General features: G+C 38.5%; 3 protein-coding genes, 4 non-coding genes and 1 pseudogene across 7 annotated transcripts; all 8 read left to right on the top strand.

The window, feature by feature from the left end:
- Nucleotides 1-8,199: 8,199 nt before the first annotated feature.
- LOC120787826 (lactoylglutathione lyase-like) lies at nucleotides 8,200-9,088 on the top strand. Its single transcript, XM_040123373.1, has 3 exons — nucleotides 8,200-8,317; nucleotides 8,526-8,666; nucleotides 8,964-9,088. The coding sequence occupies exons 1-3, from the start codon at nucleotides 8,241-8,243 to the stop codon at nucleotides 9,025-9,027; spliced, it is 282 nt and encodes a 93-aa protein (XP_039979307.1). The 5' UTR covers nucleotides 8,200-8,240; the 3' UTR covers nucleotides 9,028-9,088.
- A 16,595-nt stretch (nucleotides 9,089-25,683) lies between these two features.
- trnat-agu lies at nucleotides 25,684-25,757 on the top strand. Its single transcript has one exon. It is a non-coding gene; the product is annotated as a tRNA-Thr (tRNA).
- A 12,258-nt stretch (nucleotides 25,758-38,015) lies between these two features.
- Nucleotides 38,016-39,675, top strand: LOC120787824 (lactoylglutathione lyase-like). The gene is made up of 5 exons (XM_040123371.1): nucleotides 38,016-38,109; nucleotides 38,317-38,457; nucleotides 38,755-38,822; nucleotides 38,952-39,041; nucleotides 39,222-39,675. The coding sequence occupies exons 1-5, from the start codon at nucleotides 38,033-38,035 to the stop codon at nucleotides 39,311-39,313; spliced, it is 468 nt and encodes a 155-aa protein (XP_039979305.1). The 5' UTR covers nucleotides 38,016-38,032; the 3' UTR covers nucleotides 39,314-39,675.
- Nucleotides 39,676-40,642: 967 nt separating this feature from the next.
- Nucleotides 40,643-40,716, top strand: trnat-agu. The gene has a single exon. It is a non-coding gene; the product is annotated as a tRNA-Thr (tRNA).
- Nucleotides 40,717-53,274: 12,558 nt separating this feature from the next.
- LOC120787825 (lactoylglutathione lyase-like) lies at nucleotides 53,275-54,711 on the top strand. Its single transcript, XM_040123372.1, has 5 exons — nucleotides 53,275-53,386; nucleotides 53,595-53,735; nucleotides 54,030-54,097; nucleotides 54,227-54,316; nucleotides 54,495-54,711. Exons 1-5 carry the CDS (start codon nucleotides 53,310-53,312, stop codon nucleotides 54,584-54,586), a joined length of 468 nt encoding a protein of 155 aa, XP_039979306.1. The 5' UTR covers nucleotides 53,275-53,309; the 3' UTR covers nucleotides 54,587-54,711.
- Nucleotides 54,712-55,915: 1,204 nt separating this feature from the next.
- On the top strand, nucleotides 55,916-55,989 carry trnat-agu. Its single transcript has one exon. It is a non-coding gene; the product is annotated as a tRNA-Thr (tRNA).
- A 10,334-nt stretch (nucleotides 55,990-66,323) lies between these two features.
- Nucleotides 66,324-68,881, top strand: LOC120787823 (annotated as a pseudogene).
- Nucleotides 68,882-69,843: 962 nt separating this feature from the next.
- trnat-agu lies at nucleotides 69,844-69,917 on the top strand. The gene has a single exon. It is a non-coding gene; the product is annotated as a tRNA-Thr (tRNA).
- The last annotated feature ends 2,172 nt before the right edge of the window (nucleotides 69,918-72,089 follow it).

The following is a 72,089-nucleotide window of genomic DNA, read 5'->3' as shown; positions in this document are numbered from 1 at the left end:
ATCACAGCTTTTACAATCTGAAGGTAGCACACACATGGAAATGTCCATTTAAAGTGCTGGTATTACACACACACACAGAGAGGAGAGAGAGAGGCTTGGGGAAGGGTGTAGGCAGTGGATTAGTTTTTCTCTCTCCATCGAGTTCAGTCAATCACCTCCAGTGTGTGTGTATTGCACCGACTGGTGTGATGGATGGTCATGGCTCCTCTAGTCCAGGTGGAGGCGCTGTAGGGCCAACAAACAGCACTGGTTTCTGAAGGGTCTCCGTCCAAATACAGAAACAACGACGGAGCTGTTGTATCGTATGAAGACATGATGTTTGACCGTGTGTGTCTTGTCCCAGTTGTCAGCGGATCAGTATAACGACCGGGTCCCGCTGTATTACTCAGGCTGCACTAGAGCGTCTATTCACAGGCAAGAACCCGCTGGGGGCGTCGACCTGCTCCGTTCCCGACCTGGGCCCGTGGGAGTACCGTGCCATACCACACCACACCACACGGCCCAAACATGAAACTAAACCTGTATTTTTATGAAGATTCATTTCGGATTCTTTCTTCAGCGACTGGCAGGAAGTTGTAGGAAGTAACTACATACTCTACATTTACTCAAGTACTGTACTTAGGTCCCAACTTGAGACGTACTTTTCTAAATCAGCGTTTCTATTTTGGGCTATTTAGGCTTCTACTCCACTAAAATTCAGTAGAAATGTACTTTTTACTCCGCTACATGTCTTTGACAACTACACGGTAAAGGCCTCAATGGTTAAATGTTGAGCTCTGTCCTCCTCATTGTGACTGTCAGAACAGACACGTTATTAGAACGGACATGAAGGTTCCACGTTCGCCATGTTTGCTGTTGCTAGGTGCTTCATTGCAACAGAAACAACCTTCCAACGGTCGGAAAAAGACGGTTTTCCTACTTTCACTCGACGATTTCGTTGAAAAGGAGACAGTTTGCATCTGGACATCTACTAAAGACCTGCTGTCACCTACAAGAGGGTTTTTTTTCATGGAAGATGGCAGATTTTGACACGTTTCAAAGCCATGTTGTTTTCAATGTATTTTGATATTGAGACTTGAGAATCTTCAGCATTCTCCTCTGCAAATGTCAGGGTTGGCAATATTTTCAGTTATCAGTGTAAATGAGTCAAATGGGACTGACGTTTGACTGTTTTGACTGAAGCTTGCATAAGAAACCAAAAGCTGCTTTCTTGGTTTGTTTTACAGAAGTCACCAAACTGTTAAACAAACAGGCAGGCTGACAAAAACGAATAAATATAATGTTTCCTATCCTTCAAATTTCTGGATAATAAAATGTATTGATAATAATTGGTATTGGTTGCGGCCATTCAGCATTTGTGTGATGGAGTGATACTATCTTGCCCAAGCTTTTCTGTGTGTTAATTACTTGACACACAGAAAAAAGGAGAAGACATTTTATACAACACAACTCTGCAAGAAATGAGCAACAAATATATACTAATAATATAAAGCATCCAGACTCTTAGCAGGACAAAGTGAAATAACCTAACGTGCATGAATGGCTCGAGTTATGTAATATTTTCTTAAACTCAGCTGTTTGGGCTAAAAGTTCAGATATTCACAGGGCCAGTGATATGTGAGGCTTTCATACTGTATGTAAGGCCTCTTTCAGTAGTAACACTTACCTGTTTGTATTTAATGAAATCAAATACATTTACATTTCAATTACAATTAAATACTCATATACTTTGTGCTAAGTATAATGCGTGACTTTTATTTTGTGAGTTTTATTGGAAGTATTACTGCAGCGTGGTGGTTTTGATTCAATGCTGTGATGACTTTTCCATTAGGTTATTAGGGTAAATCAGTTCCTGGTTTGTTTATGTGATGTGGAGCATAGGTTTAAAGGTTGTGTTTGTTTCCACCTTCAGATGGAGCAACGCTACCTGGACGATGGTTCTCATTCCAAAACCCCGGCCCCCAATTGGTAGAAAAGTAGCACAAATGGTTGTAGCGAGAGGAGCTGTGATAGTACTAGCAACATAGTTAAAAAAGTTAAAAACTGGTGCAGCCTGTTACAGGGGTCCAAACTGGGTAGGAAAAGAAACTGAACAGTAATAGAAAAGGAAGTATTACAGTAGGGAAGAGAAAGTATGTGAAAGAGAAGAAAAGACAAGAAGGAACATGAATAAAGAAAGGAGAGGGACCAAAACGAAGAAATGTTTAAAGAAGAGAAGTGAAGTGAAGAGAAGGGGGAAGAAAAGAAGAGAAAAAAAGGGTGAGATGAAAGATACAACAGAGAAAGAAGGGGAGGTGGAAGGGAAATAAGACGTGTGAACCCTCTCACGTAAAAGACAATGATTTCATGTTATCATCAGATTTTCAAAAAACGATGAATAATAACTTTGTTTACCTGATTTGTAAAGTCTTTAACTACAACCTGCTTGTTTTCCATTTGTCTATTAATAAGAAGGAGGAAAGGAGGAGGAGGTGGGAGGGAAACATGATGTTTGAACCCTCTCACGTAAAAGGTAATGATTTCATGTTATCATCAGATTTCATATATTGATGAATAATAACTTTGTTTACCTGATTTCTGAAGTCTTTCACTACAACCTGCTTGTTTTCCATTTTTATATTAATGAGGAGGAGGAGGAGGAGGAGGTGGGAGGGAAACATGACGTGTGAACCCTCTCACATAAAAGGTAATGATTTCATGTTATCATCAGATTTCATATATTGATGAATAATAACTTTGTTTACCTGATTTCTGAAGTTTTTCACTACAACCTTCTTGTTTTCCTTTTTATATTAATGAGGATGAGGAGAGGAGGAGGAGGTGGGAGGATACATGACGTGTGAACCCCTCTCACATAAAAGGTAATGATTTCATGTTATCATCAGATTTCATATATTGATAAATTGTAACTATGTTTACCTGATTTCTGAAGTCTTTCACTACAACCTGCTTGTTTTCCATTTTTATATTTAAAAGGAGGAGGAGAGGATGAGGAGAGGAGGAGGAGGTGGGAGGAAACATGACGTGAACCTTCTCACGTAAAAGGTAATGATTTCATGTTATCAACAGATTTCATATCATGATGAATTGTAACTTTGTTTACCTGATTTCTAAAGTCTTTCACTACAACCTGCATGTTTTCCATTTATCTATTAGAGAGGAGGAGGAGAGGAGGAGGAGGAGGAGGTGGGAGGGAAACATGATGTGTGAACCCTCTCACATAAAAGATAATGATTTCATGTTATCATCAGATTTCATATATTGATAAATTGTAACTATGTTTACCTGATTTCTAAAGTGTTTCACTACAACCTGCTAGTTTTACATTTTTATATTAATGAGGAGGAGGAGAGGAGGAGGAGGTGGGAGGGAAACATGAAGTGTGAACCCGTTCACGTAAAAGGTAATGATTTCATTTTATCATCAGATTTCATATATTGATAAATTGTAACTATGTTTACCTGATTTCTAAAGTGTTTCACTACAACCTGTTTGTTTTCCATTTTTATATTAATGAGGAGGAGGAGGAGAGGATGAGGAGGTGGGAGGGAAACATGATGTGTGAACCCTCTCACGTAAAAGGTAATGATTTCATGTTATCATCCGATTTCATATATTGATGAATAATAACTTTGTTTACCTGATTTCTAAAGTCTTTCACTACTACCTGCATGTTTTCCATTTATCCATTAGAGAGGAGGAGGAGAGGAGGAGGAGGTGGGAGGGAAAAATGATATCTCAACCCTCTCATGTAAAAGGTAATGATTTCATGTTATCATCCGATTTCATATATTGATGAATAATAACTTTGTTTACCTGATTTCTAAAGTCTTTCACTACTACCTGCATGTTTTCCATTTATCCATTAGAGAGGAGGAGGAGAGGAGGAGGAGGTGGGAGGGAAAAATGATATCTCAACCCTCTCATGTAAAAGGTAATGATTTCATGTTATCATCAGATTTCATATATTGATGAATAATAACTTTGTTTACCTGATTTCTGAAGTGTTTCACTACAACCTGCATGTTTTCCATTTATCTATTAGAGAGGAGGAGGAGAGGAGGAGGAGGTGGGAGGGAAACATGATGTGTGAACCCTCTCACGTAAAAGGTAATGATTTCATGTTATCATCAGATTTCATATATTGATGAATAATAACTTTGTTTACCTGATTTCTAAAGTGTTTCACTACAACCTGCTTGTTTTCCATTTATCTATTAGAGAGGAGGAGGAGAGGAGGAGGAGGAGGTGGGAGGGAAACATGATGTTTGAACCCTCTCACATAAAAGGTAATGATTTCATGTTATCATCAGATTTCATATATTGATGAATAACAACTTTTTTTTACCTGATTCCTAAAGTCTTTAACTACAACATGCATGTTTTCCATTTATCTATTAATGAGGAGGAGGAGAGGAGGAGGAGAGGAGGAGGAGGTGGGAGGGAAACATGACGTGTGAACCCTCTCACGTAAAAGGTAATGATTTCATGTTATCATCAGATTTCATATATTGATGAATAATAACTTTGTTTACCTGATTTCTGAAGTCTTTAACTACAACCTGCATGTTTTCCATTTATCTATTAATGAGGAGGAGGAGAGGAGGAGAGGAGGTGGGAGGGAAACATGACGTGTGAACCCTCTCACGTAAAAGGTCATGATTTCATGTTATCATCCGATTTCATATATTGATGAATAATAACTTTGTTTACCTGATTTCTAAAGTGTTTCACTACAACCTGCTTTTTTCCATTTATCTATTAGAGAGGAGGAGGAGAGGAGGAGGAGGAGGAGGTGGGAGGGAAACATGATGTTTGAACCCTCTCACATAAAAGGTAATGATTTCATGTTATCATCAGATTTCATATATTGATGAATAACAACTTTTTTTTACCTGATTCCTAAAGTCTTTAACTACAACATGCATGTTTTCCATTTATCTATTAATGAGGAGGAGGAGAGGAGGAGGAGAGGAGGAGGAGGTGGGAGGGAAACATGACGTGTGAACCCTCTCACGTAAAAGGTAATGATTTCATGTTATCATCAGATTTCATATATTGATGAATAATAACTTTGTTTACCTGATTTCTGAAGTGTTTCACTACAACCTGCTTGTTTTCCATTTACCTATTAATGAGGAGGAGGAGAGGATGAGGAGGTGGGAGGGAAACATGATGTTTGAACCCTCCCACGTAAAAGGTAATGATTTCATTTTATCATCAGATTTCATATATTGATAAATTGTAACTATGTTTACCTGATTTCTAAAGTCTTTAACTACAACCTGCATGTTTTCCATTTATCTATTAATGAGGAGGAGGAGAGGAGGAGAGGAGGTGGGAGGGAAACATGACGTGTGAACCCTCTCATTTTAAAGATAATGATTTCTTGTTATCAGCAGATTTCATATATTGATGAATAATAACTTTGTTTACCTGATTTCTAAAGTCTTTCACTACAACCTGCATGTTTTCCATTTATCTATTAGAGAGGAGGAGGAGAGGAGGAGGAGGTGGGAGGGGAACATGATGTGTGAACCCTCTCACATAAAAGATAATGATTTCATGTTATCATCAGATTTCATATATTGATAAATTGTAACTATGTTTACCTGATTTCTAAAGTGTTTCACTACAACCTGCTAGTTTTACATTTTTATATTAATGAGGAGGAGGAGAGGAGGGAGAGGAGGAGGAGGTGGGAGGGAAACATGACGTGTGAACCCGTTCACGTAAAAGGTAATGATTTCATTTCATCATCAGATTTCATATATTGATAAATTGTAACTATGTTTACCTGATTTCTGAAGTCTTTCACTACAACCTGTTTGTTTTCCATTTTTTATATTAATGAGGAGGAGGAGAGGAGGAGGAGGTGGGAGGGAAACATGACGTGTGAATCCTCTCATTTTAAAGATAATGATTTCATGTTATCATCGGATTTCATATATTGATGAATAATAACTTTGTTTACCTGATTTCTGAAGTGTTTCACTACAACCTGCTTGTTTTCCATTTTTATATTAATGAGGAGGAGGAGAGAGGATGAGGAGGTGGGAGGGAAACATGACGTGTGAACCCTCTGATTTTAAAGATAATGATTTCATTTTATCATCAGATTTAATATATTGATAAAATGTAACTATGTTTACCTGATTTCTGAAGTCTTTCACTACAACCTGCTTGTTTTCCATTTTTATATTAATGAGGAGGAGGAGAGGAGGAGGAGGTGGGAGGGAAACATGACGTGTGAACCCTCTCACGTAAAAGGTAATGATTTCATGTTATCATCCGATTTCATATATTGATGAATAATAACTTTGTTTACCTGATTTCTAAAGTCTTTCAGTACAACCTGCATGTTTTCCATTTATCTATTAGAGAGGAGGAGGAGAGGAGGAGGAGGAGGAGGTGGGAGGGAAACATGATGTGTGAACCCTCTCACATAAAAGATAATGATTTCATGTTATCATCAGATTTCATATATTGATAAATTGTAACTATGTTTACCTGATTTCTAAAGTGTTTCACTACAACCTGCTAGTTTTACATTTTTATATTAATGAGGAGGAGGAGAGGAGGGGGAGAGGAGGAGGAGGTGGGAGGGAAACATGACGTGTGAACCCGTTCACGTAAAAGGTAATGATTTCATTTCATCATCAGATTTCATATATTGATAAATTGTAACTATGTTTACCTGATTTCTGAAGTCTTTCACTACAACCTGTTTGTTTTCCATTTTTATATTAATGAGGAGGAGGAGAGGAGGAGGAGGTGGGAGGGAAACATGACGTGTGAATCCTCTCATTTTAAAGATAATGATTTCATGTTATCATCGGATTTCATATATTGATGAATAATAACTTTGTTTACCTGATTTCTGAAGTGTTTCACTACAACCTGCTTGTTTTCCATTTTTATATTAATAAGAAGGAGGAAAGGAGGAGGAGGTGGGAGGGAAACATGACGTGTGAACCCTCTCACGTAAAAGGTAATGATTTGATGTTATCATCAGATTTCATATATTGATGAATAATAACTTTGTTTACCTGATTTTTAAAGTGTTTCACTACAACTTGTATGTTTTCCATTTATCTATTAGAGAGGAGGAGGAGAGGAGGAGGAGGTGGGAGGGAAACATGATGTGTGAACCCTCTCACGTAAAAGGTAATGATTTCATGTTATCATCCGATTTCATATATTGATGAATAATAACTTTGTTTACCTGATTTCTAAAGTCTTTAACTACAACCTGCATGTTTTCCATTTATCTATAAATGAGGAGGAGGAGAGGAGGAGGAGGTGGGAGGGGAACATGACGTGTGAACCCTCTCATGTAATGATTTCATGTTATCATCAGATTTCATATATTGATGAATTGCAAATCCCTGTTTTCACAATTTCACCAAGTCTGGTTGTGAACTCTCTGCCATCACTACCACACGGTTGTTTTTAATTATTCTCTCGTTTGAACTTGTCCTTCATTTCATCTTTTTTCTCCAAAATCAAATATTAATTTTCACAATATAATGTTTGGTGGGTCTTTTTGTTTTTTTGTTTGTTTTTTTGTTTGTTTGTTTTACAATTTGACTATATCATCGAATTCAGAATTTTCGTTGACAGCCCTGTTTTCCACACATAGGCTCTACTTGAGCGGCCTGCTCCGGTAGATAAAATCACTCTCTCAACTTGAGAAAATCAGTCAAATTAGAAGGCCTTATTTCACCATCTCGTTGGGACTAGATGCTTCTCAGCGGCAGCTGCCTAGCTAGCGTCTAGTGTCTGAATGTGAGGCGTTTAGGGGATATCTGTAAATTGTAGCTACAGAAAAGAACCTGGGTTGCACTTTCCCCCTCTAAACTGCACGAGTCTCTGCGTGCACATCGGTCACACCCTGCACCACCCACCGCCACAAGTAAATTCTCACCCTGTGGGAAACACTGCATAGGCCCTATTTTTATTGAATATAGGCTATTTATTTTATATAAATTTTCATTTAAATGTTTTGCAGCTGGATATTTTCAAACAGGGAAGGAAACAACTGTCATTGCATCTTATTTCGGTCTGTTTCCGTAAAAGTGCTTGCGACGTCTTACATGTAGCAAACTTCATAGAAAATACTGAGATATACGTATGTATGGCCATTCAGCCTAGAAATGTGGAGATATGATTTTTGGTCCTTATCGCCCAGCCCTATGCATATGTAAAGCTCTGCTCTTGTATGTCTGTTTTAGGATTTTATGATGCAGCAGACTATGCTGCGGGTTAAAGATCCAGTTAAATCCTTGGATTTCTACACCAGAATCCTCGGCATGACGTGAGTATTAGCGTGGGCTTCACTTCAGTGAACTCTAATTCAGGCTTAATTGGTATTGAAACACAATAAGATTCGACACAACAAATATTTTACACTTTTCAACTGTGTGTGTGATTGTGTTGATGTTGATGTTGAAACAGTTTCTTATTCATAAACTGGACTTTGTGACTTAAGTTAGGTTTTCTCTCCGGTTTGTAAATTCTTGCAGGCTCCTGCAAAAGTTTGACTTCCCCTCCATGCGTTTCTCTCTCTTCTTCTTGGGCTACGAGGACAAGAAGGAGATTCCTAGAGACGTGAAGGAGAAGACGGCCTGGGTATTTTCCAGAAGAGCCACCATTGAACTGACACAGTAAGGGTCTACATCCTAGAACGAGAGCTGTATGGCCGCGCATGAAATGATGAGAATAACCTTCTGTGGTAAAAATCCAGATGTATCATATTTTAGTTTTTGCTTTGTCCGTTCCACTGTTGCGTTACAGTACACAGTGGTGGAATATTTTGAAACCAGCCTTGTCAGTTCCACTTAGTGTTGGAAGTCATCTAAACCGCTTCAGTCCTCATCGGTTGCACAGGTAATAACTACCTTGTTCTCTTCATTTCTGCTTTCACGTCCTGTACCCCTGCTCCTGTCCCTCTTGTCAATCAGTAACTGGGGCTCTGAGTCTGACGAGAGGCCGTCAGTTGCCAGAAGTCCCTCTGAGTGGACCTAAATGAGTGAATGGATAGATGGATGGATCAATTGATAAATAAATGACACGGTTTGTATTTATTGCATTGCGTTGCAATAAATGTAACGTACACAGTGATGCCTGAACCAACTCTACTTTGAAGCCTTTCTGAGGAAAAACATGGAGAGAAACATCACCAGTCTTCTCCTCATCCACCAGGTCTTCGTCCTTCTCGCTCCTCCACGTGCGGCGACTTCAGACCCGAACATTTCAAAGGTTGTCCACGTCTCCCATTGGAGGACCTGGTTTGCTTGCTCCTAACTACTGCAGAGAGCACTACAGTGACTTGGCCACCGTCGGAAATGCACAGGAGATTAACCAGCTTGCCACGTATGAAGGCTGGACCGGTGTGTATAACGGGTCAGATAGTGTATGGAAATGGTCCAGTGGAGCTGAGAATACCAGATCAGTCATCTGGGATTTTGGTGAGCAGGATTAGAAGGAAGATAAGTATATTTACTGAGTGCCTTTCTCAAGTCTGGCTTCGTGTGCGCTTTTAATGTGTTCCACAATTTAAAGGGATTCAAATGTGTTCTAATGAAAATAATTAAAGAGCTTTTGACCTTAACTACAATGACTCTTGGCACGTTTGAAATGTTACTGTAGGACTATTTAGCCGTGCTAACTGCATATATATGGCAATGCCGGTCTGTCAGCTGGTCGGTCCACCACTTTGGTTAAGACTGAAACACGTCAACCACCATTGGATGGATTGAAATTTGGACATTTACTTGAACATGATCCTGTGTGACGGTGTGTTAGAATATTTGGTGGATGAAATGATTATTATGTTTACCAGAATGCTTGTGGTGTATGTCCATGTAACTGTTATTTCAGAATGTCTCCTTGTTCTTGTAGATGAGTGTTTACGATGCAATTTATATGCATTTACATATAAATGTGTGTTGAAAACTCGTTTGATTCCCCACACCCGCTGTTACTGTGAAAATGGCGTGGTGGAACCACTGGGTCTGATGCTTAGAGCACACGTGCTCTTGAACTGACTAGCTAAGTCAAAATGCCAGTCAGCAACATTCAGGGGCTCAAAGGGAAAGGCAGTGGCCAAATTTCTGGTCAAAAAAAAAAAAAAGGAATCTGAAGAAGGTAATAAACCAGGTAATAAAGAGAGAAAAGGGGACAGGACAGTAAAAATCAAAAATCATTTCAAAAATCCAATAAACATGGACTTTTTCGTTGAGGGACCAAGCTTTAGCATACAGCTGTATGAAGCTAATGATAGATGTGAAATGTTTTTTTGTTGTGCACATGCATGACTTATTCAATTACACCTTCTAATAAGCCAGAGGTCTTTTTCACAGCAGACATTCTGACTTCTCAGAGTTGGAAAAGCACAGGAGCAACTAGTAACATGGCTGCGTTGTATTCAAACGTCTCAGTAAGCCATGACAGCGTGACAGTGAGCCATCCTTCATTTTATTGTTCACACGTCCAAATGTGTACTATGAAAAAAGCCTATCTAGTCTGTGGTTACGGATGCTCTGCGGCTCTGTTTCAGCAGTGACGTGGCTAAGAAATGTTGAAAGAAAGAGATCCGCACACGCCATTTCATTACTTGATCGCTAAGGCATATTAAGGATTTGTAACCAACAATGAAACCACTGGTTACAATTCTAAAAGCCCTGCCTTGTGAGACAGCAGAACCATTGTTTATCTGTTGAGTGGCTCTGAAGCATCTTCAGGGTCATCTGCATCACAGCTTTTACAATCTGAAGGTAGCACACACATGGAAATGTCCATTTAAAGTGCTGGTATTACACACACACACATACACGCTAACAAGAACAACCTTACAACAAGATAAACGTTTGTTGTCGTCATCTGTCTTTATTGGAAGAGAGAGGCTTGGGGAAGGGTGTAGGCAGTGGATTAGTTTTTCTCTCTCCATCGAGTTCAGTCAATCACCTCCAGTGTGTGTGTATTGCACCGACTGGTGTGATGGATGGTCATTGCTCCTCTAGTCCAGGTGGAGGCGCTGTAGGGCCAACAAACAGCACTGGTTTCTGAAGGGTCTCCGTCCAAATACAGAAACAACGACGGAGCTGTTGTATCGTATGAAGACATGATGTTTGACCGTGTGTGTCTTGTCCCAGTTGTCAGCGGATCAGTATAACGACCGGGTCCCGCTGTATTACTCAGGCTGCACTAGAGCGTCTATTCACAGGCAAGAACCCGCTGGGGGCGTCGACCTGCTCCGTTCCCGACCTGGGCCCGTGGGAGTACCGTGCCATACCACACCACACCACACGGCCCAAACATGAAACTAAACCTGTATTTTTATGAAGATTCATTTCGGATTCTTTCTTCAGCGACTGGCAGGAAGTTGTAGGAAGTAACTACATACTCTACATTTACTCAAGTACTGTACTTAGGTCCCAACTTGAGACGTACTTTTCTAAATCAGCGTTTCTATTTTGGGCTATTTAGGCTTCTACTCCACTAAAATTCAGTAGAAATGTACTTTTTACTCCGCTACATGTCTTTGACAACTACACGGTAAAGGCCTCAATGGTTAAATGTTGAGCTCTGTCCTTCTCATTGTGACTGTCAGAACAGACACGTTATTAGAACGGACATGAAGGTTCCACGTTCGCCATGTTTGCTGTTGCTAGGTGCTTCATTGCAACAGAAACAACCTTCCAACGGTCGGAAAAAGACGGTTTTCCTACTTTCACTCGACGATTTCGTTGAAAAGGAGACAGTTTGCATCTGGACATCTACTAAAGACCTGCTGTCACCTACAAGAGGGTTTTTTTTCATGGAAGATGGCAGATTTTGACACGTTTCAAAGCCATGTTGTTTTCAATGTATTTTGATATTGAGACTTGAGAATCTTCAGCATTCTCCTCTGCAAATGTCAGGGTTGGCAATATTTTCAGTTATCAGTGTAAATGAGTCAAATGGGACTGACGTTTGACTGTTTTGACTGAAGCTTGCATAAGAAACCAAAAGCCGCTTTCTTGGTTTGTTTTACAGAAGTCACCAAACTGTTAAACAAACAGGCAGGCTGACAAATACGAATAAATATAATGTTTCCTATCCTTCAAATTTCTGGATAATAAAATGTATTGATAATAATTGGTATTGGTTGCGGCCATTCAGCATTTGTGTGATGGAGTGATACTATCTTGCCCAAGCTTTTCTGTGTGTTAATTACTTGACACACAGAAAAAAGGAGAAGACATTTTATACAACACAACTCTGCAAGAAATGAGCAACAAATATATACTAATAATATAAAGCATCCAGACTCTTAGCAGGACAAAGTGAAATAACCTAACGTGCATGAATGGCTCGAGTTATGTAATATTTTCTTAAACTCAGCTGTTTGGGCTAAAAGTTCAGATATTCACAGGGCCAGTGATATGTGAGGCTTTCATACTGTATGTAAGGCCTCTTTCAGTAGTAACACTTACCTGTTTGTATTTAATGAAATCAAATACATTTACATTTCAATTACAATTAAATACTCATATACTTTGTGCTAAGTATAATGCGTGACTTTTATTTTGTGAGTTTTATTGGAAGTATTACTGCAGCGTGGTGGTTTTGATTCAATGCTGTGATGACTTTTCCATTAGGTTATTAGGGTAAATCAGTTCCTGGTTTGTTTATGTGATGTGGAGCATAGGTTTAAAGGTTGTGTTTGTTTCCACCTTCAGATGGAGCAACGCTACCTGGACGATGGTTCTCATTCAAAACCCCACGGCCCCCAATTGGTAGAAAAGTAGCACAAATGGTTGTAGCGAGAGGAGCTGTGATAGTACTAGCAACATAGTTAAAAAAGTTAAAAACTGGTGCAGCCTGTTACAGGGGTCCAAACTGGGTAGGAAAAGAAACTGAACAGTAATAGAAAAGGAAGTATTACAGTAGGGAAGAGAAAGTATGTGAAAGAGAAGAAAAGACAAGAAGGAACATGAATAAAGAAAGGAGAGGGACCAAAACGAAGAAATGTTTAAAGAAGAGAAGTGAAGTGAAGAGAAGGGGGAAGAAAAGAAGAGAAAAAAAGGGTGAGATGAAAGATACAACAGAGAAAGAAGGGGAGGTGGAAGGGAAATAAGACGTGTGAACCCTCACGTAAAAGACAATGATTTCATGTTATCATCAGATTTTCAAAAAACGATGAATAATAACTTTGTTTACCTGATTTCTAAAGTCTTTAACTACAACCTGCTAGTTTTCCATTTCTCTATTAATAAGAAGGAGGAAAGGAGGAGGAGGTGGGAGGGAAACATGACGTGTGAACCCTCTCATTTTAAAGATAATAATTTCATTTTTTCATCAGATTTCATATATTGATGAATTTTAACTTTGTTTACCTGATTTCTAAAGTCTTTCACTACAACCTGCTTGTTTCCCATTTTTATATTAATGAGGAGGAGGAGAGGATGAGGAGGAGGAGGTGGGAGGGAAACATGACGTGTGAACCCTCTCATTTTAAAGGTAATGATTTCATGTTATCATCAGATTTCATATATTGATGAATAATAACTTTTATACCTGTTTTCTAAAGTCTTTCACTACAACCTGCTTGTTTTCGATTTTTATATTAATGAGGAAGAGGAGAGGATGAGGAGGTGGGAGGGAAACATGACGTGTGAACCCTCTCATAAAAGGTAATGATTTCATGTTATCATCAGATTTCATATATTGATGAATAATAACTTTTATACCTGTTTTCTAAAGTCTTTAACTACAACCTGCTTGTTTTCCATTTTTTGTTATAGAGGAGGAGGAGAGGAGGAGGAGGAGGTGGGAGGGAAACATGATATCTCAACCCTCTCACATAAAAGGTAATGATTTCATGTTATCATCAGATTTCATATATTTACGAATTATAGCTTTTTTACCTGATTTCTGAAGTATTTCACTACAGTTTTCTTGTTTTCAATTTTTGTATTAATGAAGAGGAGGAGAGGAGGAGGAGGTGAGAGGGAAACACGACGTGTGAACCCTCTCACGTAAGGGGTAATGATTTCATGTTATCATCAGATTTCATATATTGATGAATTGTAACTATGTTTACCTGATTTCTGAAGTCTTTCACTACAACCTGAATGTTTTCCATTTTTTTTTTAATGAGGATGAGGAGAGGAGGAGGAGGTGGAGGAAACATGACGTGAACCCTCTCTCACGTAAAAGGTAATGATTTCATGTTATCATCAGATTTCATATATTGATGAATAATTGTAACTTTGTTTACCTGATTTCTAAAGTCTTTCACTACAACCTGCTTGTTTTCCATTTATCTATTAATGAGGAGGAGGAGAGGGGAGGAGGAGAGGAGGTGGGAGGAAACATGATGTGTGAACCCTCTCACATAAAAGGTAATGATTTCATGTTATCATCAGATTTCATATATTGATGAATAATAACTTTGTTTACCTGATTTCTAAAGTCTTTCACTACAACCTGCTTGTTTTCCATTTATCTATTAATGAGGAGGAGGAGGAGAGGAGGAGGAGGTGGGAGGGAAACATGACGTGTGAACCCTCTCACGTAAGCGGTAATGATTTCATGTTATCATCAGATTTCATATATTGATGAATTATAACTTTGTTTACCTGATTTCTAAAGTCTTTAACTACAACCTGCTTGTTTTCCATTTTTGTATTAATGAGGAGGAGGAGGAGGAGGAGGAGGAGGTCAGAGGGAAACACGACGTGTGAACCCTCTCACGTAAGGGGTAATGATTTCATGTTATCATCAGATTTTCAAAAAACGATGAATTATAACTTTTATTTCTGATTTCTCAAGTCTTTCACTACAACCTGCTTGTTTTCCATTTTTCTATTAGAAGGGAGGAGGAGAGGAGGAGGAGGTGGGAGGGAAACATGATGTTTGAACCCTCTCACGTAAAAGGTAATGATTTCATGTTATCATCGGATTTCATATATTGATGAATAATAACTTTGTTTACCTGATTTCTAAAGTCTTTCACTACAACCTGCATGTTTTCCATTTATCTATTAATGAGGATGAGGAGAGGAGGAGGAGGTGGGAGGGAAACATGACGTGTGAACCCTCTCATTTTAAAGATAATGATTTCATTTTATCATCAGATTTCATATATTGATGAATAACAACTTTTTTACCTGATTTCTGAAGTCTTTCACTACAACCTGCTTGTTTTCCATTTTTATATTAATGAGGAGGAGGAGGAGGAGGAGGTGGGAGGGAAACATGACGTGTGAACCCTCTCACGTAAAAGGTAATGATTTCATGTTATCATCAGATTTCATATATTGATGAATTATAACTTTGTTTACCTGATTTCTGAAGTCTTTCACTACAACCTGCTTGTTTTCCATTTTTATATTAGATGAGGAGGAGGAGAGGAGGAGGAGGTGGGAGGGAAACATGATGTGTGAACCCTCTCACGTAAAAGGTAATGATTTCATGTTATCATCAGATTTCATATATTGATGAATAATAACTTTGTTTACCTGATTTCTAAAGTCTTTAACTACAACCTGCATGTTTTCCATTTATCTATTAATGAGGAGGAGGAGAGGAGGAGGAGGTGGGAGGGAAACATGACGTGTGAACCCTCTCATTTTAAAGATAATGATTTCATTTTATCATCAGATTTCATATATTGATGAATTTTAACTTTGTTTACCTGATTTCTAAAGTCTTTAAATACAACCTGCTTGTTTTCCATTTTTTATTAGAAAGGAGGAGGATGAGGAGGAGGAGGTGGGAGGGAAACATGATGTGTGAACCCTCTCACATAAAAGGTAATGATTTCATGTTATCATCAGATTTCATATATTGATGAATAATAACTTTGTTTACCTGATTTCTAAAGTGTTTCACTACAACCTGCTAGTTTTACATTTTTATATTAATGAGGAGGAGGAGAGGAGGGGAGGAGGAGGTGGGAGGAAACATGATGTGTGAACCTTCTCACGTAAAAGGTAATGATTTCATGTTATCATCAGATTTCATATATTGATGAATAATAACTTTGTTTACCTGATTTCTAAAGTCTTTAACTACAACCTGCTTGTTTTCCATTTTTTGTTATAGAGGAGGAGGAGAGGAGGAGGAGGTGGGAGGGAAACATGACGTGTGAACCCTCTCACGTAAAAGGTAATGATTTCATTTTATCATCAGATTTCATATATTGATGAATAATAACTTTGTTACCTGATTTCTAAAGTGTTTCACTACAACCTGCTTGTTTTCCATTTTTATATTAATGAGGAGGAGGAGAGGAGGGGGAGAGGAGGAGGAGGTGGGAGGGAAACATGATGTGTGAACCATCTCACATAAAAGGTAATGATTTCATGTTATCATCAGATTTTCAAAAATGATGAATTATAACTCTGTTTACCGGATTTCTAAAGTGTTTCACTACAACCTGTTTGTTTTCCATTTTTATATTAATGAGGAGGAGGAGAGGAGGAGGAGGTGGGAGGGAAACATGACGTGTGAACCCTCTCACGTAAAAGGTAATGATTTCATGTTATCATCGGATTTCATATATTGATGAATAATAACTTTGTTTACCTGATTTCTAAAGTCTTTCACTACAACCTGCATGTTTTCCATTTATCCATTAGAGAGGAGGAGGAGAGGAGGAGGAGGAGGTGGGAGGGAAAAATGATATCTCAACCCTCTCATGTAAAAGGTAATGATTTCATGTTATCATCGGATTTCATATATTGATGAATAATAACTTTGTTTACCTGATTTCTAAAGTGTTTCACTACAACCTGCTTGTTTTCCATTTTTATATTAATGAGGAGGAGGAGAGGAGGAGGAGGTGGGAGGGAAACATGATGTGTGAACCCTCTCACGTAAAAGGTAATGATTTCATGTTATCATCAGATTTCATATATTGATGAATAATAACTTTGTTTACCTGATTTCTAAAGTGTTTCACTACAACCTGCTTGTTTTCCATTTATCTATTAGAGAGGAGGAGGAGAGGAGGAGGAGGTGGGAGGGAAACATGATGTGTGAACCCTCTCACGTAAAAGGTAATGATTTCATGTTATCATCAGATTTCATATATTGATGAATAATAACTTTGTTTACCTGATTTCTAAAGTCTTTCACTACAACCTGCTTGTTTTCCATTTATCTATTAATGAGGAGGAGGAGAGGAGGAGGAGGTGGGAGGGAAACATGACGTGTGAACCCTCTCACGTAAAAGGTAATGATTTCATGTTATCATCAGATTTCATATATTGATGAATAACAACTTTTTTTAACCTGATTTCTAAAGTCTTTCACTACAACCTGCTTTTTTTTCCATTTACCTATTAATGAGGAGGAGGAGGAGAGGAGGAGGTGGGAGGGAAACATGACATGTGAACCCTATCACATAAAAGGTAATGATTTCATGTTATCATCAGATTTCATATATTGATGAATAATAACTTTGTTTACCTGATTTCTAAAGTCTTTCACTACAACCTGCTTGTTTTCCATTTTTATATTAATGAGGAGGAGGAGAGGAGGAGGAGGTGGGAGGGAAACATGACGTGTGAACCCTCTCACGTAAAAGGTAATGATTTCATGTTATCATCAGATTTCATATATTGATGAATAATAACTTTGTTTACCTGATTTCTAAAGTCTTTCACTACAACCTGCATGTTTTCCATTTATCCATTAGAGAGGAGGAGGAGAGGAGGAGGAGGAGGTGGAGGAAAATGATATCTGAACCCTCTCATGTAAAAGGTAATGATTTCATGTTATCATCAGATTTCATATATTGATGAATAATAACTTTGTTTACCTGATTTCTAAAGTGTTTCACTACAACCTGCTTGTTTTCCATTTTTATATTAATGAGGAGGAGGAGAGGAGGAGGAGGTGGGAGGGAAACATGACGTGTGAACCCTCTCACGTAAAAGGTAATGATTTCATGTTATCATCAGATTTCATATATTGATGAATAATAACTTTGTTTACCTGATTTCTGAAGTCTTTCACTACAACCTGCATGTTTTCCATTTATCTATTAGAGAGGAGGAGGAGAGGAGGAGGAGGTGGAGGAAACATGATGTGTGAACCCTCTCACGTAAAAGGTAATGATTTCATGTTATCATCAGATTTCATATATTGATGAATAATAACTTTGTTTACCTGATTTCTAAAGTCTTTCACTACAACCTGCATGTTTTCCATTTATCTATTAATGAGGAGGAGGAGAGGAGGAGGAGGTGGGAGGGAAACATGACGTGTGAACCCTCTCACGTAAAGATAATGATTTCATTTTATCATCAGATTTCATATATTGATGAATAACAACTTTTTTTTACCTGATTTCTAAAGTCTTTAACTACAACCTGCATGTTTTCCATTTATCTATTAATGAGGAGGAGGAGAGGAGGAGGAGGTGGGAGGGAAACATGACGTGTGAACCCTCTCACATAAAAGGTAATGATTTCATGTTATCATCAGATTTCATATATTGATGAATAATAACTTTTTTTACCTGATTTCTAAAGTCTTTCACTACAACCTGCATGTTTTCCATTTATCTATTAATGAGGAGGAGGAGAGGAGGAGGAGGTGGGAGGGAAACATGACGTGTGAACCCTCTCACGTAAAAGGTAATGATTTCATGTTATCATCAGATTTTCAAAAATGATGAATTATAACTCTGTTTACCTGATTTCTAAAGTCTTTCACTGCAACCTCCTTGTTTTCCATTTTTCTATTAGAAAGGAGGAAGAGGAGGAGGTGGGAGGGAAACATGACGTGTGAACCCTCTCTCATTTTAAAGATAATGATTTCATTTTATCATCAGATTTCATATATTGATAAATAATAACTTTTTTTTACCTGATTTCTGAAGTCTTTCACTACAACCTGTTTGTTTTCCATTTTTATATTGAGGAGGAGGAGGACGTGGGAGGGAAACATGACGTGTGAACCCTCTCACGTAAAAGGTAATGATTTCATTTTATCATCAGATTTCATATATTGATAAATTGTAACTATGTTTACCTGATTTCTGAAGTCTTTCACTACAACCTGCTTGTTTTCCATTTATCTATTAATGAGGAGGAGGAGAGGTGGAGGAGGTGGGAGGGAAACATGACGTGAACCCTCTCATTTTAAAGATAATGATTTCATTTTGTCATCAGATTTCATATATTGATGAATAATAACTTTTTTTAACCTGATTCCTAAAGTCTTTAACTACAACCTGCTTGTTTTCCATTTATCTATAAGAGAGGAGGAGGAGGAGGAGGAGGTGGGAGGGAAACATGACGTGTGAACCCTCTCACGTAAAAGGTAATGATTTCATGTTATCATCAGATTTCATATATTGATGAATAACAACTTTTTTTAACCTGATTCCTAAAGTCTTTAACTACAACATGCATGTTTTCCATTTATCTATTAATGAGGATGAGGAGAGGAGGTGGGAGGGAAACATGACGTGTGAACCCTCTCATTTTAAAGATAATGATTTCATTTTATCATCAGATTTCATATATTGATAAATAATAACTTTTTTTTACCTGATTTCTGAAGTCTTTAACTACAACCTGCTTGTTTTCCATTTATCTATAAGAGAGGAGGAGGAGGAGGAGGAGGAGGTGGGAGGGAAACATGACGTGTGAACCCTCTCACGTAAAAGGTAATGATTTCATGTTATCATCAGATTTTCAAAAAACGATGAATAATAACTTTGTTTTCTGATTTCTGAAGTCTTTCACTACAACCTGTTTGTTTTCCATTTACCTATTAATGAGGAGGAGGAGAGGTGGAGGAGGTGGGAGGGAAACATGACGTGAACCCTCTCATTTTAAAGATAATGATTTCATTTTGTCATCAGATTTCATATATTGATGAATAATAACTTTTTTTACCTGATTTCTAAAGTCTTTCACTACAACCTGCTTTTTTTTCCATTTACCTATTAATGAGGAGGAGGAGGAGAGGAGGAGGTGGGAGGGAAACATGACATGTGAACCCTCTCACATAAAAGGTAATGATTTCATGTTATCATCAGATTTCATATATTGATGAATAATAACTTTTTTACCTGATTTCTAAAGTCTTTCACTACAACCTGCTTGTTTTCCATTTTTATATTAATGAGGAGGAGGAGAGGAGGGGGAGAGGAGGAGGAGGTGGGAGGGAAACATGACGTGTGAACCCTCTCATTTTAAAGATAATGATTTCATGTTATCATCAGATTTCATATATTGATGAATAATAACTTTGTTTACCTGATTTCTGAAGTCTTTCACTACAACCTGCTTGTTTTCCATTTTTATATTAATGAGGAGGAGGAGAGGAGGGGGAGAGGAGGAGGAGGTGGGAGGGAAACATGATGTGTGAACCCTCTCACGTAAAAGGTAATGATTTCATGTTATCATCAGATTTCATATATTGATAAATTGTAACTATGTTTACCTGATTTCTGAAGTCTTTCACTACAACCTGCTTGTTTTCCATTTTTATATTAATGAGGAGGAGGAGAGGATGAGGAGAGGAGGAGGAGGTGGGAGGGAAACATGATGTGTGAACCCTCTCACATAAAAGGTAATGATTTCATGTTATCATCAGATTTCATATATTGATGAATAATAACTTTGTTTACCTGATTTCTAAAGTCTTTCACTACAACCTGCATGTTTTCCATTTATCTATTAATGAGGAGGAGGAGAGGAGGTGGAGGTGGGAGTTAAACATGACGTGTGAACCCTGTCACGTAAAAGGTAATGATTTCATGTTATCATCAGATTTCATATATTGATGAATAATAACTTTGTTTACCTGATTTCTAAAGTCTTTCACTGCAACCTGCTTGTTTTCCATTTTTCTATTAGAAAGGAGGAAGAGGAGGAGGTGGGAGTTAAACATGACGTGTGAACCCTGTCACGTAAAAGGTAATGATTTCATGTTATCATCAGATTTCATATATTGATGAATAATAACTTTGTTTACCTGATTTCTAAAGTCTTTCACTGCAACCTGCTTGTTTTCCATTTTTCTATTAGAAAGGAGGAAGAGGAGGAGGTGGGAGTTAAACATGACGTGTGAACCCTGTCACGTAAAAGATAATGATTTCATGTTATCATCAGATTTCATATATTGATGAATAACAACTTTTTTTAACCTGATTCCTAAAGTCTTTAACTACAACATGCATGTTTTCCATTTATCTATTAATGAGGATGAGGAGAGGAGGTGGAGGTGGGAGGGAAACATGACGTGTGAACCCTCTCATTTTAAAGATAATGATTTCATTTTATCATCAGATTTCATATATTGATAAATAATAACTTTTTTTTACCTGATTTCTGAAGTCTTTAACTACAACCTGCATGTTTTCCATTTATCTATAAGAGAGGAGGAGGAGGAGGAGGTGGGAGGGAAACATGACATGTGAACCCTATCACATAAAAGGTAATGATTTCATTTTATCATCAGATTTCATATATTGATGAATAATAACTTTATTTACCTGATTTCTAAAGTGTTTCACTACAACCTGCTAGTTTTACATTTTTATATTAATGAGGAGGAGGAGAGGAGGAGGAGGTGGGAGGGAAACATGACGTGTGAATCCTCTCATTTTAAAGATAATGATTTCATGTTATCATCAGATTTCATATATTGATGAATAATAACTTTGTTTACCTGATTTCTGAAGTCTTTCACTACAACCTGCTTGTTTTCCATTTATCTATTAGAGAGGAGGAGGAGAGGAGGAGGAGGAGGAGGTGGGAGGGAAACATGACGTGTGAACCCTCTCACGAAAAAGGTAATGATTTCATGTTATCATCAGATTTCATATATTGATAAATTGTAACTATGTTTACCTGATTTCTGAAGTCTTTCACTACAACCTGCTTGTTTTCCATTTATCTATTAATGAGGAGGAGGAGAGGAGGTGGAGGAAACATGATTATTATCAGATTTTCAAAAATGAGAGGAGGAGGTGGAGGAAACATGACGTGTGAACCCTCTCATTTTAAAGATAATGATTTCTTGTTATCAGCAGATTTCATATATTGATGAATAATAACTTTGTTTACATGATTTCTAAAGTCTTTAACTACAACCTTTCTTGTTTTCCATTTTTCTATTAGAAAGGAGGAGGATGAGGAGAGGAGGTGGGAGGGGAACATGACGTGTGAACCCTCTCATGTAATGATTTCATGTTATCATCAGATTTCATATATTGATGAATTGCAAATCCCTGTTTTCACAATTTCACCAAGTCTGGTTGTGAACTCTCTGCCATCACTACCACACGGTTGTTTTTAATTATTCTCTCGTTTGAACTTGTCCTTCATTTCATCTTTTTTCTCCAAAATCAAATATTAATTTTCACAATAGAATGTTTGGTGGGTCTTTTTTTTTTTTTGTTTGTTTTTGTGTTTGTTTGTTTTACAATTTGACTATATCATCGAATTCAGAATTTTCGTTGACAGCCCTGTTTTCCACACATAGGCTCTACTTGAGCGGCCTGCTCCGGTAGATAAAATCACTCTCTCAACTTGAGAAAATCAGTCAAATTAGAAGGCCTTATTTCACCATCTCGTTGGGACTAGATGCTTCTCAGCGGCAGCTGCCTAGCTAGCGTCTAGTGTCTGAATGTGAGGCGTTTAGGGGATATCTGTAAATTGTAGCTACAGAAAAGAACCGGGTTGCACTTTTTCCCCTCTAAACTGCACGATTCTCTGCGTGAACATCGGTCACACCCTGCACCACCCACCGCCACAAGTAAATTCTCACCCTGTGGGAAACACTGCATAGGCCCTATTTTTATTGAATATAGGCTATTTATTTTATATAAATTTTCATTTAAATGTTTTGCAGCTGGATATTTTCAAACAGGGAAGGAAACAACTGTCATTGCATCTTATTTCGGTCTGTTTCCGTAAAAGTGCTTGCGACGTCTTACATGTAGCAAACTTCATAGAAAATACTGAGATATACGTATGTATGGCCATTCAGCCTAGAAATGTGGAGATATGATTTTTGGTCCTTATCGCCCAGCCCTATGCATATGTAAAGCTCTGCTCTTGTATGTCTGTTTTAGGATTTTATGATGCAGCAGACTATGCTGCGGGTTAAAGATCCAGTGAAATCCTTGGATTTCTACACCAGAATCCTCGGCATGACGTGAGTATTAGCGTGGGCTTCACTTCAGTGAACTCTAATTCAGGCTTAATTGGTATTGAAACACAATAAGATTTGACACAACAAATATTTTACACTTTTCAACTGTGTGTGTGATTGTGTTGATGTTGATGTTGAAACAGTTTCTTATTCATAAACTGGACTTTGTGACTTAAGTTAGGTTTTCTCTCCGGTTTGTAAATTCTTGCAGGCTCCTGCAAAAGTTTGACTTCCCCTCCATGCGTTTCTCTCTCTTCTTCTTGGGCTACGAGGACAAGAAGGAGATTCCTAGAGACGTGAAGGAGAAGACGGCCTGGGTATTTTCCAGAAGAGCCACCATTGAACTGACACAGTAAGGGTCTACATCCTAGAACGAGAGCTGTATGGCCGCGCATGAAATGATGAGAATAACCTTCTGTGGTAAAAATCCAGATGTTTCATATTTTAGTTTTTGCTTTGTCCGTTCCACTGTTGCGTTACAGTACACAGTGGTGGAATATTTTGAAACCAGCCTTGTCAGTTCCACTTAGTGTTGGAAGTCATCTAAACCGCTTCAGTCCTCATCGGTTGCACAGGTAATAACTACCTTGTTCTCTTCATTTCTGCTTTCACCTCCTGTACCCCTGCTCCTGTCCCTCTTGTCAATCAGTAACTGGGGCTCTGAGTCTGACGAGAGCCAGTCTTATCACAATGGAAACTCGGATCCACGTGGCTTTGGTGAGATTGCTGTCTTGTTGTACAACCAGTCAGTTAGGACCGAAAAAATGAAATATGTAGGTGCATGTCTGTATGTTTGTGTGTGGGCTCACGGAGGGAACAGTCACAGTCTACCTGACTTTTTCACAGGACACATTGGAATTGCAGTTCCTGACGTTTATGCAGCCTGTAAATTGTTTGAAGAGCAAGGAGTCACATTTGTCAAGAAGCCAGATGATGGTAAGATGTGTCATTTTAGTGAATATAAGGTTTATAGACAGATTAAATGGATAAATCTTGACAGCTTTATAATTAGGATGCACACTTGTGGAAACTGAAGTTAATAATGTTTATGTATCTAACATCATATGTACAATAAATTTTCTGTCCCCCTCCCTTCTCTTATTTTTTTATTCTCAGGTAAAATGAAAGGCTTGGCCTTCATTCAGGACCCTGATGGCTACTGGATTGAGATCCTGAGTCCTAACAATATGGTGTCCATTACTGTAAAACTGACAAGTGCATACTTGTCTGCTGCAGTGCGTAGAGGCCGGACCTGCTGTGGCTTCACTGGGAGAAAAGAACGTTTGGGTTTAGCGAAGAATTTAGCAACCTGCGCCAGAGAGCCGAGGGCAAATGGAGCGGGATCAGTTGCACAGTGACAATGGGTGTGCCTTTGCGTGGGCTGGACTAGTATCGGACAGTTGATAGGCAAATAGATTAAATACCAGAGTTATCGCTATGAATGGCAACTACTTCGTGCAGCTGTCGAGTTTGTCTGTCATCAGTTTGTACGTGTTTTCAAAAAGTCATGCTGAAATAAAGCGGTATTACTGTTTAATAAATGTGAAAGCCACCAATCAAAAGAAAAGGATTTGTTATTTCTTTTAGTTCTGAGAGACAAAGAAATAGTAATGGTATACTTGCCAAAACAATCAAGGCCACATCAGTCAGGATTATGATTATTGCAGCAACGATGAGGAGACTTGGTTCCGGATGTGCAGTTTAGTCATAAAGGGGAAAAATGCGATTTACAGTATTTAACCTTTTAAGAATTAATTGTAAAGTCAAATCTTTAAGAAATCATTCCCACATTAAAGACTTTTCAAAAAAAAATTAAAAAAAAATCCCACTTTGTGCAGTCAAGTAAATTAAATATTTCCACTTTCATTTATATTATTAAATCAGTTAAAAATTCAACATTATCAAATCTCAATTTCTCCTACTAAATATGAATATAAAATATGAATTTTGATGAATTTCTGACCCAAAAAATAAATTTACTTGCTGAGATCTTAGGATAAAGTTGTGCGTTTTTGTAAATTTGAACCAAATAAAAAATGAACAAAGCTTAGAATTATATTTACAATTACAATTTTCAATAAAATAATGCATTTTACTATTGTAATATTTCAATCTCAGCTGCGTTGCAGGCACCGAAAGGGACTCCTCATTTAGGCCTATTAATCGGTGAAACTATGTATCTGATTAAATAGACGTTAAACTCACCATGACGCTTAGAGCTGCTCCATGTAGACACACTGTGGCATAGATGGTTTATGTGCCTGCCTTTTAAACAGGAATTGGGAGTTCAAATCCCAATAGTACCTTTATGCTACAGCTTTGTTGCATTTCTTAACAACAGGAACACTAAAATCACTTTAACATAAGGTCCAGTTATTGTGGTCATAGGTGAAATCCCACAGAGCATGTTTTAGTCCTTCTGAATATTTCTTAAGACGTTACTGAAGTACTTCTCTGTAAAGGCTAACACGCTTTACTTGAAGAATTACTCAGAGAAGGTCTCAGGCTGTAGGTGCCGTGGCTTAGTTGGTCAAAGCGTCTGTCTAGTAAACAGGAAATCCTGGGTTCGAATCCCAGCGGTGCCTGTGTAATATTTCTGTGTTACACGTCTTGACAGTGGGAACCAAAATATCACTTTAATGTCAGGTCCAGTTTCTACAGCCACATGCAAAACACGACGCAGCCAAAAAGTTGCTAACCGTGGTAGTGTGAACTGCGGTCAAGAATTTATATCCAGTGTTAATTCAGCCAATAACTATGTCGGCTGCATGCCTTTGCACTGGAGGTTTATCATCAGGACTACGACTGCCTTAGTGAAAGGGGGCACCACTTTGTTTGGATTTGTCTGTTGATGAGGACTGTGAACACAAGAGGACTTCCTGGTCTCGCTCTGCTTTGCATCACTGAACACGGTTGACTTGTGAGGATAAACGCATTTGAAGATTGAGTTTGTGTACGTGGTGGATATCCCGGTGAATGACTCGGACTGTCGTGTATGCGCGCTGCTCTGATTGGTCGGTTGAGGTGGAAATGAGATGATGTGGGAAGGAATAATACCGCCACATAATGCACAGCCCTCTTTCAGCCCTGTCTTTGAATGAGGAGCGTCCACTGCGCTGATCTCCCTTTGTTGGTGCCATCACTTTTGTGAACAGACCGAAATAAGATGCAATGACAGGGTTTCCTTCCCCTGTTTTACCATAGAAGCACTTTATTATTTATTACGTAAATTCCCATGAGAGTTAAATCCTTAACTGTGCTGTATGATGGTATGTAGAGACAGGCTGGTGGACATATACTCCAGGCACATAGCTGTTTATTTTTCTGTACATCTGTTAACCTTAGCAGCTTTTCATTTTTGCTTGCAATAATATTTTAATAGATGATACTAAGAAACATTACTTTATGCATAAATGTAGTAAGAATGATTCTTTCTCTTACAACAGAGAGTTCATCCTCAGCTATTTCTTACCAGGAAAAGGGGACAAACTGACTATTTGTCTGGCTTGCCGCTCCTCTGTTGTAGCACTTCTCCCATATATCAGTGAAATTTGACTTTGCAGTCATCTTTAATATGGTTTGACTGACGGTGGCCGTCAGTTGCCAGAAGTCCCTCTGAGTGGACCTAAATGAGTGAATGGATAGATGGATGGATCAATTGATAAATAAATGACACGGTTTGTATTTATTGCATTGCGTTGCAATAAATGTAACGTACACAGTGATGCCTGAACCAACTCTACTTTGAAGCCTTTCTGAGGAAAAACATGGAGAGAAACATCACCAGTCTTCTCCTCATCCACCAGGTCTTCGTCCTTCTCGCTCCTCCACGTGCGGCGACTTCAGACCCGAACATTTCAAAGGTTGTCCACGTCTCCCATTGGAGGACCTGGTTTGCTTGCTCCTAACTACTGCAGAGAGCACTACAGTGACTTGGCCACCGTCGGAGATTAACCAGCTTGCCACGTATGAAGGCTGGACCGGTGTGTATAACGGGTCAGATAGTGTATGGAAATGGTCCAGTGGAGCTGAGAATACCAGATCAGTCATCTGGGATTTTGGTGAGCAGGATTAGAAGGAAGATAAGTATATTTACTGAGTGCCTTTCTCAAGTCTGGCTTCGGTGTACGCTTTTAATGTGTTCCACAATTTAAGGGATTCAAATGTGTTCTAATGAAAATAATTAAAGAGCTTTTGACCTTAACTACAATGACTCTTGGCACGTTTGAAATGTTACTGTAGGACTATTTAGCCGTGCTAACTGCATATATATGGCAATGCCGGTCTGTCAGCTGGTCGGTCCACCACTTTGGTTAAGACTGAAACACGTCAACCACCATTGGATGGATTGAAATTTGGAAATTTACTTGAACATGATCCTGTGTGACGGTGTGTTAGAATATTTGGTGGATGAAATGATTATTATGTTTACCAGAATGCTTGTGGTGTATGTCCATGTAACTGTTATTTCAGAATGTCTCCTTGTTCTTGTAGATGAGTGTTTACGATGCAATTTATATGCATTTACATATAAATGTGTGTTGAAAACTCGTTTGATTCCCCACACCCCGCTGTTACTGTGAAAATGGCGTGGTGGAACCACTGGGTCTGATGCGCAGAGCACACACACGTGCTGCGAACTGACTAGCTAAGTCAAAATGCCAGTCAGCAACATTCAGGGGCTCAAAGGGAAAGGCAGTGGCCAAATTTCTGGTCAAAAAAAAAAAAAAAAGGAATCTGAAGAAGGTAATAAACCAGGTAATAAAGAGAGAAAAGGGGACAGGACAGTAAAAATCAAAAATCATTTCAAAAATCCAATAAACATGGACTTTTTCGTTGAGGGACCAAGCTTTAGCATACAGCTGTATGAAGCTAATGATAGATGTGAAATGTTTTTTTGTTGTGCACATGCATGACTTATTCAATTACACCTTCTAATAAGCCAGAGGTCTTTTTCACAGCAGACATTCTGACTTCTCAGAGTTGGAAAAGCACAGGAGCAACTAGTAACATGGCTGCGTTGTATTCAAACGTCTCAGTGAGCCATGACAGCGTGACAGTGAGCCATCCTTCATTTTATTGTTCACACGTCCAAATGTGTACTATGAAAAAAGCCTATCTAGTCTGTGGTTACGGATGCTCTGCGGCTCTGTTTCAGCAGTGACGTGGCTAAGAAATGTTGAAAGAAAGAGATCCGCACACGCCATTTCATTACTTGATCGCTAAGGCATATTAAGGATTTGTAACCAACAATGAAACCACTGGTTACAATTCTAAAAGCCCTGCCTTGTGAGACAGCAGAACCATTGTTTATCTGTTGAGTGGCTCTGAAGCATCTTCAGGGTCATCTGCATCACAGCTTTTACAATCTGAAGGTAGCACACACATGGAAATGTCCATTTAAAGTGCTGGTATTACACACACACACATACACGCTAACAAGAACAACCTTACAACAAGATAAACGTTTGTTGTCGTCATGTTTCTTTATTGGAAGAGAGAGGCTTGGGGAAGGGTGTAGGCAGTGGATTAGTTTTTCTCTCTCCATCGAGTTCAGTCAATCACCTCCAGTGTGTGTGTATTGCACCGACTGGTGCGATGGATGGTCATTGCTCCTCTAGTCCAGGTGGAGGCGCTGTAGGGCCAACAAACAGCACTGGTTTCTGAAGGGTCTCCGTCCAAATACAGAAACAACGACGGAGCTGTTGTATCGTATGAAGACATGATGTTTGACCGTGTGTGTCTTGTCCCAGTTGTCAGCGGATCAGTATAACGACCGGGTCCCGCTGTATTACTCAGGCTGCACTAGAGCGTCTATTCACAGGCAAGAACCCGCTGGGGGCGTCGACCTGCTCCGTTCCCGACCTGGGCCCGTGGGAGTACCGTGCCATACCACACCACACCACACGGCCCAAACATGAAACTAAACCTGTATTTTTATGAAGATTCATTTCGGATTCTTTCTTCAGCGACTGGCAGGAAGTTGTAGGAAGTAACTACATACTCTACATTTACTCAAGTACTGTACTTAAGTCCCAACTTGAGACGTACTTTTCTAAATCAGCGTTTCAATTTTGGGCTATTTAGGCTTCTACTCCACTAAAATTCAGTAGAAATGTACTTTTTACTCCGCTACATGTCTTTGACAACTACACGGTAAAGGCCTCAATGGTTAAATGTTGAGCTCTGTCCTTCTCATTGTGACTGTCAGAACAGACACGTTATTAGAACGGACATGAAGGTTCCACGTTCGCCATGTTTGCTGTTGCTAGGTGCTTCATTGCAACAGAAACAACCTTCCAACGGTCGGAAAAAGACGGTTTTCCTACTTTCACTCGACGATTTCGTTGAAAAGGAGACAGTTTGCATCTGGACATCTACTAAAGACCTGCTGTCACCTACAAGAGGGTTTTTTTTCATGGAAGATGGCAGATTTTGACACGTTTCAAAGCCATGTTGTTTTCAATGTATTTTGATATTGAGACTTGAGAATCTTCAGCATTCTCCTCTGCAAATGTCAGGGTTGGCAATATTTTCAGTTATCAGTGTAAATGAGTCAAATGGGACTGACGTTTGACTGTTTTGACTGAAGCTTGCATAAGAAACCAAAAGCTGCTTTCTTGGTTTGTTTTATTGTCCCTCAGAAGTCACCAAACTGTTAAACAAACAGGCAGGCTGACAAATACGAATAAATATAATGTTTCCTATCCTTCAAATTTCTGGATAATAAAATGTATTGATAATAATTGGTATTGGTTGCGCCATTCAGCATTTGTGTGATGGAGTGATACTATCTTGCCCAAGCTTTTCTGTGTGTTAATTACTTGACACACAGAAAAAGGAGAAGACATTTTATACAACACAACTCTGCAAGAAATGAGCAACAAATATATACTAATAATATAAAGCATCCAGACTCTTAGCAGGACAAAGTGAAATAACCTAACGTGCATGAATGGCTCGAGTTATGTAATGTTTTCTTAAACTCAGCTGTTTGGGCTAAAAGTTCAGATATTCACAGGGCCAGTGATATGTGAGGCTTTCATACTGTATGTAAGGCCTCTTTCAGTAGTAACACTTACCTGTTTGTATTTAATGAAATCAAATACATTTACATTTCAATTACAATTAAATACTCATATACTTTGTGCTAAGTATAATGCGTGACTTTTATTTTGTGAGTTTTATTGGAAGTATTACTGCAGCGTGGTGGTTTTGATTCAATGCTGTGATGACTTTTCCATTAGGTTATTAGGGTAAATCAGTTCCTGGTTTGTTTATGTGATGTGGAGCATAGGTTTAAAGGTTGTGTTTGTTTCCACCTTCAGATGGAGCAACGCTACCTGGACGATGGTTCTCATTCAAAACCCCACGGCCCCCAATTGGTAGAAAAGTAGCACAAATGGTTGTAGCGAGAGGAGCTGTGATAGTACTAGCAACATAGTTAAAAAAGTTAAAAACTGGTGCAGCCTGTTACAGGGGTCCAAACTGGGTAGGAAAAGAAACTGAACAGTAATAGAAAAGGAAGTATTACAGTAGGGAAGAGAAAGTATGTGAAAGAGAAGAAAAGACAAGAAGGAACATGAATAAAGAAAGGAGAGGGACCAAAACGAAGAAATGTTTAAAGAAGAGAAGTGAAGTGAAGAGAAGGGGGAAGAAAAGAAGAGAAAAAAAGGGTGAGATGAAAGATACAACAGAGAAAGAAGGGGAGGTGGAAGGGAAATAAGACGTGTGAACCCTCTCACGTAAAAGACAATGATTTCATGTTATCATCAGATTTTCAAAAAACGATGAATAATAACTTTGTTTACCTGATTTGTAAAGTCTTTAACTACAACCTGCTTGTTTTCCATTTGTCTATTAATAAGAAGGAGGAAAGGAGGAGGAGGTGGGAGGGAAACATGATGTTTGAACCCTCTCACGTAAAAGGTAATGATTTCATGTTATCATCAGATATCATATATTGATAAATTGTAACTATGTTTACCTGATTTCTGAAGTGTTTCACTACAACCTGCTTGTTTTCCATTTTTATATTAATGAGGAGGAGGAGAGGATGAGGAGAGGAGTAGGAGGTGGGAGGGAAACATGACGTGTGAACCCTCTCTTGTAAAAGATAATGATTTCATTTTATCATCAGATTTCATATATTGATGAATAATAACTTTGTTTACCTGATTTTTGAAGTTTTTCACTACAACCTTCTTGTTTTCCTTTTTTATATTAATGAGGATGAGGAGAGGAGGAGGAGGTGGGAGGGAAACATGACGTGTGAACCTTCTCACGTAAAAGGTAATGATTTCATGTTATCAACAGATTTCATATCATGATGAATTGTAACTTTGTTTACCTGATTTCTAAAGTCTTTCACTACAACCTGCATGTTTTCCATTTATCTATTAGAGAGGAGGAGGAGAGGAGGAGGAGGAGGTGGGAGGGAAACATGATGTGTGAACCCTCTCACATAAAAGATAATGATTTCATGTTATCATCAGATTTCATATATTGATAAATTGTAACTATGTTTACCTGATTTCTAAAGTCTTTCACTACAACCTGCTAGTTTTACATTTTTATATTAATGAGGAGGAGGAGAGGAGGGGGAGAGGAGGAGGAGGTGGGAGGGAAACATGAAGTGTGAACCCGTTCACGTAAAAGGTAATGATTTCATTTTATCATCAGATTTCATATATTGATAAATTGTAACTATGTTTACCTGATTTCTGAAGTCTTTCACTACAACCTGCTTTTTTCCATTTATCTATTAGAGAGGAGGAGGAGAGGAGGAGGAGGAGGAGGTGGGAGGGAAACATGATGTGTGAACCCTCTCACGTAAAAGGTAATGATTTCATGTTATCATCCGATTTCATATATTGATGAATAATAACTTTGTTTACCTGATTTCTAAAGTGTTTCACTACAACCTGCTTTTTTTCCATTTATCTATTAGAGAGGAGGAGGAGAGGAGGAGGAGGAGGAGGTGGGAGGGAAACATGATGTGTGAACCCTCTCACGTAAAAGGTAATGATTTCATTTTATCATCAGATTTCATATATTGATAAATTGTAACTATGTTTACCTGATTCCTAAAGTCTTTAACTACAACATGCATGTTTTCCATTTATCTATTAATGAGGATGAGGAGAGGAGGTGGAGGTGGGAGGGAAACATGACGTGTGAACCCTCTCATTTTAAAGATAATGATTTCATTTTATCATCAGATTTCATATATTGATAAATAATAACTTTTTTTTACCTGATTTCTGAAGTCTTTAACTACAACCTGCATGTTTTCCATTTATCTATAAGAGAGGAGGAGGAGGAGGAGGTGGGAGGGAAACATGATGTGTGAACCCTCTCACGTAAAAGGTAATGATTTCATGTTATCATCAGATTTCATATATTGATGAATTATAACTCTGTTTACCTGATTTCTAAAGTCTTTCACTGCAACCTCCTTGTTTTCCATTTTTCTATTAGAAAGGAGGAAGAGGAGGAGGTGGGAGGGAAACATGATGTGTGAACCCTCTCACGTAAAAGGTAATGATTTCATTTTATCATCAGATTTCATATATTGATAAATTGTAACTATGTTTACCTGATTTCTGAAGTCTTTAACTACAACCTGCATGTTTTCCATTTATCTATTAATGAGGAGGAGGAGAGGAGGAGAGGAGGTGGGAGGGAAACATGACGTGTGAACCCTCTCATTTTAAAGATAATGATTTCTTGTTATCAGCAGATTTCATATATTGATGAATTATAACTTTGTTTACATGATTTCTAAAGTCTTTAACTACAACCTTTCTTGTTTTCCATTTTTCTATTAGAAAGGAGGAGGATGAGGAGAGGAGGTGGGAGGGGAACATGATGTGTGAACCCTCTCACATAAAAGATAATGATTTCATGTTATCATCAGATTTCATATATTGATAAATTGTAACTATGTTTACCTGATTTCTAAAGTGTTTCACTACAACCTGCTAGTTTTACATTTTTATATTAATGAGGAGGAGGAGAGGAGGGGGAGAGGAGGAGGAGGTGGGAGGGAAACATGAAGTGTGAACCCGTTCACGTAAAAGGTAATGATTTCATTTTATCATCAGATTTCATATATTGATAAATTGTAACTATGTTTACCTGATTTCTGAAGTCTTTCACTACAACCTGCTTGTTTTCCATTTTTTGTTATAGAGGAGGAGGAGAGGAGGAGGAGGTGGGAGGGAAACATGACGTGTGAACCCTCTCACGTAAAAGGTAATGATTTCATGTTATCATCAGATTTTATATATTGATGAATAATAACTTTGTTTACCTGATTTCTAAAGTGTTTCACTACAACCTGCTAGTTTTACATTTTTATATTAATGAGGAGGAGGAGAGGAGGGGGAGAGGAGGAGGAGGTGGGAGGGAAACATGATGTGTGAACCATCTCACATAAAAGGTAATGATTTCATGTTATCATCAGATTTTCAAAAATGATGAATTATAACTCTGTTTACCGGATTTCTAAAGTGTTTCACTACAACCTGTTTGTTTTCCATTTTTATATTAATGAGGAGGAGGAGAGGAGGAGGAGGTGGGAGGGAAACATGACGTGTGAACCCTCTCACGTAAAAGGTAATGATTTGATGTTATCATCAGATTTCATATATTGATGAATAATAACTTTGTTTACCTGATTTTTAAAGTGTTTCACTACAACTTGTATGTTTTCCATTTATCTATTAGAGAGGAGGAGGAGAGGAGGAGGAGGAGGTGGGAGGGAAAAATGATATCTCAACCCTCTCACGTAAAAGGTAATTATTTCATGTTATCATCCGATTTCATATATTGATGAATAATAACTTTGTTTACCTGATTTCTAAAGTCTTTCAGTACAACCTGCATGTTTTCCATTTATCTATTAATGAGGATGAGGAGAGGAGGTGGAGGTGGGAGGGAAACATGACGTGTGAACCCTCTCACGTAAAAGGTAATGATTTCATGTTATCATCAGATTTCATATATTGATGAATAACAACTTTTTTTAACCTGATTCCTAAAGTCTTTAACTACAACATGCATGTTTTCCATTTATCTATTAATGAGGATGAGGAGAGGAGGTGGAGGTGGGAGGGAAACATGACGTGTGAACCCTCTCACGTAAAAGGTAATGATTTCATGTTATCATCAGATTTCATATATTGATGAATAACAACTTTTTTTAACCTGATTCCTAAAGTCTTTAACTACAACATGCATGTTTTCCATTTATCTATTAATGAGGATGAGGAGAGGAGGTGGAGGTGGGAGGGAAACATGACGTGTGAACCCTCTCACGTAAAATGTAATGATTTCATGTTATTATCAGATTTTCAAAAATGATGAATTATAACTCTGTTTACCTGATTTCTAAAGTCTTTCACTGCAACCTCCTTGTTTTCAATTTTTCTATTAGAAAGGAGGAAGAGGAGGAGGTGGGAGGGAAACATGACGTGTGAACCCTCTCATTTTAAAGATAATGATTTCATTTTATCATCAGATTTCATATATTGATAAATAATAACTTTTTTTTACCTGATTTCTGAAGTCTTTAACTACAACCTGCTTGTTTTCCATTTATCTATAAGAGAGGAGGAGGAGGAGGAGGAGGAGGTGGGAGGGAAACACGACGTGTGAACCCTCTCACGTAAGGGGTAATGATTTCATGTTATCATCAGATTTTCAAAAAACGATGAATTATAACTTTGTTTTCTGATTTCTGAAGTCTTTCACTACAACCTGTTTGTTTTCCATTTTTATATTGAGGAGGAGGAGGACGTGGGAGGGAAACATGACGTGTGAACCCTCTCACGTAAAAGGTAATGATTTCATTTTATCATCAGATTTCATATATGGATAAATTGTAACTATGTTTACCTGATTTCTGAAGTCTTTCACTACAACCTGCTTGTTTTCCATTTACCTATTAATGAGGAGGAGGAGAGGTGGAGGAGGTGGGAGGGAAACATGACGTGAACCCTCTCATTTTAAAGATAATGATTTCATTTTGTCATCAGATTTCATATATGGATAAATTATAGCTTTGTTTACCTGATTTCTGAAGTCTTTCACTACAACCTGCTTGTTTTCCATTTACCTATTAATGAGGAGGAGGAGGAGAGGAGGAGGTGGGAGGGAAACATGACATGTGAACCCTATCACATAAAAGGTAATGATTTCATTTTATCATCAGATTTCATATATTGATGAATAATAACTTTATTTACCTGATTTCTAAAGTCTTTCACTACAACCTGCTTGTTTTCCATTTTTATATTAATGAGGAGGAGGAGAGGAGGGGGAGAGGAGGAGGAGGTGGGAGGGAAACATGATATCTCAACCCTCTCATGTAAAAGGTAATGATTTCATGTTATCATCGGATTTCATATATTGATGAATAATAACTTTGTTTACCTGATTTCTGAAGTGTTTCACTACAACCTGCTCTTTTTCCATTTTTATATTAATGAGGAGGAGGAGAGGAGGGGGAGAGGAGGAGGAGGTGGGAGGGAAACATGATATCTCAACCCTCTCACGTAAAAGGTAATGATTTAATTTTATCATCAGATTTCATATATTGATAAATTGTAACTATGTTTACCTGATTTCTGAAGTCTTTCACTACAACCTGCTTGTTTTCCATTTTTATATTAATGAGGAGGAGGAGAGGATGAGGAGAGGAGTAGGAGGTGGGAGGGAAACATGATGTGTGAACCCTGTCACGTAAAAGGTAATGATTTCATGTTATCATCAGATTTCATATATTGATGAATAATAACTTTGTTTACCTGATTTCTGAAGTCTTTCACTGCAACCTGCTTGTTTTCCATTTTTCTATTAGAAAGGAGGAAGAGGAGGAGGTGGGAGGGAAACATGACGTGTGAACCCTCTAACGTAAAAGGTAATGATTTCATGTTATCATCAGATTTCATATATTGATGAATAATAACTTTGTTTACCTGATTTCTAAAGTCTTTCACTGCAACCTGCTTGTTTTCCATTTTTCTATTAGAAAGGAGGAAGAGGAGGAGGTGGGAGGGAAACATGACGTGTGAACCCTCTAACGTAAAAGGTAATGATTTCATGTTATCATCAGATTTCATATATTGATGAATAATAACTTTGTTTACCTGATTTCTGAAGTCTTTCACTACAACCTGCTTGTTTTCCATTTATCTATTAGAGAGGAGGAGGAGAGGAGGAGGAGGAGGAGGTGGGAGGGAAACATGACGTGTGAACCCTCTCACGAAAAAGGTAATGATTTCATGTTATCATCAGATTTCATATATTGATAAATTGTAACTATGTTTACCTGATTTCTGAAGTCTTTCACTACAACCTGCTTGTTTTCCATTTATCTATTAATGAGGATGAGGAGAGGATGAGGAGGTGGGAGGGAAACATGACATGTGAACCCTCTCATTTTAAAGATAATGGTTTCTTGTTATCAGCAGATTTCATATTTTGATGAATTATAACTTTGTTTACATGATTTCTAAAGTCTTTAACTACAACCTGCTTGTTTTCCATTTATCTATTAATGAGGAGGAGGAGAGGAGGTGGGAGGGAAACATGACGTGTGAACCCTCTCACATAAAAGGTAATGATTTCATGTTATTATCAGATTTTCAAAAATGATGAATTATAACTCTTTTTACCTGATTTCTAAAGTCTTTCACTGCAACCTCCTTGTTTTCCATTTTTCTATTAGAAAGGAAGAAGAGGAGGAGGTGGGAGGGGAACATGACGTGTGAACCCTCTCATTTTAAAGATAATGATTTCATTTTATCATCAGATTTCATATCATGATGAATAATAACTTTCTTTACCTGATTTCTAAAGTCTTTCACTACAACCTTTCTTGTTTTCCATTTTTCTATTGGAAAGGAGGAGGATGAGGAGAGGAGGTGGGAGGGGAACATGACGTGTGAACCCTCTCATGTAATGATTTCATGTTATCATCAGATTTCATATATTGATGAATTGCAAATCCCTGTTTTCACAATTTCACCAAGTCTGGTTGTGAACTCTCTGCCATCACTACCACACGGTTGTTTTTAATTATTCTGTCTTTTGAACTTGTCCTTCATTTCATCTTTTATCTCCAAAATCAAATATTAATTTTCACAATAGAATGTTTGGTGGGTTTTTTTGTTTGTTTTTTTGTTTGTTTGTTTTATAATTTGACTATATCATCGAATTCAGAATTTTCGTTGACAGCCCTGTTTTCCACACATAGGCTCTACTTGAGCGGCCTGCTCCGGTAGATAAAATCACTCTCTCAACTTGAGAAAATCAGTCAAATTAGAAGGCCTTATTTCACCATCTCGTTGGGACTAGATGCTTCTCAGCGGCAGCTGCCTAGCTAGCGTCTAGTGTCTGAATGTGAGGCGTTTAGGGGATATCTGTAAATTGTAGCTACAGAAAAGAACCCGGGTTGCACTTTCCCCCTCTAAACTGCACGAGTCTCTGCGTGCACATCGGTCACACCCTGCACCACCCACCGCCACAAGTAAATTCTCACCCTGTGGGAAACACTGCATAGGCCCTATTTTTATTGAATATAGGCTATTTATTTTATATAAATTTTCATTTAAATGTTTTGCAGCTGGATATTTTCAAACAGGGAAGGAAACCCTGTCATTGCATCTTATTTCGGTCTGTTTCCGTAAAAGTGCTTGCGACTTCTTACATGTAGCAAACTTCATAGAAAATACTGAGATATACGTATGTATGGCCATTCAGCCTAGAAATGTGGAGATAAGATTTTTGGTCCTTATCGCCCAGCCCTATGCATATGTAAAGCTCTGCTCTTGTATGTCTGTTTTAGGATTTTATGATGCAGCAGACTATGCTGCGGGTTAAAGATCCAGTGAAATCCTTGGATTTCTACACCAGAATCCTCGGCATGACGTGAGTATTAGCGTGGGCTTCACTTCAGTGAACTCTAATTCAGGCTTAATTGGTATTGAAACACAATAAGATTTGACACAACAAATATTTTACACTTTTCAACTGTGTGTGTGATTGTGTTGATGTTGATGTTGAAACAGTTTCTTATTCATAAACTGGACTTTGTGACTTAAGTTAGGTTTTTCTCCGGTTTGTAAATTCTTGCAGGCTCCTGCAAAAGTTTGACTTCCCCTCCATGCGTTTCTCTCTCTTCTTCTTGGGCTACGAGGACAAGAAGGAGATTCCTAGAGACGTGAAGGAGAAGACGGCCTGGGTATTTTCCAGAAGAGCCACCATTGAACTGACACAGTAAGGGTCTACATCCTAGAACGAGAGCTGTATGGCCGCGCATGAAATGATGAGAATAACCTTCTGTGGTAAAAATCCAGATGTATCATATTTTAGTTTTTGCTTTGTCCGTTCCACTGTTGCGTTACAGTACACAGTGGTGGAATATTTTGAAACCAGCCTTGTCAGTTCCACTTAGTGTTGGAAGTCATCTAAACCGCTTCAGTCCTCATCGGCTGCACAGGTAATAACTAACTTGTTCTCTTCATTTCTGCTTTCACCTCCTGTACCCCTGCTCCTGTCCCTCTTGTCAATCAGTAACTGGGGCTCTGAGTCTGACGAGAGCCAGTCTTATCACAATGGAAACTCGGATCCACGTGGCTTTGGTGAGATTGCTGTCTTGTTGTACAACCAGTCAGTTAGGACCGAAAAAATGAAATATGTAGGTGCATGTCTGTATGTTTGTGTGTGGGCTCACGGAGGGAACAGTCACAGTCTACCTGACTTTTTCACAGGACACATTGGAATTGCAGTTCCTGACGTTTATGCAGCCTGTAAATTGTTTGAAGAGCAAGGAGTCACATTTGTCAAGAAGCCAGATGATGGTAAGATGTGTCATTTTAGTGAATATAAGGTTTATAGACAGATTAAATGGATAAATCTTGACAGCTTTATAATTAGGATGCACACTTGTGGAAACTGAAGTTAATAATGTTTATGTATCTAACATCATATGTACAATAAATTTTCTGTCCCCCTCCCTTCTCTTATTTTTTTATTCTCAGGTAAAATGAAAGGCTTGGCCTTCATTCAGGACCCTGATGGCTACTGGATTGAGATCCTGAGTCCTAACAATATGGTGTCCATTACTTCGTAAAAACTGACAAGTGCATACTTGTCTGCTGCAGTGCGTAGAGGCCGGACCTGCTGTGGCTTCACTGGGAGAAAAGAACGTTTGGGTTTAGCGAAGAATTTAGCAACCTGCGCCAGAGAGCCGAGGGCAAATGGAGCGGGATCAGTTGCACAGTGACAATGGGTGTGCCTTTGCGTGGGCTGGACTAGTATCGGACAGTTGATAGGCAAATAGATTAAATACCAGAGTTATCGCTATGAATGGCAACTACTTCGTGCAGCTGTCGAGTTTGTCTGTCATCAGTTTGTACGTGTTTTCAAAAAGTCATGCTGAAATAAAGCGGTATTACTGTTTAATAAATGTGAAAGCCACCAATCAAAAGAAAAGGATTTGTTATTTCTTTTAGTTCTGAGAGACAAAGAAATAGTAATGGTATACTTGCCAAAACAATCAAGGCCACATCAGTCAGGATTATGATTATTGCAGCAACAATGAGGAGACTTGGTTCCGGATGTACAGTTTAGTCATAAAGGGGAAAAATGCGATTTACAGTATTTAACCTTTTAAGAATTAATTGTAAAGTCAAATCTGTAAGAAATCATTCCCACATTAAAGACTTTTCAAAAAAAATAAAAAAAAATCCCACTTTGTGCAATCAAGTAAATTAAATATTTCCACTTTCATTTATATTATTAAATCAGTTAAAAATTCAACATTATCAAATCTCAATTTCTCCTACTAAATATGAATGAAAATATTTACAATATCACTTCTGTGTAAGCTCAAATTTTGATGAATTTCTGAACAAAAAATAAATTGACTTGCTGAGATCTTAGGATAAAGTCGTGCGTTTTTGTAAAATTTGAACCAAATAAAAAATGAACAAAGGTTAGAATTATAATTACGATTACAATTTTCAATAAAATAATACATTTTACTATTGTAATATTTCAATCTCAGCTGCGTTGCAGGCACCGAAAGGGACTCCTCATTTAGGCCTATTAATCGGTGAAACTATGTATCTGATTAAATCAACGTTAAACTCACCATGACGCTTAGAGCTGCTCCATGTGGACACACTGTGGCATAGATGGTTTATGTGCCTGCCTTTTAAACAGGAATTGGGAGTTCAAATCCCAATAGTACCTTTATGCTACAGCTTTGTTGCATTTCTTAACAACAGGAACACTAAAATCACTTTAACATAAGGTCCAGTTATTGTGGTCATAGGTGAAATCCCACAGAGCATGTTTTAGTCCTTCTGAATATTTCTTAAGACGTTACTGAAGTACTTCTCTGTAAAGGCTAACACGCTTTACTTGAAGAATTACTCAGAGAAGGTCTCAGGGTGTAGGTGCCGTGGCTTAGTTGGTCAAAGCGTCTGTCTAGTAAACAGGAAATCCTGGGTTCGAATCCCAGCGGTGCCTGTGTAATATTTCTGTGTTACACGTCTTGACAGTGGGAACCAAAATATCACTTTAATGTCAGGTCCAGTTTCTACAGCCACATGCAAAACACGACGCAGCCAAAAAGTTGCTAACCGTGGTAGTGTGAACTGCGGTCAAGAATTTATATCCAGTGTTAATTCAGCCAATAACTATGTCGGCTGCATGCCTTTGCACTGGAGGTTTATCATCAGGACTACGACTGCCTTAGTGAAAGGGGGCACCACTTTGTTTGGATTTGTCTGTTGATGAGGACTGTGAACACAAGAGGACTTCCTGGTCTCGCTCTGCTTTGCATCACTGAACACGGTTGACTTGTGAGGATAAACGCATTTGAAGATTGAGTTTGTGTACGTGGTGGATATCCCGGTGAATGACTCGGACTGTCGTGTATGCGCGCTGCTCTGATTGGTCGGTTGAGGTGGAAATGAGGTGATGTGGGAAGGAACAATACCGCCACATAATGCACAGCCCTCTTTCAGCCCTGTCTTTGAATGAGGAGCGTCCACTGCGCTGATCTCCCTTTGTTGGTGCCATCACTTTTGATGAGTTTTACCATAGAAGCGCTTTATTATTTATTACGTAAATTCCCATGAGAGTTAAATCCTTAACTGTGCTGTATGATGGTATGTAGAGACAGGCTGGTGGACATATACTCCAGGCACATAGCTGTTTATTTTTCTGTACATCTGTTAACCTTAGCAGCTTTTCATTTTTGCTTGCAATAATATTTTAATAGATGATAATTAAGAAACATTACTTTATGCATAAATGTAGTAAGAATGATTCTTTCTCTTACAACAGAGAGTTCATCCTCAGCTATTTCTAACCAGGAAAAGGGGACAAACTGACTATTTGTCTGGCTTGCCGCTCCTCTGTTGTAGCACTTCTCCCATATATCAGTGAAATTTGACTTTGCAGTCATCTTTAATATGGTTTGACTGACGGTGGCCGTCAGTTGCCAGAAGTCCCTCTGAGTGGACCTAAATGAGTGAATGGATAGATGGATGGATCAATTGATAAATAAATGACAGGGTTTGTATTTATTGCATTGCGTTGCAATAAATGTAACGTACACAGTGATGCCTGAACCAACTCTACTTTGAAGCCTTTCTGAGGAAAAACATGGAGAGAAACATCACCAGTCTTCTCCTCATCCACCAGGTCTTCGTCCTTCTCGCTCCTCCACGTGCGGCGACTTCAGACCAACATTTCAAAGGTTGTCCACGTCTCCCATTGGAGGACCTGGTTTGCTTGCTCCTAACTACTGCAGAGAGCACTACAGTGACTTGGCCACCGTCGGAAATGCACAGGAGATTAGCCAGCTTGCCACGTATGAAGGCTGGACCGGTGTGTATAACGGGTCAGATAGTGTATGGAAATGGTCCAGTGGAGCTGAGAATACCAGATCAGTCATCTGGGATTTTGGTGAGCAGGATTAGAAGGAAGATAAGTATATTTACTGAGTGCCTTTCTCAAGTCTGGCTTCGGTGTACGCTTTTAATGTGTTCCACAATTTAAGGGATTCAAATGTGTTCTAATGAAAATAATTAAAGAGCTTTTGACCTTAACTACAATGACTCTTGGCACGTTTGAAATGTTACTGTAGGACTATTTAGCCGTGCTAACTGCATATATATGGCAATGCCGGTCTGTCAGCTGGTCGGTCCACCACTTTGGTTAAGACTGAAACACGTCAACCACCATTGGATGGATTGAAATTTGGAAATTTACTTGAACATGATCCTGTGTGACGGTGTGTTAGAATATTTGGTGGATGAAATGATTATTATGTTTACCAGAATGCTTGTGGTGTATGTCCATGTAACTGTTATTTCAGAATGTCTCCTTGTTCTTGTAGATGAGTGTTTACGATGCAATTTATATGCATTTACATATAAATGTGTGTTGAAAACTCGTTTGATTCCCCACACCCCGCTGTTACTGTGAAAATGGCGTGGTGGAACCACTGGGTCTGATGCGCAGAGCACACACGTGCTGCTAACTGACTAGCTAAGTCAAAATGCCAGTCAGCAACATTCAGGGGCTCAAAGGGAAAGGCAGTGGCCAAATTTCTGGTCAAAAAAAAAAAAAAAAAAGGAATCTGAAGAAGGTAATAAACCAGGTAATAAAGAGAGAAAAGGGGACAGGACAGTAAAAATCAAAAATCATTTCAAAAATCCAATAAACATGGACTTTTTCGTTGAGGGACCAAGCTTTAGCATACAGCTGTATGAAGCTAATGATAGATGTGAAATGTTTTTTTGTTGTGCACATGCATGACTTATTCAATTACACCTTCTAATAAGCCAGAGGTCTTTTTCACAGCAGACATTCTGACTTCTCAGAGTTGGAAAAGCACAGGAGCAACTAGTAACATGGCTGCGTTGTATTCAAACGTCTCAGTGAGCCATGACAGCGTGACAGTGAGCCATCCTTCATTTTATTGTTCACACGTCCAAATGTGTACTATGAAAAAAGCCTATCTAGTCTGTGGTTACGGATGCCCTGCGGCTCTGTTTCAGCAGTGACGTGGCTAAGAAATGTTGAAAGAAAGAGATCCGCACACGCCATTTCATTACTTGATCGCTAAGGCATATTAAGGATTTGTAACCAACAATGAAACCACTGGTTACAATTCTAAAAGCCCTGCCTTGTGAGACAGCAGAACCATTGTTTATCTGTTGAGTGGCTCTGAAGCATCTTCAGGGTCATCTGCATCACAGCTTTTACAATCTGAAGGTAGCACACACATGGAAATGTCCATTTAAAGTGCTGGTATTACACACACACACATACACGCTAACAAGAACAACCTTACAACAAGATAAACGTTTGTTGTCGTCATGTTTCTTTATTGGAAGAGAGAGGCTTGGGGAAGGGTGTAGGCAGTGGATTAGTTTTTCTCTCCATCGAGTTCAGTCAATCACCTCCAGTGTGTGTGTATTGCACCGACTGGTGTGATGGATGGTCATTGCTCCTCTAGTCCAGGTGGAGGCGCTGTAGGGCCAACAAACAGCACTGGTTTCTGAAGGGTCTCCGTCCAAATACAGAAACAACGACGGAGCTGTTGTATCGTATGAAGACATGATGTTTGACCGTGTGTGTCTTGTCCCAGTTGTCAGCGGATCAGTATAACGACCGGGTCCCGCTGTATTACTCAGGCTGCACTAGAGCGTCTATTCACAGGCAAGAACCCGCTGGGGGCGTCGACCTGCTCCGTTCCCGACCTGGGCCCGTGGGAGTACCGTGCCATACCACACCACACCACACGGCCCAAACATGAAACTAAACCTGTATTTTTATGAAGATTCATTTCGGATTCTTTCTTCAGCGACTGGCAGGAAGTTGTAGGAAGTAACTACATACTCTACATTTACTCAAGTACTGTACTTAGGTCCCAACTTGAGACGTACTTTTCTAAATCAGCGTTTCTATTTTGGGCTATTTAGGCTTCTACTCCACTAAAATTCAGTAGAAATGTACTTTTTACTCCGCTACATGTCTTTGACAACTACACGGTAAAGGCCTCAATGGTTAAATGTTGAGCTCTGTCCTCCTCATTGTGACTGTCAGAACAGACACGTTATTAGAACGGACATGAAGGTTCCACGTTCGCCATGTTTGCTGTTGCTAGGTGCTTCATTGCAACAGAAACAACCTTCCAACGGTCGGAAAAAGACGGTTTTCCTACTTTCACTCGACGATTTCGTTGAAAAGGAGACAGTTTGCATCTGGACATCTACTAAAGACCTGCTGTCACCTACAAGAGGGTTTTTTTTCATGGAAGATGGCAGATTTTGACACGTTTCAAAGCCATGTTGTTTTCAATGTATTTTGATATTGAGACTTGAGAATCTTCAGCATTCTCCTCTGCAAATGTCAGGGTTGGCAATATTTTCAGTTATCAGTGTAAATGAGTCAAATGGGACTGACGTTTGACTGTTTTGACTGAAGCTTGCATAAGAAACCAAAAGCTGCTTTCTTGGTTTGTTTTACACGGATTGTCCCCTCAGAAGTCACCAAACTGTTAAACAAACAGGCAGGCTGACAAATACGAATAAATATAATGTTTCCTATCCTTCAAATTTCTGGATAATAAAATGTATTGATAATAATTGGTATTGGTTGCGGCCATTCAGCATTTGTGTGATGGAGTGATACTATCTTGCCCAAGCTTTTCTGTGTGTTAATTACTTGACACACAGAAAAAAGGAGAAGACATTTTATACAACACAACTCTGCAAGAAATGAGCAACAAATATATACTAATAATATAAAGCATCCAGACTCTTAGCAGGACAAAGTGAAATAACCTAACGTGCATGAATGGCTCGAGTTATGTAATGTTTTCTTAAACTCAGCTGTTTGGGCTAAAAGTTCAGATATTCACAGGGCCAGTGATATGTGAGGCTTTCATACTGTATGTAAGGCCTCTTTCAGTAGTAACACTTACCTGTTTGTATTTAATGAAATCAAATACATTTACATTTCAATTACAATTAAATACTCATATACTTTGTGCTAAGTATAATGCGTGACTTTTATTTTGTGAGTTTTATTGGAAGTATTACTGCAGCGTGGTGGTTTTGATTCAATGCTGTGATGACTTTTCCATTAGGTTATTAGGGTAAATCAGTTCCTGGTTTGTTTATGTGATGTGGAGCATAGGTTTAAAGGTTGTGTTTGTTTCCACCTTCAGATGGAGCAACGCTACCTGGACGATGGTTCTCATTCAAAACCCCACGGCCCCCAATTGGTAGAAAAGTAGCACAAATGGTTGTAGCGAGAGGAGCTGTGATAGTACTAGCAACATAGTTAAAAAAGTTAAAAACTGGTGCAGCCTGTTACAGGGGTCCAAACTGGGTAGGAAAAGAAACTGAACAGTAATAGAAAAGGAAGTATTACAGTAGGGAAGAGAAAGTATGTGAAAGAGAAGAAAAGACAAGAAGGAACATGAATAAAGAAAGGAGAGGGACCAAAACGAAGAAATGTTTAAAGAAGAGAAGTGAAGTGAAGAGAAGGGGGAAGAAAAGAAGAGAAAAAAAGGGTGAGATGAAAGATACAACAGAGAAAGAAGGGGAGGTGGAAGGGAAATAAGACGTGTGAACCCTCTCACGTAAAAGACAATGATTTCATGTTATCATCAGATTTTCAAAAAACGATGAATAATAACTTTGTTTACCTGATTTGTAAAGTCTTTAACTACAACCTGCTTGTTTTCCATTTGTCTATTAATAAGAAGGAGGAAAGGAGGAGGAGGTGGGAGGGAAACATGATGTTTGAACCCTCTCACGTAAAAGGTAATGATTTCATGTTATCATCAGATATCATATATTGATAAATTGTAACTATGTTTACCTGATATCTGAAGTGTTTCACTACAACCTGCTTGTTTTCCATTTTTATATTAATGAGGAGGAGGAGAGGATGAGGAGAGGAGTAGGAGGTGGGAGGGAAACATGACGTGTGAACCCTCTCTTGTAAAAGATAATGATTTCATTTTATCATCAGATTTCATATATTGATGAATAATAACTTTGTTTACCTGATTTCTGAAGTTTTTCACTACAACCTTCTTGTTTTCCTTTTTTATATTAATGAGGATGAGGAGAGGAGGAGGAGGTGGGAGGGAAACATGACGTGTGAACCCTCTCACGTAAAAGGTAATGATTTCATGTTATCATCAGATTTCATATATTGATAAATTGTAACTTTGTTTACCTGATTTCTAAAGTCTTTCACTACAACCTGCATGTTTTCCATTTATCTATTAGAGAGGAGGAGGAGGAGAGGAGGAGGAGGAGGAGGTGGGAGGGAAACATGATGTGTGAACCCTCTCACATAAAAGATAATGATTTCATGTTATCATCAGATTTCATATATTGATAAATTGTAACTATGTTTACCTGATTTCTAAAGTCTTTCACTACAACCTGCTTGTTTTCCATTTTTATATTAATGAGGAGGAGGAGAGGAGGGGAGAGGAGGAGGAGGTGGGAGGGAAACATGACGTGTGAACCCTCTCACGTAAAAGGTAATGATTTCATGTTATCATCAGATTTCATATATTGATAAATTGTAACTATGTTTACCTGATTTCTGAAGTCTTTCACTACAACCTGCTTGTTTTCCATTTATCTATTAGAGAGGAGGAGGAGAGGAGGAGGAGGAGGAGGTGGGAGGGAAACATGATGTGAACCCTCTCACGTAAAAGGTAATGATTTCATGTTATCATCAGATTTCATATATTGATGAATAATAACTTTGTTTACCTGATTTCTAAAGTCTTTCACTACAACCTGCTTGTTTTCCATTTATCTATTAGAGAGGAGGAGGAGGAGGAGGAGGAGGTGGGAGGGAAACATGATGTGTGAACCCTCTCACGTAAAAGGTAATGATTTCATTTTATCATCAGATTTCATATATTGATAAATTGTAACTATGTTTACCTGATTTCTAAAGTCTTTAACTACAACCTGCATGTTTTCCATTTATCTATTAATGAGGAGGAGGAGAGGAGGAGGAGGTGGGAGGGAAACATGACGTGTGAACCCTCTCATTTTAAAGATAATGATTTCATTTTATCATCAGATTTCATATATTGATGAATAATAACTTTTTTTTACCTGATTTCTGAAGTCTTTAACTACAACCTGCATGTTTTCCATTTATCTATAAGAGAGGAGGAGGAGGAGGAGGTGGGAGGGAAACATGATGTGTGAACCCTCTCACGTAAAAGGTAATGATTTCATGTTATCATCAGATTTCATATATTGATGAATTATAACTCTGTTTACCTGATTTCTAAAGTCTTTCACTGCAACCTCCTTGTTTTCCATTTTTCTATTAGAAAGGAGGAGAGGAGGAGGAGGTGGGAGGGAAACATGATGTGTGAACCCTCTCACGTAAAAGGTAATGATTTCATGTTATCATCAGATTTCATATATTGATAAATTGTAACTATGTTTACCTGATTTCTAAAGTCTTTCACTACAACCTGCTTGTTTTCCATTTTTTGTTATAGAGGAGGAGGAGAGGAGGAGGAGGTGGGAGGGAAACATGATGTGTGAACCCTCTCACGTAAAAGGTAATGATTTCATGTTATCATCAGATTTCATATATTGATGAATAATAACTTTTTTACCTGATTTCTAAAGTCTTTCACTACAACCTGCTTGTTTTCCATTTATCTATTAATGAGGAGGAGGAGAGGAGGGGGAGAGGAGGAGGAGGTGGGAGGGAAACATGACGTGTGAACCCTCTCACATAAAAGGTAATGATTTCATGTTATCATCAGATTTCATATATTGATGAATTATAACTCTGTTTACCTGATTTCTAAAGTCTTTCACTACAACCTGCTTGTTTTCCATTTTTATATTAATGAGGAGGAGGAGAGGAGGAGGAGGTGGGAGGGAAACATGACGTGTGAACCCTCTCACGTAAAAGGTAATGATTTCATGTTATCATCAGATTTCATATATTGATGAATAATAACTTTGTTTACCTGATTTCTAAAGTCTTTCACTACAACCTGCATGTTTTCCATTTATCTATTAGAGAGGAGGAGGAGAGGATGAGGAGGAGGTGGAAGGGAAACATGATGTGTGAACCCTCTCATTTTAAAGATAATGATTTCATGTTATCATCAGATTTCATATATTGATGAATAATAACTTTGTTTACCTGATTTCTAAAGTCTTTCACTACAACCTGCATGTTTTCCATTTATCTATTAATGAGGAGGAGGAGGAGGAGGAGGAGGTGGGAGGGAAACATGATGTGTGAACCCTCTCACGTAAAAGGTAATGATTTCATGTTATCATCAGATTTCATATATTGATGAATAATAACTTTTTTACCTGATTTCTAAAGTCTTTCACTACAACCTGCTTGTTTTCCATTTATCTATTAATGAGGAGGAGGAGAGGAGGAGGAGGTGGGAGGGAAACATGATGTGTGAACCCTCTCACGTAAAAGGTAATGATTTCATGTTATCATCAGATTTCATATATTGATGAATAATAACTTTGTTTACCTGATTTCTAAAGTCTTTCACTACAACCTGCTTGTTTTCCATTTTTATATTAATGAGGAGGAGGAGAGGAGGGGGAGAGGAGGAGGAGGTGGGAGGGAAACATGATGTGTGAACCCTCTCACGTAAAAGGTAATGATTTCATGTTATCATCAGATTTCATATATTGATGAATTATAACTTTTTTACCTGATTTCTAAAGTCTTTCACTACAACCTGCTTGTTTTCCATTTTTATATTAATGAGGAGGAGGAGAGGAGGAGGTGGGAGGGAAACATGACGTGTGAACCCTCTCACGTAAAAGGTAATGATTTCATGTTATCATCAGATTTCATATATTGATGAATAATAACTTTGTTTACCTGATTTCTAAAGTCTTTCACTACAACCTGTATGTTTTCCATTTATCTATTATTGTGGTGGTGGAGAGGAGGAGGAGGAGGTGGGAGGAAAATGATGTGTGAACCCTCTCACGTAAAAGGTAATGATTTCATGTTATCATCAGATTTCATATATTGATGAATAATAACTTTGTTTACCTGATTTCTAAAGTCTTTCACTACAACCTGCATGTTTTCCATTTATCTATTAATGAGGAGGAGGAGAGGAGGAGGAGGTGGGAGGGAAACATGATGTTTGAACCCTCTCACGTAAAAGGTAATGATTTCATGTTATCATCAGATTTCATATATTGATGAATAATAACTTTTTTTCCTGTTTTCTAAAGTCTTTAACTACAACCTGCTTGTTTTCCATTTATCTATTAATGAGGAGGAGGAGAGGAGGAGGAGGTGGGAGGAAACATGACGTGTGAACCCTCTCACGTAAAGGTAATGATTTCATGTTATCATCAGATTTCATATATTGATGAATAATAACTTGATTTACCTGATTTCTAAAGTCTTTAACTACAACCTGCATGTTTTCCATTTATCTATTAATGAGGAGAGGAGGAGGTGGGAGGGAAACATGACGTGTGAACCCTCCCACGTAAAAGGTAATGATTTCATGTTATCATCAGATTTCGTATATTGATGAAGAATAACTTTTTTTACCTGATTTCTAAAGTCTTTCCCTGCAACCTCCTTGTTTTCCATTTTTCTATTAGAAAGGAGGAGGAGAGGAGGAGGAGGTGGGAGGGAAACATGACGTGTGAACCCTCTCATTTTAAAGATAATGATTTCATTTTATCATCAGATTTCATATATTGATAAATAATAACTTTTTTTTACCTGATTTCTGAAGTCTTTAACTACAACCTGCTTGTTTTCCATTTATCTATAAGAGAGGAGGAGGAGGAGGAGGTGGAGGTGGAGGAACATGACGTGTGAACCTCTCACGTAAAAATAATGATTTCATGTTATCATCAGATTTCATATATTGATGAATAATAACTTTGTTTACCTGATTTCTGAAGTCTTTCACTACAACCTGCTTGTTTTCCATTTTTATATTGGAGGAGGAGGAGGAGGTGGGAGGGAAACATGACGTGTGAACCCTCTCACGTAAAAGGTAATGATTTCATGTTATCATCAGATTTCATATATTGATAAATTGTAACTATGTTTACCTGATTTCTGAAGTCTTTCACTACAACCTGCTTGTTTTCCATTTATCTATTAATGAGGAGGAGGAGGAGGAGGTGGGAGGGAAACATGACGTGTGAACCCTCTCATTTTAAAGATAATGATTTCATGTTATCATCAGATTTCATATATTGATGAATAATAACTTTGTTTACCTGATTTCTGAAGTCTTTCACTACAACCTGCTTGTTTTCCATTTATTTATTAATGAGGAGGAGGAGGAGAGGAGGAGGAGGAGGTGGGAGGGAAACATGACATGTGAACCCTCTCACATAAAAGGTAATGATTTCATGTTATCATCAGATTTCATATATTGATGAATAATAACTTTGTTTACCTGATTTCTAAAGTCTTTCACTACAACCTGCTTGTTTTCCATTTTTATATTAATGAGGAGGAGGAGAGGAGGGAGAGGAGGAGGAGGTGGGAGGGAAACATGATGTGTGAACCCTCTCACGTAAAAGGTAATGATTTCATGTTATCATCAGATTTCATATATTGATGAATAATAACTTTGTTTACCTGATTTCTGAAGTGTTTCACTACAACCTGCTTGTTTTCCATTTTTATATTAATGAGGAGGAGGAGAGGAGGGGGAGAGGAGGAGGAGGTGGGAGGGAAACATGATGTGTGAACCCTCTCACGTAAAAGGTAATGATTTCATGTTATCATCAGATTTCATATATTGATGAATTGTAACTTTGTTTACCTGATTTCTAAAGTCTTTCACTACAACCTGCTTGTTTTCCATTTTATATTAATGAGGAGGAGGAGGAGGAGGAGAGGAGGAGGAGGTGGGAGGGAAACATGATGTGAACCCTCTCATTTTAAAGATAATGATTTCATTTTATCATCAGATTTCATATATTGATGAATAATAACTTTGTTTACCTGATTTCTAAAGTCTTTCACTACAACCTGCTTGTTTTCCATTTTTATATTAATGAGGAGGAGGAGAGGAGGAGGAGGTGGGAGGGAAACATGATGTGTGAACCCTCTCACGTAAAAGGTAATGATTTCATGTTATCATCAGATTTCATATATTGATGAATAATAACTTTGTTTACCTGATTTCTAAAGTCTTTCACTACAACCTGCTTGTTTTCCATTTTTATATTAATGAGGAGGAGGATAGGAGGAGGAGGAGGTGGGAGGGAAACATGATGTGTGAACCCTCACGTAAAAGGTAATGATTTCATGTTATCATCAGATTTCATATATTGATGAATAATAACTTTGTTTACCTGATTTCTAAAGTCTTTCACTACAACCTGCTTGTTTTCCATTTATCTATTAGAGAGGAGGAGGAGAGGAGGAGGAGGAGGAGGTGGGAGGGAAACATGATGTGTGAACCCTCTCACGTAAAAGGTAATGATTTCATGTTATCATCAGATTTCATATATTGATGAATAACAACTATGTTTACCTGATTTCTAAAGTCTTTCAGTACAACCTGCATGTTTTCCATTTATCTATTAATGAGGATGAGGAGAGGAGGAGGAGGTGGGAGGGAAACATGACGTGTGAACCCTCTCATTTTAAAGATAATGATCTCATTTTATCATCAGATTTCATATATTGATAAATTGTAACTATGTTTACCTGATTTCTGAAGTCTTTCACTACAACCTGCTTGTTTTCCATTTATCTATTAATGAGGAGGAGGAGGAGGTGGGAGGGAAACATGATGTGTGAACCCTCTCACATAAAAGGTAATGATTTCATGTTATCTTCAGATTTCATATATTGATGAATAACAACTTTTTTTAACCTGATTCCTAAAGTCTTTAACTACAACATGCATGTTTTCCATTTATCTATTAATGAGGAGGAGAGGAGGTGGGAGGGAAACATGACGTGTGAACCCTCTCATTTTAAAGATAATGATTTCTTGTTATCAGCAGATTTCATATATTGATGAATTATAACTTTGTTTACATGATTTCTAAAGTCTTTAACTACAACCTTTCTTGTTTTCCATTTTTCTATTAGAAAGGAGGAGGATGAGGAGAGGAGGTGGGAGGGGAACATGACGTGTGAACCCTCTCATGTAATGATTTCATGTTATCATCAGATTTCATATATTGATGAATTGCAAATCCCTGTTTTCACAATTTCACCAAGTCTGGTTGTGAACTCTCTGCCATCACTACCACACGGTTGTTTTTAATTATTCTCTCGTTTGAACTTGTCCTTCATTTCATCTTTTTTCTCCAAAATCAAATATTAATTTTCACAATATAATGTTTGGTGGGTCTTTTTTTTTTGTTTGTTTTTGTGTTTGTTTGTTTTACAATTTGACTATATCATCGAATTCAGAATTTTCGTTGACAGCCCTGTTTTCCACACATAGGCTCTACTTGAGCGGCCTGCTCCGGTAGATAAAATCACTCTCTCAACTTGAGAAAATCAGTCAAATTAGAAGGCCTTATTTCACCATCTCGTTGGGACTAGATGCTTCTCAGCGGCAGCTGCCTAGCTAGCGTCTAGTGTCTGAATGTGAGGCGTTTAGGGGATATCTGTAAATTGTAGCTACAGAAAAGAACCTGGGTTGCACTTTCCCCCTCTAAACTGCACGAGTCTCTGCGTGCACATCGGTCACACCCTGCACCACCCACCGCCACAAGTAAATTCTCACCCTGTGGGAAACACTGCATAGGCCCTATTTTTATTGAATATAGGCTATTTATTTTATATAAATTTTCATTTAAATGTTTTGCAGCTGGATATTTTCAAACAGGGAAGGAAACAACTGTCATTGCATCTTATTTCGGTCTGTTTCCGTAAAAGTGCTTGCGACGTCTTACATGTAGCAAACTTCATAGAAAATACTGAGATATACGTATGTATGGCCATTCAGCCTAGAAATGTGGAGATATGATTTTTGGTCCTTATCGCCCAGCCCTATGCATATGTAAAGCTCTGCTCTTGTATGTCTGTTTTAGGATTTTATGATGCAGCAGACTATGCTGCGGGTTAAAGATCCAGTGAAATCCTTGGATTTCTACACCAGAATCCTCGGCATGACGTGAGTATTAGCGTGGGCTTCACTTCAGTGAACTCTAATTCAGGCTTAATTGGTATTGAAACACAATAAGATTTGACACAACAAATATTTTACACTTTTCAACTGTGTGTGTGATTGTGTTGATGTTGATGTTGAAACAGTTTCTTATTCATAAACTGGACTTTGTGACTTAAGTTAGGTTTTCTCTCCGGTTTGTAAATTCTTGCAGGCTCCTGCAAAAGTTTGACTTCCCCTCCATGCGTTTCTCTCTCTTCTTCTTGGGCTACGAGGACAAGAAGGAGATTCCTAGAGACGTGAAGGAGAAGACGGCCTGGGTATTTTCCAGAAGAGCCACCATTGAACTGACACAGTAAGGGTCTACATCCTAGAACGAGAGCTGTATGGCGCATGAAATGATGAGAATAACCTTCTGTGGTAAAAATCCAGATGTTTCATATTTTAGTTTTTGCTTTGTCCGTTCCACTGTTGCGTTACAGTACACAGTGGTGGAATATTTTGAAACCAGCCTTGTCAGTTCCACTTAGTGTTGGAAGTCATCTAAACCGCTTCAGTCCTCATCGGTTGCACAGGTAATAACTACCTTGTTCTCTTCATTTCTGCTTTCACCTCCTGTACCCCTGCTCCTGTCCCTCTTGTCAATCAGTAACTGGGGCTCTGAGTCTGACGAGAGCCAGTCTTATCACAATGGAAACTCGGATCCACGTGGCTTTGGTGAGATTGCTGTCTTGTTGTACAACCAGTCAGTTAGGACCGAAAAAATGAAATATGTAGGTGCATGTCTGTATGTTTGTGTGTGGGCTCACGGAGGGAACAGTCACAGTCTACCTGACTTTTTCACAGGACACATTGGAATTGCAGTTCCTGACGTTTATGCAGCCTGTAAATTGTTTGAAGAGCAAGGAGTCACATTTGTCAAGAAGCCAGATGATGGTAAGATGTGTCATTTTAGTGAATATAAGGTTTATAGACAGATTAAATGGATAAATCTTGACAGCTTTATAATTAGGATGCACACTTGTGGAAACTGAAGTTAATAATGTTTATGTATCTAACATCATATGTACAATAAATTTTCTGTCCCCTCCCTTCTCTTATTTTTTATTCTCAGGTAAAATGAAAGGCTTGGCCTTCATTCAGGACCCTGATGGCTACTGGATTGAGATCCTGAGTCCTAACAATATGGTGTCCATTACTTCGTAAAAACTGACAAGTGCATACTTGTCTGCTGCAGTGCGTAGAGGCCGGACCTGCTGTGGCTTCACTGGGAGAAAAGAACGTTTGGGTTTAGCGAAGAATTTAGCAACCTGCGCCAGAGAGCCGAGGGCAAATGGGAGCGATCAGTTGCACAGTGACAATGGGTGTGCCTTTGCGTGGGCTGGACTAGTATCGGACAGTTGATAGGCAAATAGATTAAATACCAGAGTTATCGCTATGAATGGCAACTACTTCGTGCAGCTGTCGAGTTTGTCTGTCATCAGTTTGTACGTGTTTTCAAAAAGTCATGCTGAAATAAAGCGGTATTACTGTTTAATAAATGTGAAAGCCACCAATCAAAAGAAAAGGATTTGTTATTTCTTTTAGTTCTGAGAGACAAAGAAATAGTAATGGTATACTTGCCAAAACAATCAAGGCCACATCAGTCAGGATTATGATTATTGCAGCAACGATGAGGAGACTTGGTTCCGGATGTGCAGTTTAGTCATAAAGGGGAAAAATGCGATTTACAGTATTTAACCTTTTAAGAATTAATTGTAAAGTCAAATCTTTAAGAAATCATTCCCACATTAAAGACTTTTCAAAAAAAATTAAAAAAAAATCCCACTTTGTGCAGTCAAGTAAATTAAATATTTCCACTTTCATTTATATTATTAAATCAGTTAAAAATTCAACATTATCAAATCTCAATTTCTCCTACTAAATATGAATGAAAATATTTACAATATCACTTCTGTGTAAGCTCAAATTTTGATGAATTTCTGAACAAAAAATAAATTGACTTGCTGAGATCTAAGGATAAAGTCGTGCGTTTCTGTAAAATTTGAACCAAATAAAAAATGAACAAAGGTTAGAATTATAATTACGATTACAATTTTCAATAAAATAATACATTTTACTATTGTAATATTTCAATCTCAGCTGCGTTGCAGGCACCGAAAGGGACTCCTCATTTAGGCCTTTTAATCGGTGAAACGACGTATCTGATTAAATCAACGTTAAACTCACCATGACGCTTAGAGCAGCTCCATGTAGACACACTGTGGCATAGATGGTTTATGTGCCTGCCTTGTAAACAGGAATTGGGAGTTCAAATCCCAATAGTACCTTTATGCTACAGCTTTGTTGCATTTCTTAACAACAGGAACACTAAAATCACTTTAACATAAGGTGCAGTTATTGTGGTCATAGGTGAAATCCCACAGAGCATGTTTTAGTCCTTCTGAATATTTCTTAAGACGTTACTGAAGTACTTCTCTGTAAAGGCTAACACGCTTTACTTGAAGAATTACTCAGAGAAGGTCTCAGGCTGTAGGTGCCGTGGCTTAGTTGGTCAAAGCGTCTGTCTAGTAAACAGGAAATCCTGGGTTCGAATCCCAGCGGTGCCTGTGTAATATTTCTGTGTTACACGTCTTGACAGTGGGAACCAAAATATCACTTTAATGTCAGGTCCAGTTTCTACAGCCACATGCAAAACACGACGCAGCCAAAAAGTTGCTAACCGTGGTAGTGTGAACTGCGGTCAAGAATTTATATCCAGTGTTAATTCAGCCAATAACTATGTCGGCTGCATGCCTTTGCACTGGAGGTTTATCATCAGGACTACGACTGCCTTAGTGAAAGGGGGCACCACTTTGTTTGGATTTGTCTGTTGATGAGGACTGTGAACACAAGAGGACTTCCTGGTCTCGCTCTGCTTTGCATCACTGAACACGGTTGACTTGTGAGGATAAACGCATTTGAAGATTGAGTTTGTGTACGTGGTGGATATCCCGGTGAATGACTCGGACTGTCGTGTATGCGCGCTGCTCTGATTGGTCGGTTGAGGTGGAAATGAGGTGATGTAGAAGGAATAATACCGCCACATAATGCTCAGCCCTCTTTCAGCCCTGTCTTTGAATGAGGAGCGTCCACTGCGCTGATCTCCCTTTGTTGGTGCCATCAATTTTGATGAGTTTTACCATAGAAGCGCTTTATTATTTATTATGTAAATTCCCATGAGAGTTAAATCCTTAACTGTGCTGTATGATGGTATGTAGAGACAGGCTGGTGGACATATACTCCAGGCACATAGCTGTTTATTTTTCTGTACATCTGTTAACCTTAGCAGCTTTTCATTTTTGCTTGCAATAATATTTTAATAGATGATACTAAGAAACATTACTTTATGCATAAATGTAGTAAGAATGATTCTTTCTCTTACAACAGAGAGTTCATCCTCAGCTATTTCTTACCAGGAAAAGGGGACAAACTGACTATTTGTCTGGCTTGCCGCTCCTCTGTTGTAGCACTTCTCCCATATATCAGTGAAATTTGACTTTGCAGTCATCTTTAATATGGTTTGACTGACGGTGGCCGTCAGTTGCCAGAAGTCCCTCTGAGTGGACCTAAATGAGTGAATGGATAGATGGATGGATCAATTGATAAATAAATGACACGGTTTGTATTTATTGCATTGCGTTGCAATAAATGTAACGTACACAGTGATGCCTGAACCAACTCTACTTTGAAGCCTTTCTGAGGAAAAACATGGAGAGAAACATCACCAGTCTTCTCCTCATCCACCAGGTCTTCGTCCTTCTCGCTCCTCCACGTGCGGCGACTTCAGACCCGAACATTTCAAAGGTTGTCCACGTCTCCCATTGGAGGACCTGGTTTGCTTGCTCCTAACTACTGCAGAGAGCACTACAGTGACTTGGCCACCGTCGGAAATGCACAGGAGATTAACCAGCTTGCCACGTATGAAGGCTGGACCGGTGTGTATAACGGGTCAGATAGTGTATGGAAATGGTCCAGTGGAGCTGAGAATACCAGATCAGTCATCTGGGATTTTGGTGAGCAGGATTAGAAGGAAGATAAGTATATTTACTGAGTGCCTTTCTCAAGTCTGGCTTCGGTGTACGCTTTTAATGTGTTCCACAATTTAAGGGATTCAAATGTGTTCTAATGAAAATAATTAAAGAGCTTTTGACCTTAACTACAATGACTCTTGGCACGTTTGAAATGTTACTGTAGGACTATTTAGCCGTGCTAACTGCATATATATGGCAATGCCGGTCTGTCAGCTGGTCGGTCCACCACTTTGGTTAAGACTGAAACACGTCAACCACCATTGGATGGATTGAAATTTGGAAATTTACTTGAACATGATCCTGTGTGACGGTGTGTTAGAATATTTGGTGGATGAAATGATTATTATGTTTACCAGAATGCTTGTGGTGTATGTCCATGTAACTGTTATTTCAGAATGTCTCCTTGTTCTTGTAGATGAGTGTTTACGATGCAATTTATATGCATTTACATATAAATGTGTGTTGAAAACTCGTTTGATTCCCCACACCCCGCTGTTACTGTGAAAATGGCGTGGTGGAACCACTGGGTCTGATGCGCAGAGCACACACGTGCTGCGAACTGACTAGCTAAGTCAAAATGCCAGTCAGCAACAATCAGGGGCTCAAAGGGAAAGGCAGTGGCCAAATTTCTGGTCAAAAAAAAAAAAAAAAAAGGAATCTGAAGAAGGTAATAAACCAGGTAATAAAGAGAGAAAAGGGGACAGGACAGTAAAAATCAAAAATCATTTCAAAAATCCAATAAACATGGACTTTTTCGTTGAGGGACCAAGCTTTAGCATACAGCTGTATGAAGCTAATGATAGATGTGAAATGTTTTTTTGTTGTGCACATGCATGACTTATTCAATTACACCTTCTAATAAGCCAGAGGTCTTTTTCACAGCAGACATTCTGACTTCTCAGAGTTGGAAAAGCACAGGAGCAACTAGTAACATGGCTGCGTTGTATTCAAACGTCTCAGTAAGCCATGACAGCGTGACAGTGAGCCATCCTTCATTTTATTGTTCACACGTCCAAATGTGTACTATGAAAAAAGCCTATCTAGTCTGTGGTTACGGATGCTCTGCGGCTCTGTTTCAGCAGTGACGTGGCTAAGAAATGTTGAAAGAAAGAGATCCGCACACGCCATTTCATTACTTGATCGCTAAGGCATATTAAGGATTTGTAACCAACAATGAAACCACTGGTTACAATTCTAAAAGCCCTGCCTTGTGAGACAGCAGAACCATTGTTTATCTGTTGAGTGGCTCTGAAGCATCTTCAGGGTCATCTGCATCACAGCTTTTACAATCTGAAGGTAGCACACACATGGAAATGTCCATTTAAAGTGCTGGTATTACACACACACACACACGCTAACAAGAACAACCTTACAACAAGATAAACGTGAGAGAGAGAGGCTTGGGGAAGGGTGTAGGCAGTGGATTAGTTTTTCTCTCTCCATCGAGTTCAGTCAATCACCTCCAGTGTGTGTGTATTGCACCGACTGGTGTGATGGATGGTCATTGCTCCTCTAGTCCAGGTGGAGGCGCTGTAGGGCCAACAAACAGCACTGGTTTCTGAAGGGTCTCCGTCCAAATACAGAAACAACGACGGAGCTGTTGTATCGTATGAAGACATGATGTTTGACCGTGTGTGTCTTGTCCCAGTTGTCAGCGGATCAGTATAACGACCGGGTCCCGCTGTATTACTCAGGCTGCACTAGAGCGTCTATTCACAGGCAAGAACCCGCTGGGGGCGTCGACCTGCTCCGTTCCCGACCTGGGCCCGTGGGAGTACCGTGCCATACCACACCACACCACACGGCCCAAACATGAAACTAAACCTGTATTTTTATGAAGATTCATTTCGGATTCTTTCTTCAGCGACTGGCAGGAAGTTGTAGGAAGTAACTACATACTCTACATTTACTCAAGTACTGTACTTAGGTCCCAACTTGAGACGTACTTTTCTAAATCAGCGTTTCTATTTTGGGCTATTTAGGCTTCTACTCCACTAAAATTCAGTAGAAATGTACTTTTTACTCCGCTACATGTCTTTGACAACTACACGGTAAAGGCCTCAATGGTTAAATGTTGAGCTCTGTCCTTCTCATTGTGACTGTCAGAACAGACACGTTATTAGAACGGACATGAAGGTTCCACGTTCGCCATGTTTGCTGTTGCTAGGTGCTTCATTGCAACAGAAACAACCTTCCAACGGTCGGAAAAAGACGGTTTTCCTACTTTCACTCGACGATTTCGTTGAAAAGGAGACAGTTTGCATCTGGACATCTACTAAAGACCTGCTGTCACCTACAAGAGGGTTTTTTTTCATGGAAGATGGCAGATTTTGACACGTTTCAAAGCCATGTTGTTTTCAATGTATTTTGATATTGAGACTTGAGAATCTTCAGCATTCTCCTCTGCAAATGTCAGGGTTGGCAATATTTTCAGTTATCAGTGTAAATGAGTCAAATGGGACTGACGTTTGACTGTTTTGACTGAAGCTTGCATAAGAAACCAAAAGCTGCTTTCTTGGTTTGTTTTACACGGATTGTCCCCTCAGAAGTCACCAAACTGTTAAACAAACAGGCAGGCTGACAAAAACGAATAAATATAATGTTTCCTATCCTTCAAATTTCTGGATAATAAAATGTATTGATAATAATTGGTATTGGTTGCGGCCATTCAGCATTTGTGTGATGGAGTGATACTATCTTGCCCAAGCTTTTCTGTGTGTTAATTACTTGACACACAGAAAAAAGGAGAAGACATTTTATACAACACAACTCTGCAAGAAATGAGCAACAAATATATACTAATAATATAAAGCATCCAGACTCTTAGCAGGACAAAGTGAAATAACCTAACGTGCATGAATGGCTCGAGTTATGTAATGTTTTCTTAAACTCAGCTGTTTGGGCTAAAAGTTCAGATATTCACAGGGCCAGTGATATGTGAGGCTTTCATACTGTATGTAAGGCCTCTTTCAGTAGTAACACTTACCTGTTTGTATTTAATGAAATCAAATACATTTACATTTCAATTACAATTAAATACTCATATACTTTGTGCTAAGTATAATGCGTGACTTTTATTTTGTGAGTTTTATTGGAAGTATTACTGCAGCGTGGTGGTTTTGATTCAATGCTGTGATGACTTTTCCATTAGGTTATTAGGGTAAATCAGTTCCTGGTTTGTTTATGTGATGTGGAGCATAGGTTTAAAGGTTGTGTTTGTTTCCACCTTCAGATGGAGCAACGCTACCTGGACGATGGTTCTCATTCAAAACCCCACGGCCCCCAATTGGTAGAAAAGTAGCACAAATGGTTGTAGCGAGAGGAGCTGTGATAGTACTAGCAACATAGTTAAAAAAGTTAAAAACTGGTGCAGCCTGTTACAGGGGTCCAAACTGGGTAGGAAAAGAAACTGAACAGTAATAGAAAAGGAAGTATTACAGTAGGGAAGAGAAAGTATGTGAAAGAGAAGAAAAGACCAGAAGGAACATGAATAAAGAAAGGAGAGGGACCAAAACGAAGAAATGTTTAAAGAAGAGAAGTGAAGTGAAGAGAAGGGGGAAGAAAAGAAGAGAAAAAAAGGGTGAGATGAAAGATACAACAGAGAAAGAAGGGGAGGTGGAAGGGAAATAAGACGTGTGAACCCTCTCACGTAAAAGACAATGATTTCATGTTATCATCAGATTTTCAAAAAACGATGAATAATAACTTTGTTTACCTGATTTGTAAAGTCTTTAACTACAACCTGCTTGTTTTCCATTTGTCTATTAATAAGAAGGAGGAAAGGAGGAGGAGGTGGGAGGGAAACATGATGTTTGAACCCTCTCACGTAAAAGGTAATGATTTCATGTTATCATCAGATATCATATATTGATAAATTGTAACTATGTTTACCTGATTTCTGAAGTCTTTCACTACAACCTGCTTGTTTTCCATTTTTATATTAATGAGGAGGAGGAGAGGGAGAGGAGGTGGGAGGGAAACATGACGTGTGAACCCTCTCATTTTAAAGATAATGATTTCATGTTATCATCAGATTTCATATATTGACGAATTATAGCTTTTTTACCTGATTTCTGAAGTATTTCACTACAATTTTCTTGTTTTCAATTTTTGTATTAATGAGGAGGAGGAGGAGGAGGAGGAGGTGAGAGGGAAACACGACGTGTGAACCCTCTCACGTAAGGGGTAATGATTTCATGTTATCATCAGATTTCATATATTGATGAATAATAACTTTTTTTACCTGATTTCTAAAGTCTTTCACTACAACCTGCTTGTTTTCCATTTTTATATTAATGAGGAGGAGAGGAGGAGGAGGAGGTGGGAGGGAAACATGATGTGTGAACCCTCTCACATAAAAGATAATGATTTCATGTTATCATCAGATTTCATATATTGATAAATAATAACTTTGTTTACCTGATTTCTGAAGTCTTTCACTACAACCTGCTTGTTTTCCATTTTTATATTAATGAGGAGGAGGAGGTGGGAGGGAAACATGATGTGTGAACCCTCTCACATAAAAGGTAATGATTTCATGTTATCATCAGATTTCATATATTGATGAATAATAACTTTGTTTACCTGATTTCTAAAGTCTTTCACTACAACCTGCATGTTTTCCATTTATCTATTAAGGAGGAGGAGGTGGGAGGGAAACATGATGTGTGAACCCTCTCACGTAAAAGGTAATGATTTCATGTTATCATCAGATTTCATATATTGATAAATTGTAACTATGTTTACCTGATTTCTAAAGTCTTTCACTACAACCTGCATGTTTTCCATTTATCTATTAATGAGGAGGAGGAGAGGAGGAGGAGGTGGGAGGGAAACATGACGTGTGAACCCTCTCACGTAAAAGGTAATGATTTCATGTTATCATCAGATTTCATATATTGATGAATAACAACTTTTTTTTACCTGATTTCTGAAGTCTTTCACTACAACCTGCTTGTTTTCCATTTATCTATTAATGAGGAGGAGGAGAGGAGGAGGAGGTGGGAGGGAAACATGATGTGTGAACCCTCTCACATAAAAGGTAATGATTTCATGTTATCATCAGATTTCATATATTGATGAATAATAACTTTGTTTACCTGATTTCTAAAGTCTTTCACTACAACCTGCTTGTTTTCCATTTTTGTTAGAGAGGAGGAGGAGAGGAGGAGGAGGAGGAGGAAACATGATGTGAACCCTCTCACGTAAAAGGTAATGATTTCATGTTATCATCAGATTTCATATATTGATGAATAATAACTTTGTTTACCTGATTTCTAAAGTCTTTCACTACAACCTGCTTGTTTTCCATTTATCTATTAATGAGGAGGAGGAGAGGAGGAGGAGGTGGGAGGGAAACATGATGTGTGAACCCTCTCACGTAAAAGGTAATGATTTCATGTTATCATCAGATTTCATATATTGATGAATAATAACTTTTATACCTGATTTCTAAAGTCTTTCACTACAACCTGCTTGTTTTCCATTTATCTATTAATGAGGAGGAGGAGAGGAGGAGGAGGAGGAGGAGGGAAACATGATGTGTGAACCCTCTCACGTAAAAGGTAATGATTTCATGTTATCATCAGATTTCATATATTGATGAATAATAACTTTGTTTACCTGATTTCTAAAGTCTTTCACTACAACCTGCTTGTTTTCCATTTTCTATTAATGAGGAGGAGGAGGAGGAGGTGGGAGGGAAACATGACGTGTGAACCCTCTCATTTTAAAGATAATGATTTCATTTTGTCATCAGATTTCATATATTGATGAATAATAACTTTTTACCTGATTTCTAAAGTCTTTAACTACAACCTGCTTGTTTTCCATTTTTGTATTAATGAGGAGGAGGAGGAGGAGGAGGAGGTGGGAGGGAAACATGACGTGTGAACCCTCTCATTTTAAAGATAATGATTTCATGTTATCATCAGATTTCATATATTGATGAATAATAACTTTTTTACCTGATTTCTGAAGTCTTTCACTACAACCTGCTTGTTTTCCATTTATCTATTAGAGAGGAGGAGGAGAGGAGGAGGAGGTGGGAGGGAAACATGATGTGTGAACCCTCTCACATAAAAGGTAATGATTTCATGTTATCATCAGATTTCATATATTGATGAATAATAACTTTGTTTACCTGATTTCTGAAGTCTTTCACTACAACCTGCTTGTTTTCCATTTTTATATTAATGAGGAGGAGGAGAGGAGGAGGAGGTGGGAGGGAAACATGATGTGTGAACCCTCTCACATAAAAGGTAATGATTTCATGTTATCATCAGATTTCATATATTGATGAATAATAACTTTTATACCTGTTTTCTAAAGTCTTTAACTACAACCTGCTTGTTTTCCATTTTTTGTTATAGAGGAGGAGGAGAGGAGGAGGAGGAGGGAGGGAAACATGATGTGTGAACCCTCTCACGTAAAAGGTAATGATTTCATGTTATCATCAGATTTCATATATTGATGAATAATAACTTTGTTTACCTGATTTCTAAAGTCTTTCACTACAACCTGCATGTTTTCCATTTATCTATTAATGAGGAGGAGGAGAGGAGGAGGAGGTGGGAGGGAAACATGACGTGTGAACCCTCTCACGTAAAAGGTAATGATTTCATGTTATCATCAGATTTCATATATTGATGAATAATAACTTTGTTTACCTGATTTCTAAAGTCTTTCACTACAACCTGCTTGTTTTCCATTTTTATATTAATGAGGAGGAGGAGGTGGGAGGGAAACATGACGTGTGAACCCTCTCACATAAAAGGTAATGATTTCATGTTATCATCAGATTTCATATATTGATGAATAATAACTTTGTTTACCTGATTTCTAAAGTCTTTCACTACAACCTGCTTGTTTTCCATTTATCTATTAGAGAGGAGGAGGAGAGGAGGAGGAGGAGGAGGAGGTGGGAGGGAAACATGACGTGTGAACCCTCTCACGTAAAAGGTAATGATTTCATGTTATCATCAGATTTCATATATTGATGAATAATAACTTTGTTTACCTGATTTCTAAAGTCTTTCACTACAACCTGCTTGTTTTCCATTTTTATATTAATGAGGAGGAGGAGGTGGGAGGGAAACATGACGTGTGAACCCTCTCATTTTAAAGATAATGATTTCATTTTGTCATCAGATTTCATATATTGATGAATAATAACTTTTTTTACCTGATTTCTAAAGTCTTTCACTACAACCTGCTTGTTTTCCATTTTTATATTAATGAGGAGGAGGGAGGAGGAGGAGGAGGAGAGGAGGTTTGGAGGGAAACATGACGTGTGAACCCGTTCACGTAAAATGAAAGGATTTCATGTTATCATCAGATTTCATATATTGACGAATTGTAACTTTATTTACCTGATTTTTAAAGTCTTTAAATACAACCTGCTTATTTTCTATTTTTGTATTAATGAGGAGGAGGAGGAGGAGGAGGAGGAGGAGGTGGGAGGGAAACATGATGTGTGAACCCTCTCACGTAAAAGGTAATGATTTCATGTTATCATCAGATTTCATATATTGATGAATAATAACTTTGTTTACCTGATTTCTAAAGTCTTTCACTACAACCTGCATGTTTTCCATTTATCTATTAATGAGGAGGAGGAGAGGAGGAGGAGGTGGGAGGGAAACATGATGTGTGAACCCTCTCACGTAAAAGGTAATGATTTCATGTTATCATCAGATTTCATATATTGATGAATAATAACTTTGTTTACCTGATTTCTAAAGTCTTTCACTACAACCTGCTTGTTTTCCATTTATCTATTAATGAGGAGGAGGAGGAGGAGAGGAGGTGGAAGGGAAACATGATGTGTGAACCCTCTCACGTAAAAGGTAATGATTTCATGTTATCATCAGATTTCATATATTGATGAATAATAACTTTGTTTACCTGATTTCTGAAGTCTTTCACTACAACCTGCTTGTTTTCCATTTATCTATTAATGAGGAGGAGGAGAGGAGGAGGAGAGGAGGAGGAGGTGGGAGGGAAACATGACGTGTGAACCCTCTCACGTAAAAGGTAATGATTTCATGTTATCATCAGATTTCATATATTGATGAATAATAACTTTGTTTACCTGATTTCTAAAGTCTTTCACTACAACCTGCTTGTTTTCCATTTATCTATTAATGAGGAGGAGGAGAGGAGGAGGAGGTGGGAGGGAAACATGACGTGTGAACCCTCTCACGTAAAAGGTAATGATTTCATGTTATCATCAGATTTCATATATTGATAAATTGTAACTATGTTTACCTGATTTCTGAAGTCTTTCACTACAACCTGCTTGTTTTCCATTTTTATATTAATGAGGAGGAGGAGAGGAGGAGGAGGTGGGAGGGAAACATGATGTGTGAACCCTCTCATTTTAAAGATAATGATTTCATTTTATCATCAGATTTCATATATTGATGAATAATAACTTTGTTTACCTGATTTCTAAAGTCTTTCACTACAACCTGCTTGTTTTCCATTTTTCTATTAGAAAGGAGGAAGAAGAGGAGGTGGGAGGGAAACATGATGTGTGAACCCTCTCACGTAAAAGGTAATGATTTCATGTTATCATCAGATTTCATATATTGATGAATAATAACTTTGTTTACCTGATTTCTAAAGTCTTTAACTACAACCTGCATGTTTTCCATTTATCTATTAATGAGGAGGAGGAGAGGAGGAGGAGGTGGGAGGGAAACATGACGTGAACCCTCTCATTTTAAAGATAATGATTTCTTGTTATCAGCAGATTTCATATATTGATGAATTATAACTTTGTTTACATGATTTCTAAAGTCTTTAACTACAACCTTTCTTGTTTTCCATTTTTCTATTAGAAAGGAGGAGGATGAGGAGAGGAGGTGGGAGGGGAACATGACGTGTGAACCCTCTCATGTAATGATTTCATGTTATCATCAGATTTCATATATTGATGAATTGCAAATCCCTGTTTTCACAATTTCACCAAGTCTGGTTGTGAACTCTCTGCCATCACTACCACACGGTTGTTTTTAATTATTCTCTCGTTTGAACTTGTCCTTCATTTCATCTTTTTTCTCCAAAATCAAATATTAATTTTCACAATATAATGTTTGGTGGGTCTTTTTTGTTTGTTTTTTTGTTTGTTTGTTTTACAATTTGACTATATCATCGAATTCAGAATTTTCGTTGACAGCCCTGTTTTCCACACATAGGCTCTACTTGAGCGGCCTGCTCCGGTAGATAAAATCACTCTCTCAACTTGAGAAAATCAGTCAAATTAGAAGGCCTTATTTCACCATCTCGTTGGGACTAGATGCTTCTCAGCGGCAGCTGCCTAGCTAGCGTCTAGTGTCTGAATGTGAGGCGTTTAGGGGATATCTGTAAATTGTAGCTACAGAAAAGAACCCGGGTTGCACTTTCCCCCTCTAAACTGCACGAGTCTCTGCGTGCACATCGGTCACACCCTGCACCACCCACCGCCACAAGTAAATTCTCACCCTGTGGGAAACACTGCATAGGCCCTATTTTTATTGAATATAGGCTATTTATTTTATATAAATTTTCATTTAAATGTTTTGCAGCTGGATATTTTCAAACAGGGAAGGAAACAACTGTCATTGCATCTTATTTCGGTCTGTTTCCGTAAAAGTGCTTGCGACGTCTTACATGTAGCAAACTTCATAGAAAATACTGAGATATACGTATGTATGGCCATTCAGCCTAGAAATGTGGAGATATGATTTTTGGTCCTTATCGCCCAGCCCTATGCATATGTAAAGCTCTGCTCTTGTATGTCTGTTTTAGGATTTTATGATGCAGCAGACTATGCTGCGGGTTAAAGATCCAGTTAAATCCTTGGATTTCTACACCAGAATCCTCGGCATGACGTGAGTATTAGCGTGGGCTTCACTTCAGTGAACTCTAATTCAGGCTTAATTGGTATTGAAACACAATAAGATTTGACACAACAAATATTTTACACTTTTCAACTGTGTGTGTGATTGTGTTGATGTTGATGTTGAAACAGTTTCTTATTCATAAACTGGACTTTGTGACTTAAGTTAGGTTTTCTCCGGTTTGTAAATTCTTGCAGGCTCCTGCAAAGTTTGACTTCCCTCCATGCGTTTCTCTCTCTTCTTCTTGGGCTACGAGGACAAGAAGGAGATTCCTAGAGACGTGAAGGAGAAGACGCCTGGGTATTTTCCAGAAGAGCCACCATTGAACTGACACAGTAAGGGTCTACATCCTAGAACGAGAGCTGTATGGCCGCATGAAATGATGAGAATAACCTTCTGTGGTAAAAATCCAGATGTTTCATATTTTAGTTTTTGCTTTGTCCGTTCCACTGTTGCGTTACAGTAAACGGTGGTGGAATATTTTGAAACCAGCCTTGTCAGTTCCACTTAGTGTTGGAAGTCATCTAAACCGCTTCAGTCCTCATCGGTTGCACAGGTAATAACTAACTTGTTCTCTTCATTTCTGCTTTCACCTCCTGTACCCCTGCTCCTGTCCCTCTTGTCAATCAGTAACTGGGGCTCTGAGTCTGACGAGCCAGTCTTATCACAATGGAAACTCGGATCCACGTGGCTTTGGTGAGATTGCTGTCTTGTTGTACAACCAGTCAGTTAGGACCGAAAAATGAAATATGTAGGTGCATGTCTGTATGTTTGTGTGTGGGCTCACGGAGGAACAGTCACAGTCTACCTGACTTTTTCACAGGACACATTGGAATTGCAGTTCCTGACGTTTATGCAGCCTGTAAATTGTTTGAAGAGCAAGGAGTCACATTTGTCAAGAAGCCAGATGATGGTAAGATGTGTCATTTTAGTGAATATAAGGTTTATAGACAGATTAAATGGATAAATCTTGACAGCTTTATAATTAGGATGCACACTTGTGGAAACTGAAGTTAATAATGTTTATGTATCTAACATCATATGTACAATAAATTTTCTGTCCCCTCCCTTCTTATTTTTTTATTCTCAGGTAAAATGAAAGGCTTGGCCTTCATTCAGGACCCTGATGGCTACTGGATTGAGATCCTGAGTCCTAACAATATGGTGTCCATTACTTCGTAAAAACTGACAAGTGCATACTTGTCTGCTGCAGTGCGTAGAGGCCGGACCTGCTGTGGCTTCACTGGGAGAAAAGAACGTTTGGGTTTAGCGAAGAATTTAGCAACCTGCGCCAGAGAGCCGAGGGCAAATGGAGCGGGATCAGTTGCACAGTGACAATGGGTGTGCCTTTGCGTGGGCTGGACTAGTATCGGACAGTTGATAGGCAAATAGATTAAATACCAGAGTTATCGCTATGAATGGCAACTACTTCGTGCAGCTGTCGAGTTTGTCTGTCATCAGTTTGTACGTGTTTTCAAAAAGTCATGCTGAAATAAAGCGGTATTACTGTTTAATAAATGTGAAAGCCACCAATCAAAAGAAAAGGATTTGTTATTTCTTTTAGTTCTGAGAGACAAAGAAATAGTAATGGTATACTTGCCAAAACAATCAAGGCCACATCAGTCAGGATTATGATTATTGCAGCAACGATGAGGAGACTTGGTTCCGGATGTGCAGTTTAGTCATAAAGGGGAAAAATGCGATTTACAGTATTTAACCTTTTAAGAATTAATTGTAAAGTCAAATCTTTAAGAAATCATTCCCACATTAAAGACTTTTCAAAAAAAATTAAAAAAAAATCCCACTTTGTGCAGTCAAGTAAATTAAATATTTCCACTTTCATTTATATTATTAAATCAGTTAAAAATTCAACATTATCAAATCTCAATTTCTCCTACTAAATATGAATGAAAATATTTACAATTTCACTTCTGTGTAAGCTCAAATTTTGATGAATTTCTGACCCAAAAAATAAATTGACTTGCTGAGATCTTAGGATAAAGTCGTGCGTTTTTGTTTATTTGAACCAAATAAAAAATGAACAAAGGTTAGAATTATAATTACAATTACAATTTTCAATAAAATAATACATTTTACTATTGTAATATTTCAATCTCAGCTGCGTTGCAGGCACCGAAAGGGACTCCTCATTTTTTAATCGGTGAAACTACGTATCTGATTAAATCAACGTTAAACTCACCATGACGCTTAGAGCTGTTCCATTTGGACACACTGTGGCATAGATGGTTTATGTGCCTGCCTTTTAAACAGGAATTGGGAGTTCAAATCCCAATAGTACCTTTATGCTACAGCTTTGTTGCATTTCTTAACAACAGGAACACTAAAATCACTTTAACATAAGGTCCAGTTATTGTGGTCATAGGTGAAATCCCACAGAGCATGTTTTAGTCCTTCTGAATATTTCTTAAGACGTTACTGAAGTACTTCTCTGTAAAGGCTAACACGCTTTACTTGAAGAATTACTCAGAGAAGGTCTCAGGGTGTAGGTGCCGTGGCTTAGTTGGTCAAAGCGTCTGTCTAGTAAACAGGAAATCCTGGGTTCGAATCCCAGCGGTGCCTGTGTAATATTTCTGTGTTACACGTCTTGACAGTGGGAACCAAAATATCACTTTAATGTCAGGTCCAGTTTCTACAGCCACATGCAAAACACGACGCAGCCAAAAAGTTGCTAACCGTGGTAGTGTGAACTGCGGTCAAGAATTTATATCCAGTGTTAATTCAGCCAATAACTATGTCGGCTGCATGCCTTTGCACTGGAGGTTTATCATCAGGACTACGACTGCCTTAGTGAAAGGGGGCACCACTTTGTTTGGATTTGTCTGTTGATGAGGACTGTGAACACAAGAGGACTTCCTGGTCTCGCTCTGCTTTGCATCACTGAACACGGTTGACTTGTGAGGATAAACGCATTTGAAGATTGAGTTTGTGTACGTGGTGGATATCCCGGTGAATGACTCGGACTGTCGTGTATGCGCGCTGCTCTGATTGGTCGGTTGAGGTGGAAATGAGGTGATGTGGGAAGGAATAATACCGCCACATAATGCACAGCCCTCTTTCAGCCCTGTCTTTGAATGAGGAGCGTCCACTGCGCTGATCTCCCTTTGTTGGTGCCATCACTTTTGTGAACAGACCGAAATAAGATGCGATGACAGGGTTTCCTTCCCCTGTTTTACCATAGAAGCGCTTTATTATTTATTATGTAAATTCCCATGAGAGTTAAATCCTTAACTGTGCTGTATGATGGTATGTAGAGACAGGCTGGTGGACATATACTCCAGGCACATAGCTGTTTATTTTTCTGTACATCTGTTAACCTTAGCAGCTTTTCATTTTTGCTTGCAATAATATTTTAATAGATGATACTAAGAAACATTACTTTATGCATAAATGTAGTAAGAATGATTCTTTCTCTTACAACAGAGAGTTCATCCTCAGCTATTTCTTACCAGGAAAAAGGGACAAACTGACTATTTGTCTGGCTTGCCGCTCCTCTGTTGTAGCACTTCTCCCATATATCAGTGAAATTTGACTTTGCAGTCATCTTTAATATGGTTTGACTGACGGTGGCCGTCAGTTGCCAGAAGTCCCTCTGAGTGGACCTAAATGAGTGAATGGATAGATGGATGGATCAATTGATAAATAAATGACACGGTTTGTATTTATTGCATTGCGTTGCAATAAATGTAACGTACACAGTGATGCCTGAACCAACTCTACTTTGAAGCCTTTCTGAGGAAAAACATGGAGAGAAACATCACCAGTCTTCTCCTCATCCACCAGGTCTTCGTCCTTCTCGCTCCTCCACGGGCGGCGACTTCAGACCCGAACATTTCAAAGGTTGTCCACGTCTCCCATTGGAGGACCTGGTTTGCTTGCTCCTAACTACTGCAGAGAGCACTACAGTGACTTGGCCACCGTCGGAGATTAACCAGCTTGCCACGTATGAAGGCTGGACCGGTGTGTATAACGGGTCAGATAGTGTATGGAAATGGTCCAGTGGAGCTGAGAATACCAGATCAGTCATCTGGGATTTTGGTGAGCAGGATTAGAAGGAAGATAAGTATATTTACTGAGTGCCTTTCTCAAGTCTGGCTTCGGTGTACGCTTTTAATGTGTTCCACAATTTAAGGGATTCAAATGTGTTCTAATGAAAATAATTAAAGAGCTTTTGACCTTAACTACAATGACTCTTGGCACGTTTGAAATGTTACTGTAGGACTATTTAGCCGTGCTAACTGCATATATATGGCAATGCCGGTCTGTCAGCTGGTCGGTCCACCACTTTGGTTAAGACTGAAACACGTCAACCACCATTGGATGGATTGAAATTTGAAATTTACTTGAACATGATCCTGTGTGACGGTGTGTTAGAATATTTGGTGGATGAAATGATTATTATGTTTACCAGAATGCTTGTGGTGTATGTCCATGTAACTGTTATTTCAGAATGTCTCCTTGTTCTTGTAGATGAGTGTTTACGATGCAATTTATATGCATTTACATATAAATGTGTGTTGAAAACTCGTTTGATTCCCCACACCCGCTGTTACTGTGAAAATGGCGGTGGAACCACTGGGTCTGATGCTTAAGAGCACACGTGCTGCGAACTGACTAGCTAAGTCAAAATGCCAGTCAGCAACAATCAGGGGCTCAAAGGAAAGGCAGTGGCCAAATTTCTGGTCAAAAAAAAAAAAAAAAAGGAATCTGAAGAAGGTAATAAACCAGGTAATA

This window comes from Xiphias gladius, unplaced genomic scaffold, assembly GCF_016859285.1.
Source record: "Xiphias gladius isolate SHS-SW01 ecotype Sanya breed wild unplaced genomic scaffold, ASM1685928v1 HiC_scaffold_678, whole genome shotgun sequence".
NCBI lineage: Eukaryota > Metazoa > Chordata > Actinopteri > Istiophoriformes > Xiphiidae > Xiphias > Xiphias gladius.
This window is presented reverse-complemented; position numbering and strand designations above follow the sequence as displayed.

Bases quoted from the DNA above. Each gene is read 5' to 3' on its own strand.
- LOC120787826 (XM_040123373.1), top strand. From the start codon at position 8,241: ATGATGCAGCAGACTATGCTGCGGGTTAAAGATCCAGTTAAATCCTTG. The intron at 8,318-8,525 runs GTGAGTATTAGC...AAATTCTTGCAG, and splicing joins ACCAGAATCCTCGGCATGAC to GCTCCTGCAAAAGTTTGACT. The intron at 8,667-8,963 runs GTAAGGGTCTAC...CTTGTCAATCAG, and splicing joins GCCACCATTGAACTGACACA to TAACTGGGGCTCTGAGTCTG.
- LOC120787824 (XM_040123371.1), top strand. From the start codon at position 38,033: ATGATGCAGCAGACTATGCTGCGGGTTAAAGATCCAGTGAAATCCTTG. The intron at 38,823-38,951 runs GTGAGATTGCTG...ACTTTTTCACAG, and splicing joins CTCGGATCCACGTGGCTTTG to GACACATTGGAATTGCAGTT. The intron at 39,042-39,221 runs GTAAGATGTGTC...TTTTATTCTCAG, and splicing joins TGTCAAGAAGCCAGATGATG to GTAAAATGAAAGGCTTGGCC.
- LOC120787825 (XM_040123372.1), top strand. From the start codon at position 53,310: ATGATGCAGCAGACTATGCTGCGGGTTAAAGATCCAGTGAAATCCTTG. The intron at 54,098-54,226 runs GTGAGATTGCTG...ACTTTTTCACAG, and splicing joins CTCGGATCCACGTGGCTTTG to GACACATTGGAATTGCAGTT. The intron at 54,317-54,494 runs GTAAGATGTGTC...TTTTATTCTCAG, and splicing joins TGTCAAGAAGCCAGATGATG to GTAAAATGAAAGGCTTGGCC.